Genomic DNA, 72089 nt, shown 5'->3' with positions numbered 1-72089 from the left:
AGTTTCCTCTGATACAAGATAATTGTTGATTATAACACATCATAATGCACATTCAATCGGTCAATTATGACAGTCAGTTCCGAGTGTAAATATCAGTCACCAAATGCTTATCAATTCTTATGTGCTTTGTACATACATTTCTTTCTTTCTCTCAACCAACAGAGCTAACAGATTAAAATTCAGAATGAATCTGTACACATTGCGAGAAAACAGAGACATCAAACCACAAACTTTCATGAGCATGGTGTCCAATCTCCTGTATGAAAGAAGGTAAGTTTCAAACCAAGGTGTGTTATCAAAATCATATAAATTTGTACAGAGTAGGGTATGTCATGTTTGTGTTTTGCTAAGTGTAACAAGCTGTTGATGTTTCTTGAGCCAGGTGTTTTATGCCTGAATTTGTCTAATTTTTACAAGCTAGTGACTGTTGGAGTCGAATGTTTTATGTTTGAATATCATGAAATGTTACAAGCTGTTGATTCTTCGAGTCAGTTTGTCTTTCAAGAATCTATGTCCCCTCATAATGTGATGTTACACACTGTAGGTGCAGCTCCTGCTTTGCGTTGTCTATGAAATTTCACAGATTCCACTTGTGACTCTTGAAAGAAGTATTTTCTTCATGTTTTCCTTCTCACTGCAATCACATACACAATGTTATCACATATCTTATAGGAGATAGTTAAAAGGACTTGCTGCCACCTTCAAAATTAATTGTTGTGATAGCAACACTTCAGTCACACTGCAATGAAGCTGTACATGTATATCAGCACATTAGAGTCCTGTTAACATTCAAATTTTCACTGTTTTACTGAGCTATCCAAACTGCTGTTCTTGTCCTTTGTGTTATGATTTTTTTTTCTCTTTCTCCATTGTGGTTGTTAAGCGTGTCAACTGCAGCCAAAAAAGCGCATTTAAGTAAATAATATGTAGATAAAGTTAGAATGTATAGAATGTCTGCATAATGTCCAGTAGTAATGATAAGTTTGTGTGATCACAGCATTCACAAAACCATCTCTACCTCTTTCCACGCTTCCAAAGATTCGGGCCGTACTTCATCGAGCCTGTGATCGCGGGCCTCGACCCAAAGACCCTGAAACCTTTCATCTGTAACCTCGACCTCATAGGCTGCCCCATGTTCACCGACGACTTTGTCGTGGGTGGGACGTGTACAGAGCAGCTGTACGGCATGTGTGAATCTCTTTGGGTTCCCGATTTGGTAAGTATATTGTCTGATGCCACCATGGGAGAAGGATTCATGTGCTCAAACTTCCAAAAATATCTGAAAGGAAGTGAAGCATGGATCCTTTTTTTCCCCATATCCAGTGCAATTCATGACTGAAGATGATAAAGTTAAGAGGTTGTCTTTTTTTTTTCTCAGAGTAGGAGCATTAAAACTTAATTGTGTAGAATAGACTGTAACTTGTGATTGACGCTTTTCACTATGTGCGGGGGCAGGGGGTCTTCAAGGGAGCTGTGCTCTCCTCGACATATTTTAATCATGGTGGTTCTTTCTTTGTATATGATAATTTTGTTCTAAATGAAAGGTTCTTGTCACTTTTTGTTTTGCTTGGTTTTCCCTTTTTCCACAATGACTGCTAGTCATTTGTAAATTTTGTGATTTCATGTGATTGTAAAACAAAAAACATATCGTTGAAAAAAAAAATACATACACTTTGTACATCCATGACTTGCCCAAAATTATAGCAAATCTGGGCTTAGCTGGATTTAGCTTTTCGAAGCATTTATGCTCCCAAAATTAGTGAAAGGCAAATTCTGTTTGAGAATGATTGAACAAATATTTTGTATCTGAACATCCCTGATAGTTGAGAATTTGTTGGAGTATTATGGTTGTCCAATGTTGATACATGTATAGACTATTGATATTACAATTATGGGAGTGCATAGTTTTGTGATTGACATATGCCCTTCTCCTCAATTCATGCAGTTCTCGAATGAAATTCTAACCATTACAAACTTTAGAAATACTAAATTTTGATTGATCTAGTATCAGCGATTTCATTGTCATATTTATATGTTTTTGCTATCTGTGCTTTCTTGAATTAGGAAGACCCATAGAATCTGTTTAAAAAAAAGGAAAAAAGAGCTTTAATCTGAACAATTATTTATGTTTGGTTCACATATGATTACATCCCTAATGGTATGATATCCAAATATTCTAGGTTCTGCTTTAGGTAGCAAGTCCTTGCCTAAATGGTAAAATGCATTCTCTTATATTTCTTGTTTGAAATAGCTGAAGTGCATATTCATACATTGTACATGCCACCAGTATCTCTTATATTGCATGCAAATAGAGACTGGCCATGGAAAAAAAATCATTTGAAAATACTCAAAAAGCAAAAATGTGGTACCTAGATTTACCCTAATCGATATTCCCATGGACTTAAGAATAATTCTGGTGCAAAATATAGTTTACAGGCATAGTGATATTTATCTATAATTATATACAGTATATTACATGTATTTTGTATTGACAGCATGATTCTGAGAACTGCCATAAGCCGAGGATGTTTCTTCTTCCATTTGAACATCATTATACAACTCAGCATTTCAATATTTTGAGGATTGTTGGCTTGTCTTTTTACTTGTAGTCACAACGTATAAAGCACATGCCCCCATTTTTTTCTTTTTATTTCTGTTGTTTAAAAAAAAAAAAAAGGGGGGGGCGCAACCAATGCGCCCCCGCCTGGATCCGCCACTGATAAACTGACACTTCTTATGCTTCTTGCCCAATCTCCCACCAGGAACCTGACGATCTCTTCGAGACTCTCTCCCAAGGCCTGCTAAACGCTGTCGACAGGGATGCCCTCTCAGGTTGGGGAGCAGTGGTACACATAATGTGAGTAGAAACTCGAATATCTATCAGTCCACCACAGTAATGCTGGATTTACACTTCCCACTGTCGTGCGATCTGCTGCACATACCACGATTGGCCGGTAGTAGCTGGTCGTGGATTTTTTTTTAATGTCTATGACAATTTGAGCCACGATAAAAATTATGGTCTGAAGTGTGGAGTTATCGTGGTGATTGTATCAGATCTGAGGCCAGTTTTGGTAATTATGATAGTTTTCAACAATCAATGTGATTGCCACGACTGACCTCACGATCTGATGATATCTGATACGATCAACTCGGTTACTCCATGATTCAGACTATGATTTCAATCATGGCGCAAATTGAGATAGACATAAACAAAAATTCCACGATCAGTTACTAAATGGCCAAGAGTACATGTAGCTTGCGTAGCAGATTGCACGACAGCAGGAACCCTTTCATAACACTCACATGCTTTCTCTTGAGAAAAAAAATCACTAGGCATAAATATCAACAACAGCAAAAGATGGTGAATTTACAAAAGGGTCAGAACACTAAGGGAAATATACCTAGATTTGGATGTAGCTTTCAATTAGGAAAGGCAAGGGATCTTGGTTGTCTGGGAATGTAAACAATATATGTTTGATTGTCTGTTTGAATTGTTTGTGTTACTGTGTATTTTTTATTCTTGCCATTTTGCTCTTCCTAAGATATATACCTCAAGAGAAATGTTGCAATTTCTTCGACAGATATTACATGCATTACCTATGATGACGCCCAGTAAAACTTGTAGTGGGCCATTCAGCAGATACAAATGATATATCTTCAAAATGTTCCTACATGATAGAAAAGTATGATGTTAAAAGCACAGTCGGATGTATCTTAAACTGGTAGGTGGTGCACATATGATGAGATTTTTCCACAATTTCACTGGCGAACCGACCAGGGGCCTCGTGAATGCTTCCTGGCGTGTGGACTTGAAATTCTCTGATGAATGTACATGTACCACGGCAAGAAAACTAACCATTACATGTATAATAAGTTGATATGTTTGTGCAGAATACATTGGAGAGAAAAAAAAAAGGAATAAAAAGCCATACAATATTAAACATGAGATCAGCAGGGAAGAGGAATTGCTTTTAGAAGAAACTGAAGTATTCCTTTACTTTTGTTAAAGCTGTAAATGTGTGAATAGATTTCCAAAGGTTTTGAAAATTGCTTAGATTTCTGATTTATTTTGATGTGTGTTATGATTTGTATGATATTAATGTGTGTTTTTGAGGTAAAGCTCTAAAGTTTTGGATAGATTTCTAGTCACTCTAAAAGTTGATGCAATTTCTTATTCAATTTTTGTGTATTTTGTGATTAATTTGACAACTGTGTTTTGTTCTCTATTTCTTCATTTGATTTGCATCTTCAGAGAAAAGGACAAGGTGACGACAAGGGAACTCAAAGGAAGAATGGATTAGCTCTTTTTTTGTAGATGATTTTCTTTCCTTTCAATTTTTTCTTTTTCTTGTAAATTGTTCCAAAGTCAATGTTTGTCATCCGGAGTGTGTAACTTGGCATTTTCAGTGATAAGGACGGTGCATCATCAACAAGGTTAAACAGGATCCTGCCTGTCATACCATCCCGAGACACTTATATTCACGCAACAAACGCAACTTTCAGAAACAATGACAGAGCTGCTCCTCCATGACCTTTTCCCCACATTCTTTAACATGAAGAATGAAGCATTAAGCACGGCTCTCTAGAAGTATTTTGAAGTTTTCCAAAGTGCTAAATCATAATAGAATGTATAAAAAGGCAGCAATTGTTGATGTACAGTTAAATGACCCTACAGGTAATGATCAAAACTTCCTAAAACACAAAGTCTACTGTTTGTGTATTGCAAACACTATTTTTCATACATCATGATCCGACACAATGTATAAACTGAATGATTTGTCAAATTTCTCTGTCAAAGTTCTCAATAAGAAATTGAAATAACATGATTTAGAATATGAATTAGAGTCCTGGTGATTATGATACATTAGTTTGAAAATGAGGTGTATATGACTATATTCAGCAAAGATATGTTTGGTGTGTGTAAATGTGTCAAACAGAATGACCAATCACAGCCTAAGTGTACCTGTGATATGTTGACAAGACTTAAAATCCTGTTAAAGCTCAAAGATGTGACTGTCCCACTGTTCATCAATGCCATTTCCCTCCCCCCCCCCCCCCCCCCCCTGTTTGGTGGAAACTACATGTGTTATGTGTACACTGTGTACATAAAATGTACCTCAACCCCATTCTGTTGATGTTTTTAGAAGGTGATATGTACATTCTTGATATTCAATTGATGGCAAAAGCTGGTGTTAGTGCAGCCACACACTAGAAGTTCCTACCAGAATTTGATGAGACTCTTCAATAAAGTGATTACATATCTTTGCCTTGTTGGACTGAAGTGTGGTAAGACAAATTATGGCATCCTCTAAGCACTCATGAGGAAAGTTGGTTGTATTTTTGTTTTCTTCCCTCACTGTCCTCCAATCTGCCTCCAGTCAGCGACAGATTTTCTTTATCAAGTCTCTCTACTCTGCATTACATAACTACATTTTCATAATCTGAAGACGGTCAATATATCCAGTGTATATTACTGTATAAGCTGTTATTTTCACGAATTTCGAAAATCACAGTTGGACCGCAAATTTAACAACACACGAAAATGTCACCATGCCCTAAGGTAATAGTGCGCTTATGAAGGCCTCTGTGTCAATTCGCAAAAACAACATCTCACGAAAATGTTCGTGACCTCTTCATTTGCGAAAATATCTGTACGCAAAAATAACAGCGTATACAGTAACCACGGTTAGTCACAATTTTCACAGTGAAATGTCAATGGTGTCAGCTCTTATTTTGCAAAGTGTAGCAGGAATCTTGAAAGAGAAATGAGCTCAATGCGGCCAAAAAGTGACAGCTCACAGCTCGCATGGAGCTCATACTTCCACATTTAATGTATTGTCACAGATTGGCCCTAGTGGGACATTGACTTGTGAATTACAAAGGTTAATCAGAAGCTGAGTGGAATTACCATCAACAATTTTTAGAGAAAATGAAAGGAAATCTTTTAAAATCTTTCGAAATCAGTGACTGCTAAATATTCATGCACTTTGACAGTTGACTCTTTCTCTTCTGTTAGAAAGAACCATCTTCAAGACAAAATGAGATTTCCAGCACTTGTAGTAAGACTATCAAATTGAAACTTTGTATGTGCTGGATCATTTGCTCAAGATTGCATTTTGATACTGTATACACTGTTATTTTCATGTGGATTTAATTTTCGCGAATTTCGCGATTCACAGTTGGAGCGCGAATTTTACAACATGCGAAAATGTATCCACGCACTAGGGTAATACTACATTTACATTAGCATTGGCGTCTATTCGCGAAAATGTCGATACATTGTAATATTTGTACGCAAAAATAACACCTTATACAGTACATTGAATGGATGGAGAAATACAAACCTTATTCTAATGTGACACAGTGGTCTTTGCACTTTGCTTGAAGTTTAGTGTACTGCCAGTTAGAGAGCTAATAAATCAGCTATGAAGTACGTAGCATACCATTACTTGGCATATAAAAGAAAGTTACTACAAAGGGAAGTCAGTGGAGTGAAATTCAAAGGTAGCTGTGATCATTCACAGGTGATTTCCAGTCAGTAATTTTTCGTTTATGCTTACTAGTATGTAAACCTCAGATATCAGGTAGATTCTTGATGGTGTCTCTGCCAACATTAATGAGTGTGTTGTCAGAGGTTAAACATCCAGAGCGTGTCATATGCGATGATCATATTCCAATAAATCAAGAATTTGTACATTGAAGACACATTGTGGTGCTGTTTCATTTTAATACGCTGTACAGTGGACTCTTGTATAGAAAACAGTTTATCTGGTGTAACTCTCTTTAGATTTTGAGCTTGTTTTCCAGCATCATAGATCAGTCTCTTTTATTTTAGTGTTTTTCAAACTCTATTTTAAACAAATACATTGTATTTGATATCATAAAGTTATTTCTCAAATCCCGGTGAGTTTGGGACAAGAGTCCATTGTGCAGCTGCAAGTCTTTCTTGTTGGAACTTGGAAAGATAGGTTGGGTGGGGAGATTGTTGTGTAGTGTGTGTTGGGACAAATGCATATACACTGTACATGTATAAAAACTGGTTCATTTACATTGCCTCATCAGCCTAATATCAGTTTGCACGTGTTCTGGGGAAGATTTATGAATTTCTGTGTGCAGCAGCCAAATCTGCTCCATATAGTCAACGAAAGCCCCCACTTATTATACTTGCTGTCGGATTTGTGCACATGTGAAATTAACGTGTCAGTCATTGAAGCTGTGTAGATTGCTAGATATAGATATAGATATATATAGAGAGATAGATACTGTAGATAGATAGATAGATAGATAGATAGATAGATAGATAGATAGATAGATAGATAGATAGATAGATAGATAGATAGATAGATAGATAGATAGATAGATAGATAGATAGATAGATAGATAGATAGAGAGAGAGAGAGAGAGAGAGAGAGAGAGAGAGAGAGATAGAGAAATAGATAGATAGATAGATAGATAGATAGATAGATAGATAGAGAGATAGATATAGATAGATAGAGAGAAAAAGAAAAAAATGTAATATTGATTTGTTTGCATTCTCACAAAACAAAACTGTCACCAGACTCGTGAATTATTTAGTGTAAGCTTAGTTCGCTCACTGGATAAGACTACAGAGTATTAATCACAACGTCCCTGGTTCAAGTCCCCCTGACAGGAGCAGAAGTAGCCCAAGCACTATATTCCTCCTCAGCTAGTCTTTCAGAAGGGACTTGAATGTGTCACCCCTATGGTTGACTATTCATTGCTTTCCTAGTGGCCATATTCAAATTCAAATACAGTATATGTATACCTACAGCTGCATATAGAAGGGATTAATTGCTTCATGGATGCCACATTTAAATTTACACTGTATTATTATTATTATTACAGATATTTTGATGATGATGATGATGATGAAGATGATGAAGATGATGATGATGATGATGATGATGATGAAGATGATGATGATGATCATCATCATCATCATCATTATTTATTATTTTTTTAAGCAGTTAACAACATAAGGAAGATGAGAGATCAACAACAGAACTTCTTTGAAATACATAAATGTTTATTTATTCACAAATATATCACATAAACATGCAGTCAACATGAAAACCACATAAGAAAAAAATAAGAGATATTTACAATGAGTACAAAATATGCAGATTATTTGCAGGACGGACCATAAGCACTCAGCAAATTGTGCTTGCAAAATGTAGCTGTGTAATTCAACCATTCATTCGCATGAATCGAAATATGCAATCTGATTAGTGGTTGTCATCAATGTTTGCATGGAAGCAAATTATAGTTCCATCTCTAGACCATAAACTGATACAAGTGCAGATAATCATAATTATGCTATAAATAAACAAGATTGCGATATATCATAAAGTAGAAACACAGGGTTGCAGGTAAATGAATCTGCATATGCATAGAGGAAGTATGACAAAACAACATTGCATGGGGTGCATACTATGGACTATTCATTCATTTGAATGAACAATGTGGTGAAATGACTACCATATACTTGTCGTACATTGAAGGTTGACAGAAACACAAAGAATTGTTTTATTACGAACTGATCTGCTGCAGTGTATCCCTTCACAATGTGATCTTCATCTAGACTTTGCCTCCGTGAAATCATCACCTCATGGCTTTCAATGTTCGTTTGTTTTGCTGTCTTGAAGTATAAAGCGTTATTTTTGCTCTTAGTTTGTGTCCAAACCTGAGCCACATCACCAGAAAACACCAGCAGATATTGTAAATGTTGTCTGAGGACACACACAAAAATATGTTTGGAATCACCTAGAAAGCGATAAGAAGATCTCATTTTTGTTTTATTTTCATTCTCAAAGATTTTCTACCTTAACTTTAAAAAAAAAACAGTAACCTCTTTCTCTAAATAGTGAAATTTTTGCAATCGTCCTCTGATTTAATGTCTAACTTCACATAGATCTAAAAGCAGATTGCGTGACAGTAACCACGACAACCAGTGTTCCCATAACTTGAATGAGGTAAAGACAGCATCAAAACACAGGTGAAACTTTCAATATCAAGCAGAGTGGCGTCCTTAAAAGCACATCTGACCACATCTGACGCTCTGTTGCGGGCTGAATGTTGGAATGAGTATGCGAGAGAGATGGTCCAAGGGGAATCTTGACTCCAGATGATTTAAGCAACGGGTTGGTACTGCTCCACCCTCTCCAGTAAGGCATCCGAGTAGCCTGGAGAGTAGTACCTGAAAATAACAAAGAGAGATATGGACTGTAATTCACTATCGCCTCAGCACTTGGTTCATTGTTCATAGTTACTTATCAAGAATGGATACATTACTGGCAACATCTACCCAGTCACCTTGGTAATGCCATCTCTTTGTATCATGCTCTGATCAGGGAGAGATAAAACTCGACTCAGCACAGGTAATATTTACCATGGCGATATATCTCCCTCAATAATACTCCTTCTAATACACTTCTATCTGAATAATCACTATCATGCACTGAGATGAACCTTTTGACAATTGTTAATCTTTGACTCCTGAAATAGGGGAACATTGAATAATGACACAAATTTCTGCTCATGGGACAAAGATGGCATAATTTTTTGGTACAAATGACATTACATAGTTAATAGGAAAAGGCAATGATGAAAATGAACAGGAATGACACAGCAGTGCTGCCTTTTGGACATGATGCATTTGATCTAAGAATTTATGCAAATATTCCTTTCTACCTTGGGGTAAACGATGTCTTTACAATCACATTCTAATGTAGCTTTGGCATCACAGCATAACCAATTTTACTCCATTGTGAAGAAACATTACGCAAACAAGAGAGTTTTACTCAATATATCTTAGCTGTTGGAGTCTTTTGAATTGTTTGAACCTTGAACTCTATGATAAGGAGCCCTGTGCATTATCACACATCTGTCTTTGAACAGAAAAAAAAAACCACCAATTACCAAACCACAACAACAACAAACCCTTACAGCAGCCACTTTATTCTTTATGCTTGTAGCTTATGTCTTTGTGAGTACCTTGGATTGGCAATCACACAGTGGACGTTCCCTTTACGAACAAATCCCCGCATCCACTGGATGACAGGACAATAAACAAGAGGTAGGGTAGCGAGTCTCACCTGACGATCTCCTCGGGGAAGCAATTGTTGATGGTGTTGATGTACTCGTGGAGGGCGCTGCCGGGCTCCGCCTTGATCTCCTGCACCTTCTTCAACCCCCCGCTGGTGACGAAGAGGCGGCGGGCGTTGGGGTCATGGGGCAGCACCTTGCTGAACTGGCCCACCACATGCTTGAGGATGTTGGGCGGGGCGTCGTGGAGGAGGGGCTCCAGGGCGGGAAGGTGGATGCACTTTTGGAGGATGTTCTTGAGGGCACGCTTGGCCTGAAGGGAGGTAACATAAGAGGGTACACTCTTTATGGATGCATAGCTTGCAGTGCACTAAAGTCATTTAGTTTATCCCCTCCTCTTTCCCTTATGTCTATTTTCCTTTATTTTTATGTTTTCCCTTATTCAATGTGCATAGAGAAATTAAATTTATTTTGTGTGATATGCACTTCATAAAAAATGATTTATTATTATCATCTATCCACATTCCTTTCTTAATGTTAGCTTGGGTTTAGACACCATACATGTTGATTTGATGTTTGAAAGATTGTCAGTGTTTACAATACAACTTTGTATATCTTAGAGAGGAGCATTGCTCCTTTTCATCAACTCTCTCCAAAGTACCGTCTATGCATGTTCACAGAGAAATATAGAGCAATTATTAATGAACACAAAATAATATGTTGCAACTCACTTTTAATCCTGACAAGGTTGAAGAACATGTACATGTATTGAGAACAGGGATCAACTCGTTGCTTGCTGCAACTGTAGTAAGACTGTTCAGGATAGGGGGTGTCACATCCAACTAGACCCCATGGAAGACCAGCTATTGCAGACTCTGAATATGAGCTATCCAGCCATCTTCTCAGATGGAAATGAAACAAACAAACAAACAAACAAACAAAGAAACAAAGAAACAAAGAAACATGTTGGATGGGTGGAGATGTTGGCCATACCTTGGTCTGAAGGTCCTCTGAGGCATCCGCCCGGATGTAGCACTGCAGAAGCCTGGGCAGCACGTTAGCCACGGCCACGGCCTTGGCATGCTCAGGAGTGTGGCGCCCAATCTGGCCCAGGGCCCAGGCAGCAGCGGCCTGGATGTGGTCTTCAGGCTCCTCAGCCAGTGTGATGGCCAGCTGGGTTACACCCTGGGGAGCAAAATTACAGTAGATGGTGCAAGATGAACCAACACTGGAGCCGACAAATTTAAAATCCAACCCATGAGGCATAACATTATACAGTCTTATTTTGATGAATTGAACACCATATGAAATGCAACTGAAATAGTAAGCCATTCTGGTCCCAAAATTGATATCTTATATAATACTTTATTTGTTTGCCTATAACAATATTTTCCTGTAACGAAGAAAACCACCGGTCCAGAGGACTTTGTGATAACAAGAGTCACCTACACTGTCCTCGTTCAGAAAGGAGTTATAGCCAGAATTGGAAGGGGGGGGGGGGGAACAGGAATGCAATAAAATAGGCATTTTGCCATACATCTACCTGTCAGACATGAGACTAGATTCAAACTGAAACGACAAATATTATCTTGACACGTGTTTCAATCTTAATGCTATTACTGCAGTGAGATAAGTTAAGCTGGCATTCCGTCATCAATAAACACCCAATGCCGGCTGAAATCATTATGCAACCAAGCCAATGGATTGACCTTCCTGGAAAGAGTCACTCACCTTGGATACAATGACCGCCATGGCAAGGTTCTCGGAGTGAGCAGCGACGTATCCCAGCATCATGACACCGGGAAGCCTGACGTTGCCCTTGGACTCTCCGACGTAGTCGACGACGGCCGCCACCCCACCGGCGTTGACGATCAGCTGCGACAGCTCCGGGGTGTGCTTGGCGATCTCGCGGATCAGCGTGGCCACGTTCTTGCGCACGTACTCGTCCTGGTCCTTGAGGCAGGTGAGCACGGCAGGGAAGATCTCAGCCTCAACCACCATCTCGGCCAGGTCCACCGAGTGCTTCGAGATCTGGCTCAGGGCTGAGAAGACTTGGCGCTGTCATACGAGAAGAAAAAATGAGCAGATACAAATACTTCATCACATTTTGCTTTTTTTTTTCTTCAAATATCAAATAATAGAGCCAACTGGTCGTGACCTTCATGTACATTTAATGCCCACTGACTACAGGAATTCACATTGTACAGTTGGTTAGTTGAAGCACAGTAGCAACTAAATATCACTTGAACATGTGGTATGGGAAACTTCAAAGAGAACAATAGAAGCAACCAGGTAAAAAAACCAACTTATACTCTCCACACATTACCCTGATCTTGATGAACAGAAATAACACAAGAAAGACCATGTTCACATTTCAATTTCAAGACCTTGATAAGTACAATTCCACTTTGTCAATGTTGTCTCAGTACCATCCATCCTGATAAATGTAACAATGTCCACACTGAATGACAGAAACCTTTGCATAATATAATTTTGGATATATTGAGATAAAGGGGAACAGCTCCTGTGATAAATAACAATGTTCATGATATATATTCAAATTTCATTGATTTGTTTTAGAAAATAAAAGGTGCTCCTAGGTTGTTAAACTTATTTCAAAAGAAAAGCAACCAATTATTTTGACGAAAGAGAGGAATATCAATATTCCCTCCTCAATCAAACAAGCAACCTCTCCCCTAAAAAAAAGATTAATAAAAAAAGATAAAGAACAAGAATTTGCTGATAACACATCTACAAACTTACCTTGAGCTTGGCATCTGGGTTGAGGATCATCTGGGCCAGATGGGCGATGGCTCCAGCATCTACCACCGTCTGGGCCAACTCTGGGGAGTGCTTGCAGATGTCACTGAGGGCGGAGGCAGCGATGCGCTTGAGGGAGAGCTCCGGCTCCTGGATGCACAGGACCAAGAGTGGGACGGCCCCTGCATCCACAACGGACTGGGCCAACTCTGTACAGGTTGGGGGGGGGGGGGGGAGGGGAGGAAGAAAGAAGACAGAGATAAAAATACATTATCAAATTTCAATTCCAAAGTGTAGAAAATTAACTAGATAACTGAGGTCCATGATTGCCTTCTCCGACACAGGCTGATAGATTGAGATGACACAATGCAGCACTACATTATACCAAGATTGTAACAAGGAATAAACATGTAATGATGAATCAGATCTTCCTTCTGTTCCCTGTAGCATTGAAAGAATAATTATTATGTTTGGTTTTGAATCTGGGCACATTCTATGACAAATGAGGAAACATCCTGTGTTCTATTCCACACTCTGCTGAAAATCATACATGTATCTTCTGAACATACCAAATTGATTATGACACAACAACATAAGTCTTAGCATGAAACAAAACACTGGTTTATGTTAAAATTTCCATGCAAAATTTATAGTAATATTCATGTTTCTTTTATACAAATAGAACAAAAGCAAGGGCTTTGAAGTACTTGAACATCATGTCACTTTATAGATAAAGAGTTCTCTAAACAATTCCAATTGATGTAAGTACCTGTGACAGTTTCAACAACGGGCTGTCATCTTTCTCAAACGATGGCTAATTGGTAGCCGATATTTAGGTGCCAATCATCTACATTCATCAACCATCCTTATGAACTTATTTTGCAAATCATATCATTTTGTATGCCAATCATTGGTAGCAAATTGGGTTATAGTAATTTCCTGCTCACCTGCATTGTGCCTTGCGATGTAGCCCAGGGCCCAGGCAGCGGCCTCCTTGACCCCAGGGTCAAACTCCTCCAGACAGATGACCAGAGCATCCAGGGCCCCACAGTCCACCACAGACTGGGCCAGCTGTGGGGAGTGCTTGGCCACAGCACGCAGGACAAAGGCAGCCGCCTTCTTGTAGAATCTCTGTAAAGGATGTAATTGAATGAACAAAAATATAATGAATACTTCTGAATAATTCAAAAAGACAGTTCAATATGAATACAGTTGCACTTGGATGAGGAAATCTGCCTTTTGTGGCAAAATACAGCTTGCTTTTAGCTGGTAAATGTAAAAGCTAGAAAACATCTGCAAAAGAACGACAAAATCAACAATTTCTCTCTCCTTTGACTCCTGACAAATAGATGCACCCCAAAATAATTTCATGAGGCAATAAATAAACTTCCAATCTCTACACATATTATCAACATGTTTGCCATTATATGTGGCTGCAAACCTTGTGTAATAATGATTAGTTATGTTGTGATAGTACACTATGATGGGGAATAATGACACACATAGGAACATTTGGGAAGAAAGATACATGTGTGCAAGTGCAACTCACATTTTGCTCAGCGAGAGAGTAGACCAGCTGAGGAAGGATGTCTCCCTTGACAACGGCCTCTGCCAAATCGTCATTGTAGTTGGCCAAGCGACCCAGAGCGAGGGCGGCAGTCTGTTGGATTGTGGGGACGATGTCCAGAAGTAGTGGACGTAGCAGAGACATCACACCTTGACAAAGTACATGGGTCAGACAAAAGCAGTGGTAAAATAATGATCACACAATTATCACTTTACATACATTTCATATATTGCATATTCTATAATACTGGATAGATAGATTGATAAATTGCATTTCATTGAGGTATTCATGTCTTGCACTCAAAAGACTAAATTGTACAATGTATTACATTGTAAAAAAACCCAGTGTGAATGCATAAAAGAAACTTTGATAAGTGGCTTTAAAACAGAGATGTAATATTCAAGGGAGAGTAATGTACACAAGCACACATGAATACGGCAAAATGAGCAGTGCAGACTAACATAGGAAATGGTGTCAGTGATATCCATGGATGAAAAGGACTGTACTTTAAATGTCAGTAACCTGTCTCTGGGAATTAAACCATGAAGGCATTTAAAATCACATCTCAATCTGAATATTTTAACCAAATTACAAAATTGCAAGATTAATGTGGCACTGATCAGACATTTTAATCATGACCCAATTGACTGCCATAATATTTTATGTGGTGACAAAGCAGAAACCCTTTTAAAGTATCTTTCTAGTGTTCCCACTTAGCCTCCCATGTCTTGACTTACCTGCATTTTGTAGAGTTTCAATATTCTGCGGCCTGGAAGCCAACTCTGCGACGGTCTGTACAAATGTTGTCCGAGCTTTCTGGTACTGCTCAAATACTGCAAAAAATAAAGGGAGGTTTGTTGATAAAGTATGAAGTAGCATTTGCTTTCTACACAGAACGTCTTTGATTGCCTGGTTGGTGGAAAACAAAGTACCGGTAACAATATTATGCTATCATTGAATGTCAGTCTGTAGAGATTTCCATTTTTAGTCTGTAATATTTCTGACATATTCAATTAGATTTACATTATACACACCAACTCATACACGGGGCATAGGTGCAGTGTGGATCATTTTTGTCAATAGCTAGGACTAGAATGCCTAAACTCCTGATAAGGAACATCCAGTCATGTTCAAATAAAGTGGGAAAGATCATAATCACTGCACATTGGTACTTTTCTCTTCTTCTTTTTTTTTTGCAGATATCTACTGACCCACTTTTAAATCTCTCAGATAAGTCTCACTGAAGTAACTCACATGTAAAGAACTCAAAGTCATCAGGCCCTACACAGCAATTCAGAATTTAGAAATAATTTCAGACGTGCTTTCTTTCAACTTCATTTGTTACATACTCTCCCAACCCCTTATTGTTTGTGTTAAGTAGAAAGTCTACGTGTTATGTAATTTGCATCTCCCCAGGCTTTAACTGTGCCATAGTCCTGTGTTGAACTTTTTGCAGATCCTATGTCTTTTTGGGTCTTTTCCTATCATTTCTAAAAACGTTCGGCTTCTGAATGGTCCCCCAAAACATAAACGATCACGTCTAGCTGTATATGACTGTTGTTTTTCATGTGGAAATAAATGAAAAATTACATTAAATGAGGCCTATGAGGATGCATAATTTCTAGATTTCAGTGTCCCCACATAAATGGACAGCACATTGACAGTGGTACTGTAGACTTTTAGATCTACAAGTGTTTTTATCACATTAGATGACTGGAGCTTGAACTGCATGTAGGTGCCTAGTAAATAAAGTTCTTTAACTTCTACCTAGATTATTATGTTTTCACTTCATCATTTCCATTGTTATCCATTAGCACTTGTCCATGGCAATGACAATTTGCATGCATTGTCGGTTGTGTCTTCTTGGGCTTGGCTTGTGCACAAACTTTTGGCCAACTGTGAGTGAGTTGTCTACAAATATCAAAGTTGGCCAAAAGTTTGTCCGCAAGCCAAGCCCAAGAAGACACAACTGACATTAATGACAACACATGCAAATTGTCATTGCCATGGACCAGTGCCAATGGATATAATAGAAATGATAAAGTGAAAACATATTATATGATGATAATTAATTGATATTCATATTGTCAGATCCAAATCCAATGAGTAGAAATCTAGGTCATTCTAGCTAACGTTTAACAGTTAGGGTCTATCTGACAATTAGATCCTAGACGTCTATGAATAATTACTTGGGTATACTTGGGTGTAGAGACTGGAAGCAAAGCTTATTTGTCCCTCGTTACAGTTCTGTCCCGTCTCAGGTAGGGCTCATATTTGATTGGGTTGTTTCTCCAGTGTCTTTCTAGGGACGACTTGAATTGGTTTATGGTGGTAGCGTTCATTTACTGATAAAGATAACATCATCCTGGATTTCCAGGCATACATGATGCTGCTACCTAATAACTTATGGTAAATAAAGGCATTTTTATATTCTAGGTAAAATCAAATCTAACACTTGTCTGAGTGTCTGAGCTGCTGTGAGGCACATCTCATGTTTACTGCACACACACACCACACCCGGCACCCTGGCCCCACTCCTTGTTCATTCGCATCCACAGAGCAGAGAGAGGCATCCCGTGCCGCGCATGCCAAGATCTTTTTGTGACTGCTCTCATACAAAAACACAGGCACATCTAAAATTAAAACCACCAAATTCGTTAAGTAACGAAATACTGTCATCACAAATGCTTCATTTACCTTGTAATACTTGTCTCGAGCTCATCTTGCAGTTTTCTGCGATAAAATGTCACTGTAATCGCTAATATATTATCCTTTTCTCAGACACGACGACGTGGATTTCTAGCAGCCCACACGCACAGGTTTACTGTTTCGTTGCTATGCCAGCGATCGCAGGCGGGATACTGACCCGGAAGTTCCTCCAGGAAGGTCATTATGCTATGTGCATAGTCTTATTTTGCCATTCGTTTGGCGGAAAAATATTGTATCCTGGACCGCATTTTGTAAATAAACGACTGTGTTTATGCAAAAAAAAATCGAAATGTAAACAATTGGTGTTAGAAATCGTTAGTCAGGCTCAGAACTCTCGTTTGCATCTTCCATCAGCTGTTTCAAAGATGTCACGCATGTTCTTATCGGGAACCAGCACTATTGCTGGATTATCGCGCATTGCAGGGCTCCAGCAGCAATGGACAAATATTCCTGTAAGTATACAAACAAACCCAAGCTTCAAGGCAAGCTGTATAACGTTAGCTCTGGTGTGCGACCTGTTTTACCTAACCGCACGCGCACGTGCCCATCGGCGACCCCAACGTGTCGGGGCCGCCGCCAATCCCGGGTCCGGCTGGCCGCTGGCTCACTGATGAGAGATCAGTGGGTTACTAAAGTGGGCCAAGCTAGCGCTAGCTGCGACCGTACAAGGGAGTGCCCCGAGCCGGGGGTTGGCTATTGATATACCAGCGAGGCGCTAGTGCACTATCGCACCTGTTTGTCAAATGAGCTCCAAACATTCACAAACTCACCCTTGTTATACAGTAAAGTTAACCTAAAATACTAGCCCGACCAGACGCCGTGGTCGACGTGCAAAGCACGTACAGCGACTGCTGGGCGCATGGGCTGTGTATAGTTACTAAAATACGTGCATCTGCAATCTGGCCGGGTCTCCAAAGTCGAACAGAAGTTAAGTTTCAACGCTTTAATTTATTTAATTTAGTATCTACAATCATTGGAAAATCTTGATCACTTGAAATGCTGCTCTGTACACAAGCACAGTTCTTTTTATGAATACGTTCAACGCATGCACTAAGCTTGACCGACAAGTCTGTCTTATTCCGCAAAAAACTTCTCATTTCATATAATAATGACATTTGCTGGGTCAGTTTTTCGCTTCTAAACTGACCCAGCAAATGTCATTATTATAAATGAGAAGTTTTTCGCGGAATTAGACAGACTTGTCGGTCAAGCACTTGGCATGCTTGGGGTCGATCATTTGGTCTGAATGTAGCCACACAGCAGCTTTTTCTATGCTGTGGTGTTGTTGAAAAGCAAAAATGTGTTTTTCCTCTTTTCTTTGGCCAAGTCTTGCGTTAGCGGTTGTAGCTTCAAAGCGGTTGAGTGCTTGCGCGAGTGTGTGCTAGCTGCTACATAATCTTTCTCTTTCTTTTCTATCTTTTCTTTTTTCATTTTCAGGAAGAAGCTACACGGCTAAATTTCCCTTTCCTTCCTATCAATCATTTCTTTGTCGTTTTCCTCTTGTTTAACTTTCTCAATTTCCTATTTAAATGTACTTTCTCCCTATAAATTGTTCTTTGTTTCCTTCATGGGTTGTTTTCCCTCCAACCACAAGGGTCTTTCCTTTCTATCTTCTCCAATATCTTTTTTTGTTAATGTGTCTTTCTAACGAATCCTTTTCTTTATTTGCTTTTCAACCTGTATAATTCTTTCTTTCCTTCCTATTGATCTTTGCTTTCTAGTTTTGATTCATCTGTCATTCTATTATTCTACCTAGTGCTTTTCTGTTTTCAATCTATATTTTTCTTTGCTTTCCTCTTTTCTTTTCAAACATATCCATCTCCCCCTTTCTTTCCTTTATAATGCAAATTTCTCTTCTTTCTTTCCTTCCATTATCTTTAGTGTACTCTCTATTTTGGAAACCTTTTTTTTTCTTTTTTTCCAGTTTTTTTTAATATATTTGCTTTCATTTCCTTTTCCCCCTTTTCCTAGCCGTATACTAGTAGGCTTTGTATGCTTTCACCCTACCTTTGTAACCACATTTTTCACAATCTTCTTTCATTCACATACATACATATATACACACTCACACATATGCACGCGCACTCGCCCACACACACACACACACACACACAACACGAACAACCCCAATCCTCAATCAATCACTCCTGCGACTCAGAAGCTGAGAGAAAGGTGGAAAAAGTATTATCTTTTCAAAGATACCATAGAAGAACTTGCTCTGATCGCTATGAGATAGCTATATTCAGATCAATTGTGGCACTCGCTGCCATGAATGTGTGAACACCGTGCTGCGTTGTCTGCTCCTGTGCAACGCAGTTATCTCAGAGCGAACTAGCTGCGATCGACATAATTCTACAAGTGTAAAAGTGTCAAAACAGTGAAAATCCTTTTCTACTGGCCTTTAATCTCACTCAGATACAAATATTTGAGGCTGTTGCAGGCCTCGAATTAACCGACGGCCACCGACGGCCATGGCCGTCGGTGCCCCTCTCGTTGGCCGCAATGCCTTTTTTTCCTTGATCAAAGTTACGGCCAAAAAAAATGTGCCCTTTTTCTTGTGGCCGTGGTGCCCTTTAAGAATGAAAGTTATTATTTATGACGTATAATATGCCCTTTCTCAAAGTCTGCACTTAAATAAGCTTGAACAACTTTCCTGATCTCAAATATCATACCTTCAGTTCACTCGCATCCCAATATATCTGATTCAAACTCAGAGTATCTTGCCGAGATACGAGCCGACGTGTACGTACATGTACGCCCGACCGGCTTTTACCGTCCCGACTGCCTCCGCAGCGCAGCGGCCATAGAGTTACTAGCTAGGCTGCGGCGGGCCGGAGCAAGTGGTCACAAGCCATGCTAAAAAATGCCAGGCCTGTCGGACGGCTGCGAGCATTGCCATCTCTCTCGCTCTGCATTCATGCCCACATGCTCAAAGCAAAATGGTGCCGGAAGTGCTCCAAAGCGAGCGCAGCATAATGCGTTGAGAACGTACTGTATTATAGAACCTACATCGTATCGCGTATGGCCTACTGCCTAACGTCGTCTGCTGCGGAGAGATCTTATGCGTGCGTGCGCTGCTGGAGTGTAGCAGCATGGTCGATAGCATGCAGCTCTATGGGGCATTCACATCACGTATAAACACCCAACATGCCCTTTCCAATGTGGCCTTGGTGCCCCTCTGACTGACCTAAGTGCCCTTTAATGGCTGGCCTCTTGGAAAAAGTGCCCTTTTCTAAATGGCCTTGCCCCTCCAAAATTCTATTTCAAGGCCTGCTGTTGGACATTTAGAGTGAGTTTGTGCATATGTGGAGATCATTTGACAAACGGGTGAGAAAGTACGCTAGCGCCTACCAGCGACCCCAACACGTACGTAACAGCGCTCCGGGGTTAAATAAAAAAATGTAGGGGTTACAATTGTAGGTTGAACTTAACCCCGAGGTGATGTAACCAGTAACAATACGTGTTGGGGTCACTGGTGCAGTTAGCTTGAACTGAGCTTGTCCCGTGGGTAGTGTGTGTGCAAGTTGGCTGTATCATCGTGATCGTGGTAGCCCAATGTATAATTTCACAGACACATGTGTTCTGTGTGGCTGGTATGGCCTAGAGTAGTAAGACTAAAGAGTAGCATTGTGCAAAATAACTCTAATAAAAATAGGATGCATAGAATGTGTTATTACAGTGCACTCCTGTTAAAACAAACTTGGTTATAATGAAATTCTGGTTACAACGAAATAAAAATCTATGTTGCAAAATTATTGGCTCTGTATGTTTTTAATTGTTTATTTGTTCGGTTATAACGAAATTTCGATATAATGAAAGAAAAGTGCCTGACCCGAGGACTTCATTATAACAACAACAAAACGTGAGTCTACTGTAATGTTAATAAAAAGGGCAACAATGCCCCTATGCTGTAAAAGTGGATATTTTCGCGCGACTAATTTTTGGCGCTCGGCAGGGTAAGAAGAATTTCGTGTGTTTTTGATTCCGTGGAATCAAGACATCAACTACTGGAACATAACGCAAGCAAAAATATTCGCGTGCTTTTATTTTTGTGCTAGTTTCTGATTGCGCGAAATGCGCAAAAATTTCAACACCGCGAAAATTTCCACTTTTACAGTAGACATTTGTGTTTTGGCCCAACACCTGCCCATGCATCCAACAAGTAAAACAACTTGTTTCACTACACTGCCACTGTTTGACTGCAGTCGTTGTAAAAAGAATTGGCAGGAATAGGGATTCTAGCTCAAATGTCAAATTCAGCTGAATGATCATGAATGATGATTGTCGTGATTAGACAAACTTCTAACATTGCAATCCATTTTGTCAAAACAGGCACTCCTGATCAAGGCAGACTTAATCAGTTCTCAATATGTAGTTCCAGTGCAGAGGTGACACTTGGTGTAACTACATGTATATATATACATCCTTTCATAATTCTATGATCCATTTATCATCATGTTGATCATCCATGGGTCTCCAATCTTCTATACCTACCTAAACATAGCTGACTGTCTTACTCTTATAGCATTCAATCATGACTTCATTTCATATAAAGATGAAAGCGAAGTGCAAGCCATTTAATTTGTTGTGAGAGGCATATGCTGAAAACTATAAAACGTTTTTTTGTGTGTGTCCTTTTTGTCTTCCTTTCTCTGATTAGGTTCGCCATCTAAAGGTTGGTCCTAAGGGAACGTATGTTGCAAAGATGATCCCTACTCTTGTGAAGCTAGAAAGTGGGAAAAAGTATTCCTGGTGCCTGTGTGGACTTAGCAAAAAGCAAGTGAGTATTTATGTCAGTTGATCATTGATGACTTCAACAATATTGCCAAGCTCTTCTGTTTTGGTTTTATCAAATCAAGGAATCTCCATCTACATGTACTTTGTTCAAAACTGCAATTAGCTTTGTGCAAAGATGAACATTTATGCTAGTATCATGCAGATGAACTCTTAGTCTTAGATTCAAAATCAGAAGCTGATCAACTGTATTTCCTGGTTCTCATGCGGAAAAAAACAAACAAACTTTTTAGAATTTTGTAGTGTCTCAAAAAGTGAGAGATCACTTAAAACTTGAGAGAAATCAGTAGCAAAAATGCTATAACCATTGAATATTAGATCAGTCTAACAAAGGATTGATAAGCTGCATTCAAGAACTTGTTTTTGAAATGTTTTGCTGTGAAAAAAGTTATCTTAATCCACAAAGCTGTTGGGGTATATGATATTATGTTTGCAAAAATGACAAAGCTGCCATGATGTATCACAAGGGACAAGTCCATTTATGCGCTGTATTCATTATTTGTGGTGTTTTGTTTTGCAGCCTTTCTGTGATGGCGCACACAAGAAAACAGAATTTAAACCGGTGAGATTCGAGGTGGACAAGACTAAGTCATACCTGATGTGTCGATGCAAGCAGACAAGCAACAAGCCGTTCTGTGACATGACGCACGTTAAGGTCATGTTCCAGTCATTTACAGGTCAGCTGAAGACGGAGCCGAAGAGCTAGAGGTGACGGCTTGCTGCAAAATAGTTTTATGCTCTTGTTTTGAAGTGTTTGGGGTGAATTTAGCCATGTATGATTTGAAATCAACTCATGATTATCAGTTACAGCTTGCAGGAATGTCGTCACCATATGGCAGCAGCTAAGCAAACACCATTGTGTTATAGGCAATAAAGATATTGCCACGGTAACTTGTATTATTGTAACTTACAGTAATTGCAAACAGGTCTAAGGTGTGATTGAAAGGGACCATGGTACTGGTATTGTGGGAAATCATGATGCATTAGCACTGTAGAGGCAATAAGCTATACTCATATTAAATGAGATGGTATGAAATGTAATTTGATGCTATTTAAGAGTGCCTGTAAAGTTTTTGTCAGCACAGATATGGGAGAGCTGTTGTGCTGTAGGTCAATTCTTCATACAGATGAGACATGATTCTTTTATATTGCACACTGCACCAGTCTTGAATTAAGTCTTGATAAAAAATGAGAGGCAAAGAATATGTTGAAATGGATAGAAATTCCTCTGTTTTGATGTGACTAATATGCAGTTTAGTTGGACTACCTGATATTGCTATTATTCACCATTTTGATCATCAACTAAAGCACAAAATTTATAATTTCTGTGCTGCAATCTTATGTGTATGTGGTTTGTGTGATATATTTTGATAATGCACATCATATAGAACCATAATTGTATAGTGGAAGCATAGCCACTATTTCCTCTCCCAAGAGACTTTCTAAATAAGACAGAGTCAGTTTTCACTGTCAACTTAATTTCTGTGCTTGTAATATTTCATTGTTTTTGTCTTCCAATCAACTCTCTAAATTGAGGATAAAGAGGATGATGAAATATAACATTTTATTTATTGTCTTCAAGACACAGAGGTAAAAGAAAGAAATTCTGTCCTATTTAGCTTTGTTAGATTATTTACATGAAAATTGGGGTCACATTTATCTGTACTACATGGCTAATGTGGATTTATTGAGATCGAAGGAATAAATATATGACCTTGACTCTGGACAGTGAAGTTGTGCGATTACTATTTCCAGTGTAATGTCTGATTTTAACCTGACGTAATTGCAAGTTCCACTGTTGCAAATAAATGCAAATCAATCTCTAGTGATATACATTTGTATTTATCTAGTTCAAACTGCTAATCAGCTGTTACTTGCCGTTCCGATGAATCAGCTCTAGTAATATCTGTCCTGATCATTGGTGCCAAATAAGATTAGAAATTTGGGTTCAGAGAAATAGACAGGAGTCATTAAAGCATGACTAGTTCTGGTCGTGTAACACACATCATCAGACCTCAGTCTAAGAAGGATGAAAGAGTTACCGTATTGACTAGTTGTATGATGGCATGAGGAGTTATAATGATATGCAACCATAATTTCATATTATATGTGAGCAAGTAGTAGCATGGCTCACTCTAATAAACTTATGATTTATATCCCATGGAGAATACATTATTATATACACTGTCTGTATCTTAAACGAAGGGAAAATATTAGATTAGCAGGTTTGTGTATCCAAGATGTGTGTTTGTATGTTTGTTTTTTTTATTTTTATGTGACTTTGTGAAGTCAGTGGAAAGGTATTTCTGAAAGACCAAAAATGACAGGCAACAGAAGAAGGAAATCTACAGAACAACATTGATTGTGAGTTCAATATGCAAATCATGTATCTGTGTGATATTTTACCTTTTATTTTTCACATGATAGACTATTGGAAATGTTCGCCTTATCTTAATACACTATTCACACGAGCAAGAGTTTGATGGGACCACCAATGTTACCTCATGGACACCAGTTTCAGCTGTTCTATAATAAGGGCAATTAATATCTCAGTGGCTGGCCTGGACATGGCACATATTTTATCTAATTCCAAACAAGATTGTTTCATCATGTCTGCACTGCCATCATTTAGACAACACTTTATTCACCGAGATACAGGATTGGTTTTCTTTCTTTGTTCTTATAGTGAAGTTGATGCCACTTCAGGCATATCAGAAAAAAATAGTTTATATCGGATTCCTAGGATGATACACATGCACATACATGTCAGGTTTTTATCATGCAGTATTGCTGAAGTTATTTTAAGCGATATTACTTTGTACAGGTTCTCGTTTTTAACATCATGTTAATTTGTTTTTACCCAACTTCTGCATCATGTGACTTCTGCGTCTTTTACAGAAGTTACAGATTTGTGGATAACTTACCTCTCCATGTTCTCCATGTTGTGTAAAAAAGGATATCCATGAACCAGGACACAATCTAGAAAAGGAACCAATAATCTTACTGTATAAGCTGCTATTTTCGTGTACAGGTATTTTTGTTAAAGGTATTAGCCCACATTTGCAAACCCACGAAAATCAAAACTGCATAAAACAGGTCCAATATGACTTCAAGTACAAGTTATAACAGTAACATACCTCACCTGTTGCTCTTTGTCTATACCATTCGATAAAAAGAGAGAAAATCATCGTTTTAAAATCAATTTTCAAACCGGGTCAACCCGACCCAAAATTGAATTACGAGCGCGGGCTAGCTACGTACATGTAACTTACACATATTGTATCGCATGCATGTAGTATTGTACTTGGACCGGAGCTAGCGAGCGTTATACGCATGCATACGGTGCATTTTCATTTATTTTTATGAAAGTAATGGACTAATTGGAACGAAATTTTGCACAGGTGTTACTGCAATCATATCCAAACTCCATGCTAACTATGAGACCAATTGCTGCAGGTTTACAAATGTGGGCTAATACCTTTAAAGAGCAGATCACAGACATTTTCATGAGATGTTGTTTTCACAAATTGACAGGCTATTGTAGATTATGCTCTATTGGCACATGGCAACATATTTGCATATTGTTAAATGTGCAGTCCTACTGTGATTCGTGAAATTCGCAAAAAATTAAACCCTCACAAAAATAACAGCTTATACAGTATTTGCTGTCATCAGATAAACATCTACACTCGCAACTGTACTGAATGTAAATTAATGATTCATGATGGACATGGTCTTGGAGGGAAACGGGAAATTTACAGAACACTTGAATGGAAAATAAGTGTTACATGATACATTGTGTGATCAATAAAAGATTGTATCTAGACTGCATCTTCAACATTGTTTCGTGTATACATTGTATGTACTTCATGTTTGTTCATATCTGTGCATATTACTAGTAACTGTTGGCACTATTGGCTTTCAGTGTTTCAAGTCCCTAATGTCCCTCAAATCTTTGTCATCTGGAACAAATAAGTATCATGCTCTTAATTCATGTCTCACATTGTCTAAAAAAATGCATCAGTTTTAGCAAACGTTTCAGAAAAATGAAATCTTGAAATGATTCTCCTTGTATACATCTATCCATAATACATCCAGCCATTTACTGTAAAGCCAGAAACATACATGTATGCGGCATGAAACTTTCGCCAACTGGAGCCGACAGCCTGTTTCGCAGCATGAAACTTGTGAATCGCCACTGGCATTGAATGCATTGTGTAGACAAACACTTTTGCTTGCATTTTACTTGCTCAAATCTTAGCTCCTCGCAAATTTCATGGAAGTTTCAAGCATGCAAAAATTTGTGATTTTACAGTAAATATTATACACACACATCCATCTATACATACATGTACATATAAACACAGACACACATTCACTCATTCATACACACATACATTTTTCTTTGATAATTCTTTATTCGAATTTCGTACCATTTCATATCATAGAAACAGAAATGTTCACAGAAACAAAACCAAACATCATACAAAAACAAACTTAACTACATACATACATACATACACACATACACACACACACACACACACACACACATACTGTATATCAATACCATCTGACCTCTGTTATTTGGCCATGTCGGGACTGGCACCCATCCAGATAAGCAGTTTGGTCAGATATTGGAGAAACAATGTTTATGTACATGTTCATTTAGCTGTGGACGCAATGGTAACTACAGCTGTAGCTAGATCATGTACACCACAACCGTGGTGGAATTTATGCTAGCCTAATGAAATTGTAGCCCAATTTTTAGTGAAATTGACACATTGTTGAATTCATACACGTGTGACATGTTTCTCTTGGGAATATTGTAGGTAAATTGTGTGAGTTTCGTAGGAGTTTTATTGATTTTTCAAATCAATTATTTCTTACTTTTTTATCTTAAATCTGCACTTCGTGAACATGTCCTGATGATAGAGAAGTCTGGATAAAAGATCGGCAGATAATCGAGGTCAGACTATACTGTATACTAGTACATCATTTTCAAGTCACTACAATGAAACAAAGATGTGCATTCTCTCCACATGGAATATTCCAGCCAGGTTGCCATTTAATGACCCACATAAGCCAAGTAAAAGCAATTTACAGAAGGACATTTGTGGACTTAGTGTCAAACCGGTGAACACACATGCTGGACAAATGTGCAAAAATGTCCACTTTTACAGTATTTAGTGACCATTGGTCACATCCTGGAAGTTCAAAATATTTCGTAGTGCCGGAATGGCACAATGTATTCACACTCAAATCTAGGATTTCTTCTCTATGCTTATTTCTGTTAGTTTACTTGTTGTATAATTTGTATGTATACAAGATCTGGAAATTCCTGATTTTTTGTTTGTTTGTTTGATTTTTTTTTTTTTTTTTTTTTTTTGGGGGGGGGGGGTTGAAATGCAATTATACTCCTGTCTTACAAACCTTATACAGTGGAAACTCGATATAACGAGAAGGTCGGGACCGAGTCGTTTTCCTCGTTATAGCCGATATCTCGTTATATCAGTAGGCATAAAAGAAAGCATAACATAAAGACATTAATTTGCACATGTGGGACTACCCATCATCTTTCAATCAATACTGATAACTTGGTAATGTGTATGAGGTAATTACTCACCTTTATGGGTAAGAAGATGTTTTTTCGCCAATGAAATCCGATATGTGTTTTTCTTATTAATTGTAGATGTCTGAATTTGTAAATCTATATAGCTTGCGATTGTGTGAAGATCGTCTGTGGATTGGTATGTGGTTATGGTATGGGTGTGTGTTGTGTGTGGAAAGCTTGAATATGATCTGCACAATGCTGTGTGTGACACATTCTGCATGTACATAATGACTGCGTGTGTGTGAAGATGGGGAATTCCCTACGTAGAAAGCCAATCACAGCATCAGATTGCCTCACACTTGCTAAACGTCATGATGATGTCATGTATACGGCTGTCCCACCACATTTTCTGCATGTATTAGTGTGCGCACACACACACACACATGTATACACGTACAACATGCGGTGCTAGCTGTAGAGTGAACTGAAGAAAATATGTGTGTACAAGACAGTTTTTGGCGCATCGAGCTTTACAATCTCGGAACATGATAGCACAGGCGAAGTAAAGCTTTACCCGAAGACATTTTGCTTTACCTCGCTATAACAGGTTTGATTGGCTATGTTTTTCTTTGTTTGGAAATCACAAAATTTATCTCGTTATAGCAGTTATTTCGTTATAGCCGATCTCGCTATAAGAGTAGCATTTTACATAGACTTGTGTGGAAGGAAATTTGGGACCGGGAAAATTTCCTCGTAATAACCGGTATCTCGTTATAGCAGTGTTTGTTATACCGAGTTTCCCCTGTATATCTGATTAATCATTATTTTGAGATTATTCAGCCAGGAAAACTTTGTGTTTTACATTTTCATAGCAAAGAAAAAAATAAATTTTCTTCAATTTTTTTTTTTGTACAAAATTAATTGAAACTAAGAGGTAATGACATCATCAGCTCACTTATTTGCATATTTATCTCAACTGTTTGATAACAGTTTTGCAAATATCAGCAAAAAATTTAGGAATTTCATAACCTCCCTAAAAAGAATTCTATAATTTTTATCAAATTTTCATTGTTGAGCTGATATGTCTTTACCCTTTCTTTTCATACAAACCTTTCCCCGGTCTGAAATTTCCCTTTAAGAAAGGACAGTTGTAAAACTTTCATTCGTGTGAACACAAACTGCCAAAGAAACTTTGTTCTTTGTGGAGCCATACAAGGTGAAAAGAAAGACGTTTCATCTTTCTTTCTGTTTTTATGTAAAGCTTGTAGTGCTAAAAGCTTGGACAGCTGGCTTCTCAATTTTTTTTTTTTCCCTTGGCTAAATTCCACGCTCTTCCTGATAGACCGCATGATCTGTACAAACTTGTATTGAAAACAGAATGTGAAATATTGCTACTTATCCCTCACTATCCAAAGACGAGAACTACTTTTGCAAATTTCCTGCTTCAATATCTCTACTGCAAAAATAACAACACAAAAATATTATGTGCCGATATCAACGTAGGAACCCAAATACCGGTACTCCAATCTGTGCAACAAGAAACGAGCATGGTTCTCTCGTTCTGCTCTGGCTAAAGAGTTTCCACATTTGCATTGTGGGTGAAATATAACAGTCTGGAATGTTAACACCATGAGTGATTTAAAAAAAAAAGAAGATGCATGGCTACACTGAGAAGATCCTCCTCCACTATATCCACTCCAGGACTGGTGATGGTAGCTCACGAGATGGGACACCACTGCGGTACCTTGCATGCTCAAGGCATCATGAAGCACTGAAAACTCCTAAAGCTTTGCTACTGATGACTTCAGACCAGATTCTGAGCATCCTTGCTCCTCATGTGTCCGTCTCCATAGCAACATCCTGTGGGGTTGGAAACTACCCACTGTCTCGGTGGTTAGATGAAAGTACTGGTCACACATGGATCCCCATGAAGCAAAAATTACATCACTGTGGGAAGTTACCATGGATGAGCAAAGATAAGAGTTGATGCCTTCCCTTATATAGTTACACATGGGACATTTTGCTCATATTCCAACAGATGACATTGATGATTTCACTCAAGTCGCTTCTATGGTGCAAGCTTCATTTCCTAAATTTCTTGAAGAGGGGATGGACATGTTTGGTGCCACGTGACTGATACTCCATGTAGACTTGATCGTCGGCTCCCGACAGGGAACTCATGTTGCCGACCCGACGAACCACCTGGAAAAGAAAAAGGCAGAGCAAGAATGAGAAATTAATGTTTTAGGTACATTTTAGTACTGCCAAAAATGCTTATTTGCTTCCCTATCAAAAGAAAAGTTCACAATCATGAACACTGGGAAAAAAAAACCCCAACAAGAATAAACCTGAAAGCCTTGCTGATGAGTTACTTCAGAAAAATCAGTCTAACATATTTACAATGCCAATGAATATGCATTTGTGACTGTACTACCAGCAAAGTGAAAGCAGTGGTGTCTTATTGGTTGTAACATCAAGGTATTGCAGTTAATTTTCAGATATTTACTTTTGTTTTGTTTTGTTTTTCTCATGGGGTAACCTGCCATTTGCATTAACTGCATTCATCAGAATTCAATGCAACTGGGTCCTACATGTCAACAATAGGCATCATACCACTCGAACAGTACTCACAAGTCATTTGCCATGCCAGAATGACCCGATTGGAAGTGTACACGATTCTGACTACATCACCAAGATTACATGTAATGCTAATACTATGGCACCAGTGCCACATTCTGTCATTCCAAATTCAATTACATTAAATTTGAAACCAATTTCTACCTCATCCCCAGTTCTTGGCCCGAATTCATGAAGGTGGTACAATTGAAACCATGGTTTCAAACATGGATAATTTGTATGGAGCGCCAAGTGTCGCATGGCCTATTTCGTTACGAAATCAGTCATTTCATAACGAAATGAACATTTCGTAGGCCATGTGACACTTGGCGCCCCATACAAAACTACAGTCTTTGTCCATGGTTTACACCATGGTTTCAAGTGTACCACCTTCGTGAATTTGGGCCATTGTGTCAAACATTCCTATCACATCTACATCCAGTCAAACTTTCTCTAGTCAACTTTGCATAAGTCGAATAATGATCCAAGTCAAAGGTCTTCTCAAGTCCCCTTCTCTTTATATTCTATTGATTTTAATCCCTCATAAGTCAAATTTTCTCTGCGTCGAAGCTATATCTTCAGTCCAAATAGATTCGATTTAGGCACAGTTGACTGTAGCCCCTTGCCTTGTAAGAATGACCTGAATGGAGGTATACAAAATTCTGACTACATTGCTTAGATTGCCACTTGTAGTATGGGACCAGAGCCATATTTTATCATTTCAAGTTTGATTTTACTGAAGTCGATCTGATTTCTTTTTCATGCCCAATTCTTGTGGCTAATATTCTAATCACACATGATCACTATGATCATCACAACCCCACACCATCATCTCCATCCCCGCCTGTACCTGTGATCCTGTCTTCCCGTCTCCCGGCAACCGCTCCTCCTCTGCATCCGCATCACTGGCAGCCAAGACCTGCTGCAGGAGCTGCTGCTGCTCTTGTCTGGTGGAATACTTCAGGTTCTCCTGGAATTGGAAATTCAGTCAAGATAATGCCATTATCTAACTTTTACAGTCAATTGAGTGCTGGAAACAGTCAAATATTTCTTGCTGATATTAGTTGAAGACAAAGCTAGAACATTTGAAATATCATAGATTTTAAATAACAAAAATACATCAAAATGCCAACATTTTCATAATGTCCAACTGCACAATCCTCAACAAAATGTTCAAAGTTTAAGTACTCCTCTATAACTTTAAGAAACTCAGACAATTTAACAATCCAAAAGACCATGGAAGACTGTCAAGAGCACAAACATTTGACAGTCCTTTGATGATAATCTAGAGTAGAATTGATGAGGTCATAAGGATGGGTCATTTGGTCACCTGGTCCATGCCAGCCAGCTTGGTGATAGTCTTGAAGCTGTAGCCCTGGTTGACCAGGAAGCGTTGTCTCTTGAGGGAGTAGAACATCTCTTGGGTGTCCTGTGATACCAGGGTGTAGAAGAAGGCGTTGTACTCCTCCGCTGCGGAACCTGTCATTGAGAATACAGCACACTCTCATTATAACAAACATGGTTATAACAAAATTCTAGTTACAGTATGTAATTTTAGGCGGCAACATTTCCTGCTCTAGGTGTTTATTGTCTATTTGTTCGGTTATGATGAAATTTCGATATAACAAGAGAAAGATGCTGGTCCCGAGGACTTTGTTATAACAGGAGTCCACTGTACAATGATGAGTAGCAATCATATTAAAGGCAAAACATAGTCTTCAGAAGGGCTCAAAATTAATTTTCCACCATTGGAATTTGCTCGTGATATGTCAAAAGGGTCTACCCAAAAACTTGTCTGCCTGATGTGATTTGCCAGGATAATGGGTTGTTTTGGGGTATTTTGTGATTGAAAGTGTACGATAATACAAGTCGGTGTACCTAGCTTTTATTTCTCAAGAACCCTCCCTGTTCAAAAGTGGGTGGTGGAAAGTTATGCGATGACTGATCGTGCCTTAGCAATCACATTCCACAACAAGCTGCATGCGATTCACTATGGTGTGGAAGATCGATGTCTACTGCTACGCCCCAAATTTGTCGATCATCTATCATAAAACATTATAAAGCAACCACAGTTGCAGAAGATTCCTGCAGAATCTGCAAGACTTAGCAAATCTGTAGTCAGTAGTGAATGGCAAGACAGACACATAAGTACAGATCTGATCTTTTCACTTCTGCTATCGGGAGCGCAAGTGTCAATGTAGACAGATAGATGCCACAAATGCAGTGACCATTGACACGAACCTTTCTTTGCCCGGAGGATGCGGCCGAGACGCTGGGCCTCCTGTCTGCGGGATCCACCATGGGAAGAGATCTGGATCAAGACGTTGGCTTCAGGGAGATCAAAGGAGTTGTCACCAACCTGCACAGAATTTAGGAGAGATTGGAAATTTATAAGAATACATAACAGAAGGTAATGAACTGATGACATGTATGAGCATACAAATGTGTAATAGAATATGCTGTGGAAAAAAGATGAAATTGTTGTCAATAAAAAGGATACATACATATAAGCACAATATAGACACAGTTGATTATATAGAGCACTGCACGCACACACTACTGTAAAATCAGAAACATTTGCGAAATGGAGCCGATGGCCTTTTTTGCTTCGTGAAACTTTCAGAATTGCTACTGGTATTTAATGCATTGTATAGAAAAAAATAAAAATTATGCGCATCTTATATTTGAGAATTTTTGCTCCTTGCGAAATTCACAAAAGTTTCATACCTGCAAACATTACTAGTTTTACAGTACATTGGAGGACTCTGTATCATCTATCAATAGACAACATCCTACCAGAGTAAAATGTACATGCCATCTGGTACAGAGGCATACCTTAGATATGAAGATGGTGTTGACCGCTGGGTTGTGCTGGAAATTCTGCAAAATCTGCATCCTCTCTCCTTGGCTTGTCGGACCGTAGATGTATGGCCTGAGATCAAGGAGGCATAGAGATGATTTCATTTTTGAGATACACTTGAGGAAGTATATTTGCTAAATTTTGATGAGGATATGTCACAGTTTGTTTAAATTCCTTTTCTGGAATGTTACACGCAATTGATTAAAAAAAACTCCAATCTGTGATGTGTATCATACATTGAAATTTACCATTCTCGTGAAGGTTCCAGGTCAATTGATTTCGATACTTCAAAAACATTACACACATTTTTCTTAGGGTAAAGTCTTTGATTCTACATATTGTTGCTTTGTGCACATGTATGTTACGATTCTTGTAATTGTTTGGTTCGGTTCGATAAGAAAAAAAAAAAAAAAACAAACAAGAGTGCATAGGTCAGTGAAATGGGGTTCAAAAATATCTCCTTAGACACACAAGGACAGTATGTCAAATTCTGAGATAATTATGGCAGATCAGCACAATAACAGTTGACTCACTTGCCCATGGCCACCGCATAGTGTTTGAGGGCAAACACGTTGTCGGAGAATACGATGACCTTGTCGTTGCGCTGCTCGTGGAACCTGACCAGGAATTGGCAGGCGCGGAATTTGTTCGGGTTCATGACGTACAGCAGCTGTGAGAACAACAAAAGCCAGAAATAATCATCATTTGCTTCTTCTAGAATCAATTGTATCGCCGAATCAATCTGTAATATTCTAACAGATCATAAATTCTTGAAGGAATTCGTTTTGGATGTTTAAAACAGGTGCATTTCATGAAATGACATTTGGCACTGAGTTGCATGTGATTCGAATGGTAAATAGGACAATGTAACATGTATGCATGCAAACAAAACAAATTGCCAGAAACGGACAACAAAACAAAATTGAATTGAATTGAATGGCAAAATAAAAACTTCAATATAACTGCATATTATCACATACTGTAATTGAATATCATAATTACATTTTTTTTTGTACATATGACAATGGGATGTTACTTCATGATACATCCATATGGAATTCATCAAGGTATTTTGCGAAGGTTACATAAATTTTATTGCCCTAATTTTTATGTCAGAATGTCTTTGTCGGTTTGCAAACATCCTGAGAAACTACCACTAATGTTAGGCCATGTCTGCTACCACCACACCATGTTCATCACTACTAGACCATGTCCACCACCTTAGGCCATGTCCACCACGACTAGGTCATGTCCACCACAATTAGGTCACGTCCACTACCACTACACCATGTCCACCACCACTAGGCCATGTTTGCCACCACTACACCATGCCCACCACCACACCGACCACCAATCACTGTCTAAGGAACAAGGTCCACCCACCAGTCTCTTTCTGGTCCGGATGGCCAGGTACTCCCGGTAGAACTCCGGTACCATGGGGCACCACACCTCGGCGCACTGCACCCTGGCTATGAATCCGCGGTTCTGCAGCTCCATCCAGTTGGCCTCGTAGAGCTTGGGGCCGATCAGGAAGTTGAGGTCGGCGATCTTGTCGTCCTCCCGGACCAGGGTGGCCGTCAGTCCCAGCTTGCAGTGGGCCTGGACCTGCGTCAGGACCCGCCGGAACTGCTTGGCTGGGATGGTGTGCACCTCTGGTTGAATGGATTATTAAGAGAAGGAGAAGTTGGCATCATCGTGAATCATAATGAAGACTGCTTCATGAATGTTATCCGGAGAGATTAAAGACCTTGTGGAGTGGGGATTCATGGAGTGGCAAGGCTGGCCAGGATTGGATAAATTTGATTGATTGATTGAATGATTAAGGTTTATTTAACACTTCCATAAAAATCAACATATAACAGAAACAGACAGCATTACAAACAATGAAGAGATACTATATAAACGCATGAGAATTACAGCAAGAGTCATGAGAAATACGAGAAAACAAAATAATTGGATAGTGTTAGGAGACAAGCAGGAAGGTACAGCCTTATATTCAAGCCCGTCTCCAAAAAATTTGAAAATACCTATAATGAATTGTGTACAGATTTATCACTGATCTTTATATAAATAAACGCACGGCCACATAATCTTGACCGGAGTCGACCGTTACCGACAAGCGTGCGTTTCGATGCATGTATTCGCTGACTGGTACTATTTGTGGTTTTCATATGTACTACTGGATTGGACTATCCATGAACACCTACGCTACCGAGTCTTTAATAGTTTGGGTTTATTTTTTTCTTTTCCAGATGAAACAGATGATCACAGAAAAATTGCAAGAAACTTGGAACAACTGTGGGTATGAATAACCATTACATGGAGAAACCATTTTGTTGTTGTTGTTGTTTAATACTTACATGCTTTTACTCGCTAAAACAGATCAAGAAATTGTCAGTGAAAATAAAAACAAAGCTTCAATGAAATACATGTAAGAATAATAACTTACAAAAATATTACACTTACCAGGTTTAAAAGAAAAATATAAGAAAACACAGAAAGAAAGAAATAAACATCTCTTTACCGTCGAGAATCATGAGGCCCCACTCTTGGGACTGCATCCATTGCATAACCTGGTCAGCCTCCCACGACCTCTTGGTGGTGTGGGCCACCATGGAGTATGTACTGATACAGATGTTGCAACCTGGTGTGACAATGAATAGCAAAGAAGCGTGAAATGCATTTACTGACAAAGGTCTGAAGAATGATAAAGTTTGAAGTGATGAGAGCAATGAACAATACACTGTATGTCCCTGAATGCAACTGGTTTTGAAAAAAAGTTTATCATAGATGTAGATGCATACACTACAGATGATGATACTGACAATACTTATACTAATGACACTACCACTATCACAACTATAGATACTTCTACTACTACTATTACTACCACTACTAATACTACTGCTACTACTGCTGTTGATGCTTCTACTACTATTACTACTACTACTTACTACTACCATTTCTACTACTACTACTACTACTACTACTACTAATATTTAATATTAATATCATCATCATCATCATCCTCATCATCATCATCATCATCACAGTCATCATCGTCATTGTCATCATCACCATCATTATGATGATGAAAAAATGATAATTGCATCAATATGACTGATGTTACAGATTAGTCACACTATATGACAAACTTACATGTCATCTTACAAAATGCACATCAAGCCTTCAAACTACAGCTCTTCTTTCCTAAGTCTGTGAAGCTACAAAAATGCCTACTGGACTTTATTTTGCATCTCATGAGGACAGTCAGATGGACAGCAATGACACCCACCCTTGGGTTTGTCCTTGGCATCCGACGTGAAGCGACAGATCATGGAGTCGTCCATGGTGGACCACATCCGGAACTGGGACCTCCACTGCTCTACGGCCACGCCCGAGGTGCAGAGCACAATGCACCGTTTCCTGACGGTGCAGGCTGCGGTCACGCCCACCAGGGTTTTACCGGCACCTGCAGGAAGGGGTTGGGTGGGGGGGGGGGGGGGGGTTGAGGATGGCGAGGTAAAATTTGGAGATGGGCTTGGTATGTGAACATCCTTATTTTCGCGAGATTAATTTTTTGCGGCCCACAAACATATTTGTGGGTTCTCGAATTCACATTGCACGAATGTCAAACCCAAAATTGTGAAGATATTTTCGTGGGGTTTTAGAATTCACGCTAGCCAAAAGTAGCACAAAATGCACAAAAATTAATGCAGTGGAAAAATTTGTGTGTTTACAGTACATGGGAACAGCAGCTATGAATGAATGGGTGTTTAATTGGCTTAAACAACATTATGAGGTCTGTGTTTTGAACTAGGCCTATGGAAAATCAATCCATCTTTGCTCATTTGAAGGGAACTTGCAAAAGTGAGGAAATTGTACCATCAAAATACACTGCACTACTCAAATACAAATGTTTGGACCATTTCTTTTTCTCTAGTTAACCACGTCAATGTCAAACCATATCTATGAAGAAGTTTGTGATCAAGTCTATTGTCGACACTGTCAACTGCCCATATCAAACAATAATTTTCACAAAACTACACTACTACATTCTCACTGTAACACTATAATTTTAATACTCCATTTCCAACTTGTGTGTAATACCATACTATGCTCTTCATAACTTACAACACTGCTAGGAGTGAGTTAAAGACTTACCACAGGGCAAGACAATGACCCCTGACCTTGCCCGTCCGTTGCCAAACATCTTCCGCAGGCTCTTCTCCTGGTAGGGTCGCAGAACTGTTGTGGGCTTCAGATCGATGCTGAAAGATGTTGGGAAGGGAGAGGAGAAAAAAAGTCAACTCTATCAATCTTCAACAATTTTAGAGGTGCCTCTCTATGTAATTCTGTAACAAGCTGCCATCCTATGGCTGTCAGTCTCTTTCCACTGAAATATTTCAAAATATATACCCGAGGCCTACTTGCTGGATAAGTGAGATGATATGATAATCAATTAAATACAATTCAATCCGACCTGACATTATTCAATCGCAGATTGCATGATCACACATATGCCAAAATTAAACGGAAAACAGAAAACAAACTACACGTCAATCTAATGATTTATTAAAGTCTCACCTGAGATCTGGATTCCTTGTGTCATTCCGGAAGTCATACTCAGCTAGCAGGGGGTATTCCAGCTCAATGCACCTGATCATCAACCGCATTAAGAAAAAAAAAAAAGAATAAAAAATTACATTGTTCTGTTCCATATTTATTATCTTCACTGATAAGTTAACAAACAATTTGAACCTTGACAAAGACATTTAAAGATTGATTGAAATGGAGTGATAAATAAATTGGTAAGACAAACCTTTCTCCAAGTCAAAGACAATTTTATAGTATTGACTTTCAAACACAAATGCCATCTGGACTTGTAACCACCCTCATCTTTACTTCATGGCCAAACACATTCATCAAGTTGCCAGTTAGTCTTCAGAATGAACTCTTTCAGTAGCCTAATTTAGTACTGTCCAAAAAAGAAAGGGGGGTGGTTTGTAATGTCTGCTGGAATCACGGTTATGAGAATTCATTCACCTCTTCTGCAGGTTTTCAATCTCGTCCTGGACGACTTCGAAAGAGACGGCAGTCAGGTCCTCTCCTTCATCTTCTTCTTTGTCGATCTTCTCGTAGAAGTCGAAGATGTCGGTGGGGATTTTCTCTCCGTCAGCCTCCCCTCCGGGCGCGGCATCCCCATCTTGTGATTGGGATGTTCCAGCTCCATTTGTGTGCCCTTGTGAGTTTGGGGCATTCAACTTGAGGAAAAGGGGAATTAATGAGATTGGTGGGATAAGTTAGTATTATGGTTACATGTTTTATATCATGGGCTCCTCTTTCACTGAGATTATCTGTATAGCAACAATACTGCAACATTACATTACCATCCATCAACATTTCCTAGGGAACACAACTGACTAACAAATGACAACTTGAAACTGATCAGATGACTCAATTTCAAAGACATACAAAAATTGTAGTCACTGAGACAATGACCACTTTCAGTTATTAATAGAAAGCACTTAACTGGCATGCTTGTGGAACTTGAGTATGAAAACTGTAACGCTAAAAGTTAATGGATTAAATTCAGAAATGGAGCATGCATACCTGTACAGAAGACATTAATCACATAGAGACAGTGTACAAAGACCAATAGGTGGTTTTACTGTACAGGGAAAGCATCTATAAAAGGTTGGTAGATCAAGTAAAAAAACTTCAATTCCATCAACGACTTCAACAAGCCTGATCAAGGTAGAGAGTTAGGTGATGGACGTTTTGAGTTATGAGTAGAAGAAGACTTAATTCTGGAAAACAGGACATATATTTTAAAAGGTTTGCTGAAGAAGGAAACCATTTGAACATCTCTTGCACCTGTGCTGCAAAGGCAAGGGCACAGATTTGGCATAGTTATGAAGAGTGATAAATGGATTGTTGTTGTTGTTTTATAGAAAGAAAGAAGAAAGAGAAAAATGGGGCCCTATACAAATAATTTGCCCCAGACAGCACTTAACATAAAACAGACAATATTAATAATCTTAGAAAAATATGAACATTATTAAATATATATGTATGTACCAAGTCTCCACGAGGGAGCTCATATCGGGTCCTTCAACAGTCTCTGCAACACATCCTAATATTGAAGATTGATGGCATGAATTTAATTACATACTGATGATGACACATTTAGGTCTTATATTACTTGACGGCTACTGTCAGAGTCATCTAGGCTGAAGAGTTTTATAGTATTTTGTGTGTATCATTTCATATGCAGTCCCTTTGATAAATGGAGTCTACCTTGAGCACAGACGAGCCTCCCGCTGCCCTCTGGGATACCAGCAAGCCCTCCTCCGTCTCTTCCTCATTCACGTCTGACCTCAGACGACACTGCTGTATCACTGGGTCCTTCAACAGTCTCTGCAACACATCCTAATATTGAAGATTGATGGCATGAATTTAATTACATACTGATGATGACACATTTAGGTCTTATATTACCTGACGCCTACTGTCAGAGTCATCTAGGCTGAAGAGTTTTATAGTATTTTGTGTGTATCATTTCATATGCAGTCCCTTTGCACTTCTTTTAAGAATATAGTCATATCATCAATATTAATGCATCCCTGGATCTGCAAACTATGAAGTAACCATTTTTACTTTCTTTTTTTAAAAACTTCAATCCATAATTCAACCCTATTTCACCTACCAGTGTATAAAGCTGTCTGTATTACTACCACGTATATTACTTATGTGTAGCTCATAAAATGTTACAAACTTATTTTTTTCTGTGTATTTAGCCTAATTCTCTTCTCTTGACCAACTGAAGATGTGTCACTTCACACAGATAAGAGTGACGATATGTAGACAATACATTAATGACCAAATGAGAGTGCACTTACAGGAAAGGGACTCTCCACAAAGTATCTGTTGTGTTTCAGAACCAGCTTCACTTTGCCGTAACTCAGTGTGCAGAGCTGGAATAAAGACAAACAGGGAGCAGGTCAGTCACCAAATAGAACAATACTTGAAGTGACAAGTTCATCAATATTTAATCATCTTTTTAAGTTCATACTTTGACATTACAAACGCATGGACATCTAAAACCATCATATGATTCTTGAAATGTATATCTAACAGGGTGCAGTAGATCTATACACTCTTTTCTTAATTCAATAATCACCAGAAAAAGATGTACACGGTATGTGACACAGTTCAGTTTTTGATGCATGTATGGCAGCAAAATTGGAATTTATGGAAATTGCACTGAGAGCAGAAAAGGATATGGTTTGCAGTTTTGAACAGGATCAAACCTGTCGAGATGTTTTTCTTTTTTACAAAGAGTATGTTATCAATTGATTTCTGCAAAGCCTCATGGGAGTGAAATGAGGCATCAGCCATGATTGATGGTACCTAAATTCTCAACACATCTTGTCTTTGTAAGATTTTTCTCTCCTCCCCCATCCTGTCTGGGGCATTCATCTTAATCCTGCAAAACTCTGCAGTCTCCACACTCTGTTCTCTCTCTCTGTTTCTAATTCTTTCTGTTTTGCAGAAAAATGTTCCATGCATAACCCCCCCCCCATCTTGAATTCTAAAACCTTCACAATAAAGGGCTGCTTACCACTACCACTGCAGCTCAGTAATCATACTGATGCACAGTCAGAAACATATTTTGAAGGCATAAATCATATTTTGGCTGAAAATTGGAAAGTTGTATACAATCTTGCTAAATGATGTTATTGAAAAAACAACACTCTTTTTCATAATTTTTTAGCCTTTTATGGAGACAAAGTACAGTCAAACCTGTCTATAGCGGTCACCCAAGGGAGACAAAAAAAGTGGCCGTTGTAGACAGGTGGCCACTATAGACAGGGTTGTTAACATGACTTTTCTCTTGGGGGAGGATTTGTGTTTAGTGTCAAATAGATGGTTGCTATAGACGGTGGTCGCAATAGACATGTTTGACTGTACACTTAAATCACAGAAACATACTAGAGGGTTGCCCTGCATACACTATAAATGCATTATTTCCTCTTCGTCGCCCCACATCAAGTCTCAATCTTAGGTCAGTCTCTCGTACCTTGATGAATTCCACAATGCCATCAGGGATGGAGGTCTTGCTGAGTCTCCTCAGGTATTCGATGATGTCACTGGTCTGGAGACCCACAGACACGGCAGCATAAAGTGAATACGCTGTTAACCTGTCAATCAAAAATAATGTCTCAGTTTAGCAAAACACAAAATCACTACAGAGGCAAACGATTCCCTTCAAATGAACCATTCTAATTTCTTGTCTCTATTAAAGGTCCATATACAAAACACATCTTCAAGATGATCAATATTCTTCGTGTGCTGTGAATACAGACAGCTGTTTTCAACTGGCCTCATTCTTAGAGCGCTCTTAAAGCATGTCGCTAATATTTACAAAATGTGAGAAAGAGGTAAAATGAAGTATGTTTTAGATTCTTTAAGTGCAACCATATGGAATGCAAATCTTAACCTGTTGAAGACTGGTCCCAAGTATATGCGGGCTGGTGTCTATGGGAGATGCATGCTGTAGTAAAATCAGCCTGTCCTCAAAATAATAATAATAATAATAATAATGATAATAAAATCTTACTTAGTTAAACATAGACTTCAAATGAGTTCTAAGCTGTTGGCATGATGCACAAGGCATTCCATGATCTTTTGAATGAGGAATTCTGTCAGTAATTATGGCATTTCGACTGCTGGACATAACAAATCTGTCTGCAACTAACTTGTATTCGTGGATGTTTTCCGGTCGGCATACAGGTTCTGAGATGGCGATGAGGAAGTCATGGGCATGCTTGTAGACTGGAGAGAAGGACTCTAAGAAGATGTGTCCATCTGGGGCCTGGTTTAAGAAGAGAATATGCCCATCATCAATATCAGTATGTGGGACTAAGCTGAGCTTCACCTCTCCTAACTAGCCTCTTTATGTTGTGAATTTTCAGCACTCTGTTGAGGGTTCTCAAACTCTGGGTATTGGGGCATTAATGTTGAAATAAAGAACAGATTCAAAAGCCATGTGATTTTTTTGCTACCTTTGTTATGACAAAAATATTAAGTCTCCAAAAGTATTGTCAACATTTCAAACATCATCCATCTATGGATTGACAAAAAACAAAAACAATACAACAACCCTGCTTTATGAAAGTGGCAAATTCACAATGGATCTTGGTTAATGTGCTTCACATTGTGATGATGTTACATCCAACTATGCAAACTACAAGGTTGCATACTCATCACACACATGATACAAAAAACTACTGCAACTCAAATCTGGGCTGTATTGGAAAGCTGATATTGGGAATCCTGCTCATTTAACAGCAATTGCCCCAGGTGTGAAAACTTCACCACAACCACCACAGAAAAAAGAGGGTCTTTAGTAGATTTCATTCATTGGAGAAAAAAAAAAGACTGTAATAATGAATTATAAAAATATTTGAACTTCTTATGACATCGATACGATGTTTGTTGTTAAAGGACATATCATCCCTGTGCTATTTCTGGATTAAAGTTACTTGCTCTCTTAGTCATGACTGTAAAATAAGGAAGCTTCCATCAAAGGGATGGTATAGTATTGGGGGAGATAAGGATTTAGCTTCTAACTTGTTGTGAGATACCAAGAAATCACTTATGAAATGTTAAGAACATACCATTCTATGAGGAATTCAGAGTTTATTTGATGAAGATCGGTTTTGATATGGCTGAGATATCCAAAATCAAAGTAAAACAAAACGATCCTAATAAAAGGTGCATCCCACCTTTTATTCTACGTATCGCTTTGTTTTTGGATATCTCAGTCATTTGAAAACCAATTTTCATCAAATATATGTTGAATTCCTCTTGGAATTACATGCTCTTTCATATTTCATAACATGTTTCTCACTATTGCAGTCTACAATGTTCAGAACAATTGTATTCTTTATCTGGTATGTGTTTGTTTGTTGTTTGCCATTTTCTTCTCTGTTGTCATGTTTGAAAATGTATATATCTACCTTTTCATTTTTTGAAGTGCCATAAGCATTGAAAGGTGGACCTGTGCGCTATACAAGTAGCCACTATTATTATCATTATCATTATTTCACCAAAACAGTAAAAACCCTAAAATCAGGTCTCAACCAAAGCTACACCATACTTCTAGAGAGAGAGAGAGCCTACCAGCCAGAGGGGTCTTGAACTGTGGTCCTTCTTGAGTTGCATCTGACTGCGGTAGTCCTTGGCCCCAAACTCGTCCTCATCTTTATCCTCCTTCTCCTCCTCCACCTGCCGACTGGCATTTTTGGGCAGATATGAACCTAGTGCAAGAGAACAGAAAGGCATGGTGAGATGACCGTGGTTTTTTTTTTTTTTTCTTAATTGTAACCCTTTGTGTGCTTTTGAGTACACACTGGCACAGAAATGCCATAGCATTGCACACATTGCCCACACTCCTCAGCAAAGAACAGATTACAGGTCCTGTTTACCTTTAGGGACAGTGATTTTAAAAAAAAAAATTCAAGATATAACATTTAATGCATACGTGAAGTTCTGTTGTGCCACAAAACATCCTATCATTTAAAATTTTTGCAATAAAACTTAAAATTATATGGAGATATCTGTATTTTCTAAATAAACCATAACTGTAGACGGTTTAGTCTGGAAACATTTTTATCATAACTATTGTTCACGTTTTATATATTTAACAATACTTAATATCTATTTTACGGATTCACATTTTTGCAGGGGTTGTTTCTATCCCTAACTCACATTTTAGAACTATTTTGAAGCACTAATGCTGGGTTTTGTTTCATCTGCAAATGGGAAATTATGCCTTTAATATATCTTATTCTAACTAAATCTCTGCAATTACAGGTGACTCCCTATCTCCTTGGCTGAAACATACAAACAAACAAAAGTCACAATTTGTCTTCAGTATTGATGATACATATGTAAACATACACGCATATAATCAGATCACTTCATCACTGAACATCTATGAAATTTCAAAGAAATTTGAATTTTTTACAGTATCAATAACTGGTATAACGACATCTCATACAGGCCTCTGGTACACAGGATTATGTTTGCCCTTTAATAATCATCTTGAATATTCATTTTAAATGATTCAAAATACACTGTAATGCTTCAATCAAGTAATCCATTCAAAATCTGCATGAATAAATGACTAGAATCTATTTCAATTAAAAATACAAATAGTCTACACCATGCAGACCTTACTTACCATCTGCTCCCTGAGAATCCTCATTTTCCAGATCTGGAGACTCCACTCTGAATTTCTTTGACTTCTTGGAATCTGGGGATGGAATAAAAGGAATGATAAACATCTGGCTTTTAATAACATCATTATTCATCTGCGAGCTGAAACTACATTTACCAATTATATTTTGCCAACAATCTGTCCTTATTTTCATTTACCATAATTTCTGATGTACAACAAACAAATTATGAGTCATTTCATTTCATTTACTGTTGGTGGCATATGATATGGCTCATTGGATGATCACATATTAACATATTTTTGTATTCATGATGTATGTATAGCAAGTCACCCATAATTCCACCGTAATGGTGTTGACTAGAAACCAAGAATAATAGTAGCCTGGATGCTTTTGTACAATTGTGTGAGGTTGAATTTTGGCATGGGAGGTCAACAAACCTGGGTGCAGGTTTTTTCAAGGCTTAAAAGCCTTACTTGAGATTCAGGCAGGAATGATTCATACTTTGTCTAGCGTTACATCCATGATTTACATTATCATTATTATCATCATTATTGTTATTAAGTCATTATCACTTACTTGGCATTAATTTGTAATACTACTGAATGAACAAACAACAGACAAACAACACAAGTGTAACACAACATTTGCCCAATGGGTACAATTTTACAGGATGTCAGGCTTTCCCTGGTGCGCTTCCCCAAGTTGCCAGGTTGGAAAAAAAAACACCAACAAATAATCAAAATCACTTTGGCCCTTGGCCTCTCCAACCAACTTAGGGAAGCACATCATGAATAGCTGAACATGGAATTCTTTGCCGTTTTGTTGTTTGACATGCTAGCTGGGGAATTAGGTGATCCGAGTATCCTCTCGGATCACCTTCTGTATCTGTACTGATTCTTTGTTTTTCTTCTTCTTCTTTTTTATTTCTCCGTAAAAGTTGTGCAGAGGTTAGCTCAGAAAGTGCATTGCCTATCATTGTCAAACTCATACCATATATGTATCATGTCCCAAAGATGACAGATCTAGTTGCTTGTTGGAATGTTAGTTGTAGGTAGGGCCCTTCAGTCTCTATATTTATTTCGGACATATATGCTTGATCATGTTGATTATGAAGCAAAACAACTGTGCAATTATGGAGGTTATGAAATAGGTGTAAATTTTGGACATAAAGGGTAAAGAGTTTTCTTCTTTTTTTCCGGCAAAATCATGAAATTAGCCCCACCACAGCGCGCATGCACCCGTGCTTTAGCAAGCAGGGTTAGGGTTGTATATTATATACTTGTATTCACGGTTAAATTGGCCGTTAAATTAGTTGAGGGACATTGGGAGTCCTTCCAAGAATAAAAGGTTGAAGACCAAAGAAAAAAACAGAAAAAAGGGAGGATGAAAGATGCTATAGGCCCCACCACTGCATATCCATACTAACAGTAATTACATTGTACTACAGCAGGTTGCCTGTTTGAAATACTTGTGAATTCAGCCCCACCGTGTGAAATTCATTGGTACATATCAAGCACAGCACGCAGCGGTGGGGCTTTCTTCCACCACAGTATGATACAGTATGATACTGGCTGGCCTCGAGGGAGATACCAGAAAATATAGCCCAAACTGAAAGAATATTGCTCGAGTCAAAGACGAGGGCAATATTCTTTCAGTGAGGGCAATATTCTTTCAGTGAGGGCAATATTTATCTGGTATCTCCCTCAAGGCCATTCAATATCATAATTATTACCTATCCCCTAGGTAAATAAGGAAAATATGTGAATACAGCTATACACTATGATATAGATCAAGCAACATTTGACTACCTGTAGATCATCACCAACATGTCGAATAATTGAAAAATTGTTCATCAATGTAAGTCATTCAACTCCAACTTCCAAGATGTAGTTGTAACAGGCGAACTTCAAACATCTGAACGTTTTTACTCTTTATTTTTGCTTCTGTTTCAATCTGGAGAGTTGTAGTAACTGATGGTCACTGTGCAGTTATTGAGCACAAATGGACTACTGTAAACGTCAATATTTTCGCGCGATTAATTTTTCGCGCTGAGCGGCTCGAAAACGTATTCGCGGGTTCTTAAATTCGCGCTCCGCAGCAGGTTACTTTACTGTAGTACACATTCACTGCTTTCATCCAAAGCCTCTGCTACATAGCTTGCTATGCCAGCGTACGACAAGCGACGTAGCGAGCGGCTCGACTGCGAGTACAAGCACTCAAATACGTAGTACAGCTGTGACTGTAGTACCGTAGTCACGGGGGAAAGTAGCATCGGTGCGTGCGGTGCACACATGCATGCTACAGTACACAGCAATCTATCGTCTCTTCGCACAGCGTAAACATGCCTGTACATTGTACTACGTAGCAGTATCATCGATGAAGCGCACACAATTCATCCCGTTCAAAATGTGCATAGAAAATTGTGAAGATATATTCGCGCGTTTTTGAATTCGCGCGAGCCGAACGTAGCGCGAAATCCGCGAAAATTAATGTACCGCGAAAATTTCCACGTTTACAGTAGTCATTGTTTGACGCGTAGTGCATGCTGCTGGAAGTGGTCGACCTTGTATGAGTTGATTTATCCGCGTTCTTCTGCGGTGCATGTAACCGACACACAGCGACGTCCTTGAAGTTGAATGTCTTCTCTTTGTGGTCGACCAGAACGTTTACATGTAAAGTGATTGATGAGACCCGGATGCTCGTGATATGCTCTAATGTCGCCTGCTGACGACCTCCACGACCCTGCAAAACACTAACTGCAATTGCCTCTCAAAACTACCTCTCATATGGGTAATAATCGTGAATGCAGCCCCAATAAATTGCGTTTAAATTACTCGAGATTGATACAGCGGCAGGGCCAATTTCCACAGCACAAGCTTTTTAGGTTAGGGACTAGGCCCCTAGTAGGGCAGGGGTCGCACTTAACTTTTTTTTTAACTAGCCAGGCGGACTACTTAGAATCAATTTTAACACTGAAACAATATTTTGGCAAGCCAGACGGACCAGTAACTTCAGAATTTTATGATTTTTAACTAGATTCTAGTCCGACATGATTTTGGGTGGCCAATGGCCAGCGGACCATCGCCAATTTCGAACCCTAATATGCCGTCTTTTCTACCCCATCACTAAGCCCGCCGCGGGGTGCATGCTGTAACTGTCGGGGTCGCTGGTGCGGATACCCCATCACCTGCCAATTGTAGACGTACTTTAAACTAAATTTCATCTTAAATACTCTAGAGTCTAGGTTTTGTACTATTCATGCTATAGTATTGAGTATTGGTGTGACTAGATAGATCTAGACGAAGTTTATGTAGTATTTTACTATTAAGTATTATTGTAATTTGTAAAATTGTATGAACAGATTCTGGCTAGCTGGGCTATTCCATGGCCATGGTCGATTCACTGTAAACTTTACACACCGAAGACTTGAGTCTTCCTAACAATAACATTAAAATTTACAGGTATTGCACAGCCAACTATAACTACAGCACAGGCTCGTTTAGGCGATGATGACAACACTACAGCGAGTACAGTATTATCATACAAAACCATGTTTACCACAGGCACGGCACAGGTCCGGTGCCACACACAGCATCACAACATTTAATTTATCACCATGGCCATGTTCACATAAACTTACCTCCGTCTGTACGCTCTCTTTTGTACTTGCCCATCTCTCAGCTTTATGACAAGATTTTTCCAGGATAGATTCTACTCGAGTTCGTTATCGCATTTCGTGAGTTCCAGCATCGTCGAGCAAACAGCTAGCTACAGATACAGTAGCTGCTCGTGCTCCAGCCTGCTGCGCGCGCCCCTAGCTAGCCAGCCAGCCGCAGCGCGGTGTTGCAATCGCTACCGGCCGACCCCGCATTGCACGTGCGTTTATACGAGGAGCACACACTACAGGCACACTACATGGGTGACCGCTGAAATGGCTGCTGTTTGAGTTTATTTGAAGTATCATAAAAAATCCTGCACACAGTCTTTGGTATCGTACGATTATTAGTAAGTTCACGAACAAATGACACCTTATAGTTCTTCGTAATACTGCCTGAGTTACTTTGATAAGTTTTACTTGCCTGGACACTCACATAGTTTTGGATAGGTGGGACTACGGTATTTGTCATGAAAGCTACCACCACCACCACCACATGCATGTAAATTTTAGTTTTACTGTTATCAGTGTTTACTATGGCCTAACATGGAACAATGTAGCCATGACAATGTGGTGCTTGCTAATAGGAAATCGGCAATCTCGAAGTTCATGAAGCTCTGAAGGGATTCAGTGACAGATGCATGTTCGCTTGATTGACACAAAGTCAAAGATTAATGCACTAGTAGTAGTGTCGTGACGAGCCTAGTTATGCAAATTTACAACTTTAATACAATTAATTAACTGTTAATATTTTAGGATCTTTATCTTAATTAGGATATGTAGTGTAAATTTGATATGAATCTATGTTAAATTTAAATTTCAAATGTTAGCGGTGCAGGGTTGTTCATCTTGTTCAAGTGGGTCAGTGAAATCATAAGAAGGGAGAGAGCACTACATCCCACAGTTAAGAGTTGACCATCGGCCATCCATAGACCATACCAAGATTTGACTGCGGGCAGAAGCATTGGTTTCAGATGTATTGTAGTCGGCCGTCAAATTTTGGATGATGTTGTAGTAGTAGCGCCCCCTAGCGGTTTCACCCTAACCCCCCTGTCTACACAGGGGAGGTATAAAATTAAAAGGGATTGCCTGTACGCGCATCCCTCAGTTGTGACCTGGAACCTGATTGAAAGACATACTGACTGAGCTACAAGACAAGTTACAGTTGCAACTCACCAGTAGTGCCGGTAAGTACTACCGTTACTACAACAGTGGCGTCACGGACAATTGTCCTACTTCCTGTGCCATTGTTTTCGTGGACATAGAGCCGCAATTTAAGCTGACTCCGCTGCCGCTATTATTTTCGCCAACAGGCGTTGCACTCCTATACCGCACCGATACGCGAAGGGTGGAGCACATGCGACGGAGCCGAGGCGAGAGCTCTTGGCAGCGCGAGGGAGCTTGGCGGTGTCCACGTTTGTCGATTGTTCCTGTAGTGTAACTCGTTTTGTGCTTCTTTTGTCGAATTGTCTTGGTGTAATCGTTTTCATTGGTAATTTTGCTTGTTGGGGAGGAGGAGTGTGTTGTTTGAGTGACAGTGCGTGATTTGTAACATCTTGCACTAGACCAGGCCCACCTGTATTCAGGGAGCTCCAAATTCATTGAAATATCATCTTTTCTGATTGTTCTAGTTGCAAGCGTGTTTCGTTTGTTAGTTTGATTGTCGATGGTGTTTGCTGAAATTATTCTTCGGCGTGATTTCAGCTTGTGAGTGCGATTGTCATTGTTTGCGTGGTGCGTTTTTCTTAATCACCGTGGTCCAGGTCCAGATTTCGGTCTGCCCTGTACTGTAATTGCGTGGTAGTCGTCTGCGTGATCTGTTTCTCGTTTTAATTTGTTTCACGTGTTTCGTTCCACACGTGTTCGGTGGCTTGGGTAGGTAGACCTCCCTTGCCCCATTCGTTGCGTGTTATCACTGTATTCGTTGCGTGTTGTATTCACGTGTGTATATTTGTGTATCCCGGCTGGGGCGAGTTGAGACTTGCCGGCCATCTCGCGCGATAGCCTTGCCTGATCGCTCGTGTGTGCGGCGTGTATTCACTGCACTCGCTAGCCGTTCTGTCAAGGCTTCCAGTGTATATACAGGCTCTGGCGTGCACAGTTCTCCACGTCCATCGTGTGTAAGGAGGGAGGGTATTTCCCTGCGGTGAGCTGCACGCCTGTTGTACTGGATACCTTGGTATCGTGCTTTCTTATTTGAGCGTTTTCGTATAGCGCGACTCTTCGTGTTTCTTATTCGTGTTCTCTCTGTCGCGCTCTCTCTTCTCTTCGCACGTAGTGCTCCGCATCGCGGTTTTCTGCGTTCTCTCCCTGTCACGCTGTCGTTCTTTTACTTCTTGGTCTGCGTGGTCCTCTATTCTCGCTGTCATTTCTACACGTGTTTTCCGAGCTGTTCGCACCGTATTCTTTTCTCACTGTGTTATCTGTGGAACGTTCGTGTTTTCTTCTGGTCGCAGGAGTCTTTCACCCCGCGATTATTTAGTGGCAGCGGATGTCTCATTTTTCTTTCTTCTCGAAGGGGGAATTTTCCATTCTCTTCGGGAGGAAGGTGTGCTAGTGGCTCATAGTTTTGGGAGGCGTTCGCTTCTCTGTTTGTACTATTTTGCTGGGCGGTATTGTCCACCACTACTGCATCGTTTTTAATTTTGCTGTGAAGTGTGATCGTCCGGAGATTGCGTTGCTCCACGCCTTCGCTCCTTTGGCATCGTTGTGTTGCTGACGGACAGTGGGGTAAGTGGAATTATACCTTCTTTTATTCGAACTAGTGTTTCGGCTAGTGGTTTTTAGTTTTCGTTTTTGGTTAACGAAGATTTTCATTTCTCCTTGTTGAGTGCCGTTCTCGATCATTTTGTACTCTGTGACTGGATTTTATTATTTGTGAGTTGGGTGGCCTGGCTGTACTGACAAGTGTCCGTGTCAGACTGGTCCCTCTGTGTGCGTATTCTGTTTGTCGCTCGTATTAGTGCTGGCTATTGGTCAATTGGCCTGCGTTTTTTTTGTGTGAGTGTAGGGGAGTACAGTGATTCTTTTTGGACCAGCTCCCGGTGTCCCTGTGTAGGTAACCGGGTGTGAGTGGTTGCTCAATTATTTTTTTTTAAATTGTCTCTGTGTAGTGGGGTATCTACATTTCTCGTTTGGGGTTCGTGGCTTCGGCTGTCGCATCCCGCCTGCATATTTTTTTTGGTGTTTACTAGTGCTCACTGCTCACCAGTCGTCTTGCAAGTGCAGTACAGTTTTTTGTCTTCAGTTTTGATTTCGTTTTTTTTTGTGCCTTGGTTTCCCTGCTGCTCCCTTTCTTTTTTGTGATAAGGGGAGGAGGGGGTAGTGAACAATTGTTACTCCTTTGTGACAGCAGATACCAAGCATATTTATTATTAAGTTTGATTTATTGACTCGTAATTCTGGTGATTAAGTGGTAGACGTAGTGTATCATTACAGTGTGTGTGTGTTACAGTGGTACTCAACAGTTGCTGGGTATATTGTTGCTTCTAAAAATAATCCCAGAGTGTATTAATCGTATTTTATTTGTGTAGCAGTGGGTATATGCATAAGATTTTGTTAATTATTACGTGTTGATTTAGGACAGCCATTTAGGCACATTTGTGAAGTGAATAGGTTACGTGCTGGGGCGCTAGTCATGGCGATGCCCATTAATTATATATCCCGTAGTGATTTCATACGTCTTGGATTGTCGGCAACCCAAGTCGATGGCATTACGAAGCTCCGGGATGAGCATGGGAATGTCACTCAGGACTTGTTGGAGTCCTCTGACATTCCAGGGGCTGAGGAGCTCATCCCGAAATTTGTGTTTTGCCCACGGTTAGAGCCCGAGGGGTTATCGTTACCTTCAAGCGCCCCTACAGCTGACCCTGCTGCGACATCGGGGGGAGGAGTCCAGTCTCGGGGGACTTCCCCATACCCTTATGATGTATATCCTCCCCTCAGGGAGGGACAGCCAGGGAAGACCACTTCTTCCCAGGTCGGTCAGGCGCGCGCCGCAGTGAATAGTCACCATTCCGTGCAGCGTCGGGTCCCACAAGATATCTGTTATGGGAAGTCACGCGAAGGTGGTGTTGGCTACGACACCTCGGCCTCCGACTCCCAAGAATGCGAGGGTGAAGGAGTGGGACGAGGGTTTCAGCGATGCGGTACCCCTAGGTGGAGGAGTGGGAATGATAGAGAGTACTCCGGGGATAGGGAGAATGCTCACTCCGTACCAAAGGAACGTGCACACTCGCGTACAGCGAGGTGGGATCATAGCGAGGCCCAGTGGGGTAGGCAGGAGGCGCGCCATCCTAGCCCGGTCAGGAGGAGTGAGTTTTCTGACTTCTCCGAGGGTAGGCAGGGAACGGACTTGTCTGACCACTGGAGCTACCAACCCCTCCCAAAGACTGTTACCTACGATGGAACAGGTAATTGGAGGGCGTTTTACCGCAAATTTGAGGCATTCGCGAATGCGAGAAACTGGAGCCCGGACCAGCGTTTAGATCAATTATGCTGGTGCCTGTTGGGGAAGGCGAGCAATTTCTTTGAGCTTCTGATGAGTCGCGAACCGGAGTTGAAATATTGCGAAGTCATGTATCGCTTTGCAAAACGGTTTGATCGTCAGGAGCCAGCGGAGGCAGCGCAATTAGAGTTCAGCACTGCCCGTCAAAGCGCGGAGGAATCTCTGTGCGAATGGGCAGATCGTTTGAACGAACTGGGAAGCCGCGCGTTTCCAGAACTCCCAGAGAGAGCGGTGCAGCAACAGCTCGTACTCCGTCTATGCCAGGGGTGTACTGACAAGGAGGCAGGGTGGTATGCCCTTGACCGACACCCCCTGAATGTAGACGACGCAGTGGAAGCCTTACGGTGGTATCAACACTCCCGTATAGCAGTGTATGGCAGGCCACGCCAAGTCAAGACCATGGCCCTCAACCCAGAAGATGAGGGAGAATCCCAGGACTGTAGGGTGGAAAATGCCCCTTTCCATTCAGGTCAAGGAGGTACACGAAATGGCCAACCTTTGCCCACAATGGAGCGCCGATTATCAAATTTAGAAGGCTCTGTTGAGCGACTGAGTAAGAGGTTGGATCGCCTAGCATCCATGGAAAACATACTGGGATCCATGGGAAGGAAGCTAGACAACTTGTCTTCCTTAGGAAAACAGTTGAATCAACAAATGGAGAGACAGAACCCCCGTAATTCTGGGGGAGCTCCAAACTCTCCAGGACAGCAACCCCTTTGCGTCCACTGTGGAAAGGAAGGGCATGTTGAAAGGAACTGCCCAAATATGTCCAGACCTAACAACAAGAAGGTGCCACTCAGGAAAACCGAGGAGTCAAACTCGTCGGGGTCGGAGGATTAGGCCCTGCTCCGACCTGCACAACTGAGGGCCAACCTTCCACTGATATCCAGTACAGTGCTGGAGATGAGGATGGCAGTAGCCAGCCTGAATTTATCCCAGTATTTCCTATATTGTCACCAGACAGAGAGGGAGTAAACCAGGTAGGCGATGCACCCTCTGGTCAGAAAGGAAATACAGGTCAGTCAAGAGATGAAGATAAATCCTGTGGGGTGAGTCCCTTGAGGGAGTTGGACCCTCAAACACCCCTAGATGAGGTGGCTGTATGCAAGGTGAGATCAACTCCCTTGTTTGCAGTACCTATAAAGGTAGGTAACCATTCTCTAAAGGCAGTGGTGGACACTGCGGCGGAAATATCAATCATATCCCACAAGGTGTATGGAAAGTTACAACCTTGTCCACAAAAGATCAGGGATGTGTTTATTTCCGCAGATGGCCGTGATTTGAGGATGCCAGGTATGATTGTAGACCCCATTCGGATCAAGATAGGGGGTTGTGAGTTCTTGACGGAGGTTTATGTGGCCCCTATCGAAGGTGAAATGCTGTTGGGGTTAGATCTCCTCCGTAAGTATAGAATTATACTGCACCTACAACATTCACGGCTAGAAATTGGGAATGTTCACATCCCAATGATGCATGGTGAACAGTCACCATATGGACGAGCTTCTTGCGTGTGCTTGTTGAAACGCGCAATCATCCCTCCAAACACCTTGAAGAGGATTACTGGTGTGATACACCAGCCAGAGAAAGATTTTGGGATTAAGTTTACCCAGGGTGTATGCGTGGCGGTATCCCACGCTATTTATGCAGTAAGGTGAAAGGGATGGGTTAGGCATAGATATCAGGGCCACCCCCTGTAAAGTGTTAACAGAGGTGTAACAAACCACCTCGATGCTTTCTCCTGTGATTGTGGAAGGTGGATTTATCACACCTTCCGGGTAGGGGTTTACCCTGCATAGCTCCCCAGTATGCTGGGCGAGTAGCTTCCCTGGTGGTTAGGACACTAGGAAGGAGTATGTTTAAAAGGCGATGAGGAAGATCCCATCACCTTTCTTGGGTGTAAGAAGTACACCCATGCCCGTTTGGAGCTGATACAGCCCAATACCTGTAAAGAGAGTGGTGGCTGCCACCACTAGATATTAGTTTTATAACCTAATGGGAGGATCAGACCCCCACGTAAGGATAAAGTATAGTTTGTATAGGATTTTGTAGGATAAGAAAGATTTGGTTAGGTATCTGTTTGAAAAAAAAAAATTAAAGGTATTTTCGGTTTATCAGTTTTATTTTTTAAAACAGATGCTAGGCTAGGGAAGTGTTTAATTTATTTTGGTCATACATTAAGGTTTTATGAGAGTTTTGGTGGCCAAAACAACATATTTGTTATGGTTCGCCAACTAAGCTTCTGCTGTATTCTATGCACGTCTTTGTTTTAAGAAGGTTTTCTTTGGCGGTTTTTATTTGTATATTGGTGTTCCTTGTAATAGGAACAGTCTTATATTTTGGGACTTAGGTCATCCCATGAGAGGGGTGTTTCCCCTATTTTAAGGTGTTGTTTTTAATGCTAGTTGGGGCTATAGGGTCTTTACCCCCTCCCAACATCAACGGTCCCTTGCACCTCCACTCAGTACATGAGTGACCTAGGCGGTGGCCCGCTGAACTGCCCTCGGCAGACCCCCGAGGGCTGGTCAGATTGTGCATTCCCATGGGTGGGGCTCTGCGAGATCCCCGGTTGTGCGGGATTTGGGGGTTATAGTTGGGTCTTTATTTTGGCCGGGGCTGTTTTTTTTTTCCTATTATGCCCCTTGTTTTATAAAACGGGGGGGAATGTAGTAGTAGCGCCCCCTAGCGGTTTCACCCTAACCCCCCTGTCTACACAGGGGAGGTATAAAAGGGATTGCCTGTACGCGCATCCCTCAGTTGTGACCTGGAACCTGATTGAAAGACATACTGACTGAGCTACAAGACAAGTTACAGTTGCAACTCACCAGTAGTGCCGGTAAGTACTACCGTTACTACAACAATGTTATAGTTGAATTGTGTCCTGCTTGCTTTACCATAAAAAAGTAGGTTCTATAAAGAACTAAGCAGGTATGCAAAATTGCTTTTAAATGAATGGCAGAGGACTTGAAGAAAGTTTTGACTGTTTTATGTTCTACTCTGTTGTGAAGGAACGAGGACAGAATGAAAGCCAGAGGGGGACAGTCGAGGCCACGCAGGCCGATGCAGCAGAATCTGCGGAGAGCAAGGAAAGCCATGAAGAGGATGGTGCAGGTCACCACTGAAGAGGCGAAGGAGGATGGAATGGCAGGAGGAGATAGGCGCTTCAAGAAACAGCGGGGGCAATTGCCCAGGAAACAGAGGAGAAAAGAGGAGAGGTGGTTGAAGAAAGCAAAGAAACATGCCTTTTTATCCCGAGTGGTAAGATAAGTTGATTAGGAAAATATAAAAGACCCTAAACTTATGAAAAGTTAAAGATGTTATTCTTGATCTTCCCAACACTGCTTAAAGGGGAAGGCTAGTAACTGATCAGTGGGAATCAGTGGAAATGCTGGGAGATGATTGTTCCAATCCTTATGGGATTCATTCAAGAGTTCATTGTATATCTATTGTTGTGTGAAAATGATTTGCTTCAGAACGGTGTCATATTCAAGTAATGTGCAGATTAATGCTCCGTCACTGACCAGGGACGCTAACCTGGAAGCATTAAACTGCACATTACTTGAATATGAGACCATTCTGAAGCAAATCATTTTCACACAACAATAGATATACAATGAACTCTTGAATGAATCCCATAAGGATTGGAACAATCATCTCCCAGCATTTCCACTGATTCCCACTGATCAGTTACTAGCCCTCCCCTTTAAGCTAGACCATTTGCATGCTTTTTTTTTTTAAATCAAATGTCATGTGCTGTAAAGTTTGTCATCAGTGATCGATTGAATACTGGTAGAGTTTGTGTAAGCTGTAGTGATGGAAATTATTTCTGACCATTTTTTCGTACAGTTTCATCTTTCAAATTGTGAAATTCAAGGATAGTTATGGCACCAGGAATTTGTGTGAAAAATGACTAGCAGTGATTTGTGCAAAATCATGAAAGTGTTATGGTTATCAATATTTTGCCCCATAACAATTTTATATGCTTCGTTATTATGTGTATTGTTCACCAGTATTGTTGTATGAAAGTAACCTTTGCCTATCTGAGAACTGAATGATGTCATGTGAATCTCAAGTTTTAGGCCAAAAGTTTGTATCCAGTAACTGCAACAACAGCAACTGAGTTACTCAATAATTGCCCCAACTCAAACCATTTAGACTTGATTATCATTCTGAAAATTGACAATTTTATACTTTATCATTGAAAAAAGACAACAACAACAATACTGTTGTGGTATTGATGTTAGGTCTTTTCTTTATGTCCCTACAGAAATTTGATGAGCTGGAGCAAGTTTCCAAAAAGCAGAAATCCTCAAAGAAAGGAGATCCTGAAGCCAAGCCTAAAACAAAGTCAGTTACCGAGAGTAACACAGCTGAGAAGAAAAGGAGAAGGGAGGAAAAGCTACAGAAGGTGAATGTTATCAAGTGTAGAAACACATACAATGTATCACCCTGAGAATGAACTTTTTACTAATTGGCGACAGGAAAAATACACAATTACTGTTATCTAGATGTGGAGCAAAGATGTCTTCAATTTTGTTCACTTGATCTGTAGTCAATGGTATTCAAGTGCAATTGATTTTCACAACATAAAGCTGACTACGGAGAGCAGTACCAGTAGTTTCTAGCACAAGTATAAATTTTAAAAAAAAAGGACTATGGAAAGCCATTTGCGGAACAAATGCAAAAGAATAGGACTGGTCCTTTTCATGACTCCACTTTTTGATGAGTATCCTCTGGAGAAAAGCAGCAAAATAAAGACCCATAAAACACTGGTGTGTATATACCGGTAAAAATGTTTATAGGTATATGAATCTTCAAAGTATTTGATAGGCTGCTCTATTCACTGTACTACATTTTAAAACAAAAATACTGGAAGTGTCTGTCGCATCAGGTGAAAAAAAGATACAAATTTCTGAGTGACAATAAACTTCACAGTTATTCTCACAGATTACTGCTGTGGCCAGGGCAGGTTATTCTCTTTAAACTTTTTGGTGTTCTTACGTTTGTGATAAAGATCTACATGACCAGAAATTTAGAGGGTTAGAGGAGGAGTTGTAAACTGCAAAAAGTTGTAGAAATCTCTCACCAGTTCTGAGGTATATGCTACCATAATCCACTTTCATGGCTAATTCGTTTAGTTAAACAGAAAGGAAAGTAAATCTGGCTGGACAGAAATTGTACACATTTAAGCCAAAAAACGTTTGCAGTCTCTAGTGTGTTTAAAATTGATTCACTGTGCCGCTCCTTTTACTGATAGGAAAAAGAAGAGCAGCGGAGGCGCGAGCTTCTGGCAGCCAATGAAGATGAGGAGAAAAGCATCCGCAGGTTGGAGAAGGAACTGAGATTCCGAAAGAAGAAGAAGACGAAGGAGAAGATCACGCCGACAGCGTTCAGGGATGATGGCCTTGACTGTATCCTTGTTTCAGGGGCAAACTTCTTCCATGTAAACTTATGGGGAATAGGGCGATGCAGTAAAGATGTTTGGGAGGTGGAAATTTGTCGGGACATCTTTGTGCAAGTTGAGGAGTAAAAGACAAAATACGCCTTCAAAAAGAGAATGGGGTGGGAGGATGGGATATCCTGTGTTGGACTATTTTGGATGCTCTTGGATTTGGATATGAAATATGATAGATTAAGCAATTTATTTTGTGTGTGTGTCCCGAAACCATTCTTTGAAGTGCATGTAATGTACTCACGTACTCTGGAATTTTAACATAGCCAGTTATGTGCGTCAGTATGTTGTCATTTCTCATCTAAATGATTTGTACGATGTATTTGACATCTGCTCATACAGGATTTATAAAAATCATTTGTACACGTGTAGTGATGTTACTAATTAGTATGGATGTTAGTGGTGTGTCATGCAAAATGTGGAAACACCTAATTTGTCTTAACCAACACATCACCAAAGATCTCTTGGACATCATTGACCCAGCAAAACTTGAGGAAGCAGAAGAGGAGATGGAGGGTTTCATGAGCTTTGGGAAGGATTCCGATGGTGAAGATGATACTGGTGCCACAAGTGATGAAGGCAATGAGGATGAGGAGGATGAGACCTTTGAAGAGGATGATGACAGTGATTATGGTGTCCGTAGATCGACCAAGAGGAGCAGAGAAGAAGGGTCAGGCAGGAGGGAGCGGCGGGAAAAGTCAAAGTTTGTCGCAGGCGATGACGACTCCGATAGCGAAGGATTTGATGATGGCAGTGATGAGTTGGAAGAACAGGAACACAGGACAAAGAAGCGGAGGACTTCCTTTCCCCAAAGAGTAGACAAGAAATCATTGGAGAGTGATGAACTCTCCGAAAACGACTCCAGTGGAGGCCTTAGTGATGGGAATAGTGCTGAGTTTGACAGTAATAACACAGATGGTGATGATGATGATGATGATGCCGAGGAAGAAAAGAAGCCAGCGCCTCCAAAGATGGACCCTTATGGCAACATCGTTGGTGAGAAGCCAGTAGAGAGGACGGGGGCATACGTACCACCCCACAAGAGGGCGGAGATGATGGGACAATCTCTTGATGCCGAGAAGCAAGCCAAGCTGGACAAACTGAGAAAGCAGCTCAAAGGAGCCATAAACAGGTTTGTGACACCAGCGACAATCTGTTTTTAATGAGAAACAAAACCATTACACTGTGTATAAAGTATGATCTTGATGTACATGAGGTTTTGAAAGCAAAAGTAGTATGCATTCCATTATAGGAAATTATGATATCCTACAGCTTGTGGATACTGAAATGTAAGAATGGCACATCATCTTACTGGAATGTAAGGACAACACATCATTTAGACACATATTGTCGCTGGGACGACAAGACCTCGTATCTACAAAATGTCAAATGTTCAGGAGAGCCAAAAAACATGGCGGCCAAAGCACAATAGCGAATGGGATAGGCTTTCCTTTGACATGCTGTGGTAGCTTCATTTTTGGAGTCAGACAGTTGGGATTTGGCCAGAACATCACTTAACCCATTATTTGACCATTAATCCAAAAAAGTCATTTTCACAAAAATTTTAGATACAAGGTTTGTCACCCCAGCCATGATATGTTAATACAGGATTTATACTAATCATTTGTAGTGATGTTACTAGTAGTGTAGCTATTCTTTTTCTTTGAATGCACAACTGCCAAAATAGACATCAATATCGGATCTAAATATGATTTAATCAAGCCAATTTTCATATTGAAAATGATTCGAGACATTTGGAAAGGCATTACAAACACCTGTCTTTTTGTCTCTGTTCTGGAATATTTTCTTTATGAATGCTAACAATTGGAAATGAATGATTAACTATTAAAAAGGCTGATTTCTTCTCTCTCCTTTAGGCTGAGTGAAAGCAATGCCCAGTCAATATGCAGTCAGATTGAGGAGCTCTACCTCAGTAACAGTCGAAATGGTAAGTCCTTCCTATTTCAGTTTTCTTGGTTTATTTCATAGATGGGGAAATGCATCTACCTTGTAGCTATACAGTGTATGTCACTATTTGTGAGAGGGAAAAATACTGAGAGGGAAGAGATAATGAAAAAAGAAGTAGAGAAAGCATCTTTTAATTAGAAAATATAGATCTCATAATTTCTTTGTCAGAGTTTATGTGAAATCTTCAGAGATTTAATATGTTTTTCTGGAAAGCTGAAAGATTTTCTTGTTTCATTTGGATTTCAGTACCAAATCCTCAGATAGACATTGAGATCTATTGTCACATTGACTGATTCAAAGATTTTGTAGGTTTATTGAAGATTTCATGTAGAAATTTATGTATTTATTCATTTATTTATTTATTTATTCATTCATTCATTTATTTATTTATCTATTCATTTATTTTATTAATTAAAAATTTATTTATTCATTCATTCATTCATTCATTCATTTATTTATTCCTTTATTTTTAGAACAGATATTCATTTCACGCTTTAATCCAAATAATCAATGGCTCTTTCTCTTTCTGCAGACATGAATGAGACACTGTGTGCCTTGGTCCAAGATGCCTGCATCAGCCCTGCACTCACACCTGAACGACTGGCCATGGAACATGTCCTGCTCGTGGCAGTTTTGCATTCCAACGTGGGAAACGAAGTCGGTGAGACAACCAGATGGAGGAAATCTAAGTCACACCATGTCCCATGTTAAATGTCTAACTTCAAAATGTTGATTTTGTTTGTGCACACATTTTTGTTGTTATTGGTGGTGGGTTGTTTTTGACAAAGTCCACACAGAGAGGAACATGACTGTGAAAAACATTGTCATTCTGTACTGAGGCCTGGGAGGAAGGCAGGGAAAGGCCACTTCAAACTAACCCTCTGAAGTCAAAATATGCTCCGTCAACGAAGGGAGTCATTTTTCTAGAAGGGTAGGGTGAAAGTTGAAGTGTGGACTAACTGCCATATTCACTAGAAAGTATTATATTTCCATTATTTTTGAGAAGTGTATATACATGAATAAAGCCTTTCCTGAAAGCCAGCCATCAATTATTGTATGTTTCAGGTGCTCACCTTCTCCAGTCAGTAGCAAAGCGTTTTGATGATCTCCATGGCGATAATGGTGACTATGGCAATGGGAAAGAGATAGACAACATCGTCATGCTCATTGTCCACCTCTCCAATTTCAGGGTGAGTTCTGCATCATGAAATTATTGATGGGTTTGTAATCTAAAATGTGTCAGTGTCTCATCTCTTTTCATTCATCCATTTTTTTGATGATATCACATAGCATGTCTGTAACCCCTCTTTATAAAGTGTATCAAAGGTTATCTGTTTTCACAAGCTAATGTCAGCTTCAAAGTTGCATGCCATAGAGTGTTTCTTTGATGAAATACAAGCAATCTGTCAGGTTTTGTTTGTTTGTTTGTTTTTTTTTTTGTATTACACTGTGAAGGATATAACTTACTAAACATGAGGCAGCTTGACAGAAACACTTGAATCTGTAATGAGAGTCATGTGACATCTTTTTAATATACTTTAATAGTGTAGTTAAACTAAACAGACTAGTGTGCTTTTTCGTATGTCAGCTGGTCCACTGCACCTTAATTTACGACTTGATACGGAGGCTTGCAGAGAGGTTCACCGAGCGAGACATCGAGCTGCTTCTTCAGATCCTGAAATGTGAGTGTGAGAGACATAGGATCCTATTACAACTCAGTGCTTTGATATCCACCTGATTGGACCATTGTAAATCTGCTGGTTGCTCAGCTTGACATATTTCGTAGATTGGTTAAAGGACAAGTTCACCTTCATCGACATGTGGGTTGAGTGAATGCAGCAATATTAGTAGAACACATCAGTGAGAGTTTGAGCAAAATCGGACAATCCGTTAAAAAGTTATGAATATTTGAAGTTTCAGCTCAGTCAAGGCTGGATGAAAAGACTACTATAGCTTGTGATGTCACATGAGTACAACGATATAAAGAAAGAATAAACAAAATTCAACATATTTCCATTTTTCTCACGTTACAAAAGAACACTTGACTTCTCTCTTTCAGAAGGCAGGGGGAATAATATTACCCTTAACATACGTCAGTAGCAAGTCGAAGAAATGTGCACTTTATTCAAAAAGTAAAGTTTTGTGAAATTCTCTTTTTATATTCATTATATAGTTGTACGAATGTGACATCATACACTGTAGTAGTCTTCTCTTCCAGCAGTGACTGCGCAGATACTTAAAATATTCGTAACTTTTGAACGGATTGTCCAATTTTCCTCAAACTTTCACTGATGTGTTCTACTAATATTGCTGCATTTTCTCAATCCTTATGTATATATATGAAGGTGGACTTGTCCTTTAAATTGATTAGAAATGTATGGGTAAATGAGCATGTTCAGTAGTTCCTTGCCATGAATAGTTTGATACATGTAGATTAGGGTCCCATTTCATGAAACTTGTTATCAGTAACAACTGCCACATTTCTATGACAAATTTGCTCTCAGCCAATCAGATGCAAGGATTTCTGTGGCTTATAACAAGTATCATAACTTGTTATTGATAACAATAGGGCCCTGATCTAAAGATTGAGTTCTCTGTGCTCTTTACATCTTTGTGTTTATTATATACAGTCGTAGAAAGCACAAAATGAGTGCCGAGTAGGTCATTGCTAATGCATGAAGCTTTGCTGATGGAAGTCAGAGTTTTTAGCTCACCTGAGCCGAAGGCTCAAGTGAGCTATTGCGATCGCTCTTCGTCCGGCGTCCGTCGTGCGTCGTGCGTCGTCCGTCGTCCGTCGTGCGTAAACTTTTTACATTTTCATCTTCTTCTTGAGAACCGCATGACCGATTTTCACCAAACTTGGCAGGTAGCATTCCTAGGGGGATAGGATCTCAATTTGTTCAAATGGGCACCATGGCCCACCTGGGAGGCCCCAGGGGGGCCCAAACACACTAAAATTAAGGAATCTTTAAAAATCTTCTTCTCTAGAACCAGAAGTGATAGGGCTTAATTGATACTATGAGTAAGGACATTGATGACTGTAGTTTCAAGTTTGTTCATGGGGGAATCAGGGGTGCCCCCCTTGGGACCCAGGGGAGGGGGTGGGGAGGGGTCCTAATGGGGCCTAAATTGTACATTTTCATCTTCACTTTGAGATCGCCATGTCTGATTTTCACCAAACTTGGTAGGTAGCATCCCTAGGGGGAAAGTATCTCAATTTGTTCTAATGGGCACCATGGCCCACCTGGGGGGTCCCCAGGGGGCCCAAACCCCCTAAAATTAAGGAACCTTTAAAAATCTTCTCTAGAACCAGAAGTGATAAGGCTTAGATGATACTATGAGTTAGTACATTGATGACTGTAGTTTCAAGTTTGTTCATAGGTTGGGTGGAATCAGGGGTGCCCCCCCCCCCCCCCCCCCCCCCCTTGGGACCCAGGAGAGGGATGGGGAAAAGTCCTACAGTTGTAATGGAGCCTGAATTGTACATGTTCATCTTCTTCTTGAAAACCTCATGATGAATTTTGACCAAACTGAACAGGTAGCATCCCTATGGGAATAGAATCTCAATTCCTTCACAGGGCTGCCTGCCCCCCCCCCCCCCCCCCCCCCCCGGAGTTGAGGGGGGATCCATATGCAGACCAAGTTTCCAATGTTCTCAGGTAAGAGTGTGCAAGAATGCATGGAAGGTGAAATTGCGATACTCAGGTGAGCGCGTGACCCGCGGGTCTCTTGTTATAAATGATGGACACGTGTTAACAGGGAAATGGGATCATATTTGTCTCTTAAACATGCATAGGCCTATGACAGATATGGCTTTTATTTTGGTTGCATGTGCGTTTTTCTGGAGAGCTAGTGGAAAGAAAGTTTGATGAGTTCGGTCACCTATACATTCCAATGTCTTCTTTTTCAACAAGGTGCTGGTACGACCTTGAGGAAAGACGACCCAGCGTCCCTGAAAGACATCATCCTACTCATACAGGGCAAGGCTAGCCAGTGTTCAGATGAGCTCAAACAGCAGTGAGTACCTCAGACTATCCCAGTATTCCAGTAGTTGAGCCAACAGACACAGAGATTCCAAGTCCTTCACTTTGAGGGCATTTTCACAAAATCTCCCGCTCTCCCTCATAACTTTATCTTTCTCCTGCTCTTGCCGTGTGCCTGCTGCTGCTTCAGATGTAATTTCTCCCACTTGAATTAATTTGTTCTCTTGCCCAACTTAAGTTTTGTCATGTATGTTAAAAGATAACATACATTGCAGTCGAGACAATATTTTGGCGTGTTGTTCATTTTGCAAATATCAGACGGCTCAAGAAATCATACAAACAAAATACACAGTAAATATACCACACCACCTCTACCATCAACAAAGCAGCTGGTATCTTCAGTTTGTCAGAAGCTGTTTAAAAGATGCACATTCAAAAGGAAGGGGAAAGCATGGATTGGTCCTTATTGTGAAGGCAGGTCAATATGGGCTGTTAGCTCTATGCCAACAGTGTGACCTGCCATTACTAAAAAGGCATCTGTTTTTGTTGTATTGTTTACAAAAACAGAAATTCAGTAAGAGTTCTCATAGAGTGTGAGAGACTGCTGTAGAAATTCTGTGCTGTAGCAGAAAGCTGATACTTCGAGAGATTAAATCAAATGAGACAAATCTTTATGTGAGTTTCACTTGTATTCATTACTTTACTGTTTACAAGTCTTTCTGTGGATTTGTGGGAAATGAATGTTTCTGTCTTCTCTTTCTGCATGGACAGGTCAAGGGTCAAATTCATGCTGGAGACCATCAGTGCCCTGCGTAACAACAACCTGAGGAAGATTCCAAACTACGACCCGTCGGACATGGAGCGACTCCGGAAGCTTCACAGACACCTCATCAAAGAGAGAGGTAAATAGACCAGCTAAGATTTACAAGGTTTTATCAGATCCAGTCTTAAAATGTCAGTGTCCAATGAATGAATGCAGAGACTACAACCCCAAGCATCGTGTAATCGGGAGATTCTTGTGGCCTTAACCCTCCAGCAAACTGTAGAGTCTGATTGTACAAAAAAGAGGCACAATACTACAGTATTGTGTGCATATAGTGGTCATCACAAGCGCAAAGCATGACGTCCCTTGCAGCCAGGGACCAGGGACTCATAAGGGCCCTGGAACCTCGAGGGTTGGATTTTTTTCTCTGGCGCTATCTTAGCCTCAGTTTTAAACGTATATGACAATAAAAGTCCAGTTTACCTTTGAGAGCAGTGATTTAAAAAATGTTTAATATATCACATTTGATGCATATATGTAGGTCTGTTGTATCATAAAACATCCTACCATATCAAATTTTCACGATAGAGCCTAAAATATAAGGAGATATCAGAATTTTTTTCAGTAAACCGTAACTGTGGACGGTTTAGTGTGGACGCATTGTTATTATATTTATTACTCGCATTTTGTGTATTTTACTATACTTAACATTGATTATACCGAGTAACGTTTTAACACTGGTTGTTTCTATCCGCAATTTACATGTCAGAACTGTTTTGAAGCACTCAAGCTGAGTTTTCGTTTCATCTGCAAATGGTAAACAGTGCCTTTAATAAGTAGCATATTCTTGAATAGTGTACCTGGTATTCCTTTCCTTATTGATGTGCCACATTGTTATTTTTCTCTATTATCAGTATTCACCAGTGAGTCAAATAGAGTAGAAACCAGTCATCCATTTCCATTAATGTGTTTGGGCAATGGACGATTTTATTGGGCATTCTCCCCCTGCTCTTTGTGAGAAATAGGGAAAATCAGGTGTAGGTATGAGCGATGAATCTATCGCATACAGGACCTCTGCTTATGTCCCATCTAATAGATGGAGTGTGTTGTTATTGACTTGGTGATTTCACATTATCGGAGTACATGTGGTACTTTATTTTTCGAGTTTGAAATGGCACTCATAAGGATCTTATTCATTTTCTCGCCTCCTTCTGTTTGTGTTTATTAGATATTGAATACCATTTGTATGACCCTATTTTGTCAGTCTTCTTCTTCAAATAGCATATTTTGCATGGTTGATACTGTTTGCTGCCTATTGCTATGGGGCGAACCGAAGTAATCGGCATCATTTGCCTGTTTTCTGATGTAGGCATGTGGGAGGATTGACCACTTCACCTGGTTAGCACGCTGCTCTTTGCTATGAATGAATGAAGTGGGATCTTTTACGTGCATGAGTTTAGATTCCCTCACACACAGAACCTCCATGTAATGTCCTATTCAAGGGGCAGAATGTATTTGCCTCTCACTAACTAGGACGTCCAGTATGATTACACACAACATTGCTCAGCTAGACTCTATGTAGACTCAGTTAGTTTTGAGGCAGACGCACTACCAATTGAACCACATTAAGCCTCTTTTTTTTTTGTCATTGAATATCAACACCAAATAAGCAGGACTCAAATGCATCAAAGATAGCTAGGTAGGCTTGTGAAGATCGTGACTAAAGTGATCTTTTCGATGTACATGTATTTTCTTCATAGGTCACAGTGACACTGACTCCACCCTGCGCATCTCGCTGGCGGACTTGCTGAAGGCTGATGAGCGAGGGCGCTGGTGGATTGTGGGCTCGGCGTGGAGCGGGCACGGACCAAAGCAAGAACCCAGGTGTGCATGTCAGTTGCCTAAGTATTGTGGGTGTACCCAAAGTCTCTGGCCATGAGAGATGTGAAATTTTACATGCATATATACACAGTAATGGATAGTAAGACTTTAAAAAGACTGGTAGATTATCTTCTACTGGAACAAACACTTTATATCTCTTCATGTATCGTGTCAGCAATATATTATATAGTGAAGTTTCGTTGGCTTCCTGTCCCTCATAGGTCCATCTGTCAGGAATTAGTGTTTGTTTGTTTCCTTGGTAACTTACAAAGAATCAAGATAAAAAAGTGTCAAATGCTGCGGTCAAAGTCTTCAAATTTCATTGTGTGACTGATAAAAGATGAATATGTGCAGGTAGTTTTATCAGATATGGTGCATATGGATGCCATGTAGTATTACTGGAGTATTTGATGATTAGACTGTTGGGGGAAAAAAAAAAAACCTTGGCTGAGGTCACAGATGTAAACTACTGTATGTTTGCAGTAAGTGCAGAATTTTAGACAAGTTCAAAGCTTGGTAGGTGATTGTGGTTCAATAGGCAATTCACATAAATTTGACAACTTCAGCTTAAGGTTGTGAGGTGTGTTTAAATGCTGGCATTGACATGTTCATGGAATAACTTATTACGGGAGTGTTGATCTGTTTGCAGTCGAATCAGCATTTCAGTATTGTGTGTGTTAATTCCCTGATTAGATTTAAAAAGTAACAAAGGTCATGGATCAAAGGTGTAGGTCAATACATTGATATTTTCGCTTTGTACACATTTAGTCATAATTTATTTATTATGATATCAAAATTAAAACATTAATCAGGCATTGCATGCCAATTGACAGATGAGATTTTTGGAAGAAAAAAGTTGAAAATCTATGAGAGGTCGTAGTTAGGTACTGTATGTTGAGTATGTATTCTGATGGGGTTTCCTGTCACTGTATATGCCATATATTTAGCGAGTCAAAATGTTCGTGAATCGGGATTTCCCAACAATTTCGCAAGTGGTAAAATTTGTGATCGTGGAGTACTGTACTGAACAGAGAAATCTATACACGTGTGTCACATTCATATTGGGATCAGGGTCATTATTTTCGCGTCTTTAATTTTGCGAATACCACCGGACTTGCGAAATTCGTGAAAATAAAAACCTTGCAAAATATTCAGCGTATACAGTAGATGCTGGATTGATCTGCTTGTTTTGCCCATGATTTCTAGTGCTCTGTCTGGAGTGGAGATGCTCCCCACAGTGAGCAGTGTCAATGATGAGACCAGCAAGAAGATTGTCGAGTTGTCACGGCAACAGAGGATGAACACGGACATCAGGAGGACTATTTTCAGCATCATAATGACTGCAGAGGTTTGTGAACACCATGGACATATGTCATACTTTTTACTGACCACAAACATTTCTTGCATCAACACTCGTATATGACGTTTGTTTGAAAAAAAAAAAAAAAATTGATGATTGAAAATGAAAAACAACAATGATTTGGCAAATCATTACAATCAGAATTTATAAAATGAAAAGAAGTTGAATATCTACTTTTTTATTATTTCCTGGGTTGTTCAATTTTTATTATTTATTTATTTATTTATTTATTTATTTCATTTTAGAGGGAGAGAAAGGGAGGTAGAGAAAAGAAAACATGTAGGGAGGCCTACTCAAGCAGGGATGCCAGTTTTCCGGCAATAGCCGGAATTCCGGCTTTTTCATATTTTGGTGTCCAATTTCCGGCTTCGTGATATTATTTCCGTCTGTGTGGGAAAGCCGGAAAACACGAGAAAGAAACAAAGAACGAAAGAAAGAAAAACGAAAAAATATGATCATCTAAACTTATGGGACATTCACTTTCACGATTTCTGTAGTATGTTTCGCATACACTTGGGCATGAGAATATCACAAAACGACTGTCATGCAAAACTAGCGCGATGTTGCTGCTGCTAGCTGGGACATGCAACACGTGCGATGATAGCGATCGAACAGTGTGTGGTGTTTCTATGCGATGTACTATGTGCGGTCGCGGTGCATGAATCATACTGCGCTCTCGCTATAGCTACAGCGCTGAGACGGTGTGGTGAATTGATTGAGTCAGCTGAACGAAGCAAAACTACGGGTTTTACGGCACTAGGACTTCTTTATTTTTGCTACAAATTCCTTTTTTTTCTAGAATACGACCACATTATTGTCTGGAAAGCGTTATACCAGCACGTGCGATCGCGATCGAACAACGTGTGGTGTTTCTAGGCGATGTACTATATGTATATGTGCGGTGCATGGATCATGCTGCGCTCTCGCTATAGCTATAGCGCTGAGAGAGTATGGTGAGTCGATCGAGTCAGCTGAACGAAGCAAAACTACGGAGTTTACGGCACTAGGACTTCCTTATTTTTGCTACAAATTCATTTCTCTGGATTAGATTTGAGGGAAGAAGAGCCCTCAGAAATGCTCAGATTGCACCAGAGAGCATCTAAGAACCCCAGAGCTTCCAGGGCCCTTGAGCGGGCCCTGGACCCCTGCCGAAGGGACTTCGCGCTTTGCGCTCGTGATGTGCGCTTTGTGCACATCAATTTCGTTCACAAAAAAAAAATTCCGGCCCAAGAGCAATTTGCCACTGGCATCCCTGTACTCAAGAGCAAAGCTTGTTATTTTGTATCCCATCATAGTTGGGGAAGTAGTGATCTTTATTTGATATGCATAGTTATTATTATTATTATTTATTCGGCATTTGCAAAACAATACAAGTGATACAAAGAAACAAATAAAACAAGCAAAACACAAAAAAACAAAGTGTCAGGCTTTCCCTGTTGAGCTTCCCTTAGGTGCCGGGTTGGAAAAAAGCAATCAAAATCACTATGACCCTTGGGCCCTTCCAACCATAGGTTTAATTCCAAACTATTTAGATGAAGTCTACCAAAAAGAAACAACTTGTCACAAAAGGTTAATTTTCTTTCATTTCTTTTTTTTTTTCTTGGACATTTCTAGGACTTCAAAGATGCCTTTGAGAAGCTGGTGCGGCTGGGTCAGAAGGGAGGGCGTGACCGGGAGGTGGTGCACATTACCCTTGACTGCTGCCAGCAGGAGAAATCCTACAACCCTTACTACACCTTTCTCGCTTCCAGCCTCTGCCAGTATGACAGGAAATTCAGGGTAAGGCAATGCATCTTGCAGACTGAGCTGTGGTTTTCAGATCTTGTCATGCAAATCCAAAAAGGTGCTACTGTAAAAGGGGAAATTTTTTCGCAGTGTTGAAATTTTTGCACATTTTACTCAACCAGAAACTACATTATTGTAGCGTGAAAATAAAAGCACGCAAATATTTTTGCTTGCTACATGTTGCAGTAGCGCATGTCTTGACTCTGTGGAATTAAACACACGCACAACCAATCTTAACTGGCCGAGTGCAAAATATTAGATGACGAAAATATCCACATTTACAGTAAATGTGCAAGTTTCTGAGAGTGTGTATTTCTTTTGATATACATCTGCCATTTTTTTAGATTTTTCAAAGGATTTTTCATAGAAGTCGTCTATCCCTTTACTGTACATGTAGATGGCATTCCAGTTTGCACTGTGGGACAAAATTCGTCTCCTGGAAGAACTGACCCCGTCAGGCTCCAGGAACCTGGCTCTCCTTCTTTCACATCTCTTGGGATCTAGGGATCTCCCCCTCTCAGTTCTCAAGGTAAGAGGGAAAACCCCCATGACACTCGAGCAATTGATCCCCTCCCCATCCTCCTACCCTCAAAACAAGCAAACAAACAAACAAACACACTATTTAACGAACTAATTAAATAACTAACAAACAACGAAACCAAACAAAAAGCATAAAAATGAAACAGACCCTAAAACGGAACTCCCAAACAAACAAACTAAAGTAACTAAATAAATTAAGAGTTAAAGGACAAGTTCACCTTCATAAACATAAGGATTGAGAGAATGAAGCAATATTAGTAGAACACATCAGTGAAAGTTTGAGGAAAATCAGACAATCCGTTCGAAAGTTATGAATTTTTCAAGTTTTTGTGCAGTAGCCGCTGGATGAGAAGACTACTGCAGTGTATGAATAACTTAGATGTCACATGCGTACAACAATATAAGGAAAATATAAAGAGAATTTCACAAAATTCCATCTTTTGAAAAAAAATACACATTCCCCTGACTCGTTACCGACAAATGTTATGGGTAATATTATTCCCCCTGCCTTTAGAAAGAGGCAAGTCAAGAGCTCCTTTATTATGCGAGAAAAGTGAAAATATGTTGAATTTTCTTTTACATTTTCTTTATACTGTTGTACGCATATGACTCACAAGCTGTAGTAGTCTCCTCATCCAGCGGTTCCAACACAAAAATTTAAAAAATTCATAACTTTTGCATCGATTGTCCAATTTTCGTCAAACTTTCACTAATGTGTTCTACTATTATTGTTGCATTCTCTCAATCCTTATGTTTATGAAGGTGAACTTGTCCTTTAAAGACATTTGTTGGCAGTGATCATAGAGGAAAATCTTAGTTTCACATTACTACAATCAATCTTTTTTATATATGTGTGAAATGGAAGCTTTGAAGAAAAAATGTGGTTGAAATGACTGTGAAATGTTGAAATAAGTAACTATTTTGTGAATGACTGGATCTAGCATTCTCAATTGTGAATGACTGAATTTTTCATTCTCAATTTTTCTCAGAGATGGTCATGTTAGACTGATGGTGAAAAAAAAAAAAATCTCCCCAAAATATTTTCAAGACATTATATGGCTTTTGTGATGACGCATCACAAATGAAGTCCGTCTGTACTCCTTTTTAATGTATGTATGCTCAGCATGTCAATTGGTATTCTAATATTCATCTAGATTTCATCATTGGAATATCTTTTTTTCTTTCCCTCAGGTGATAGAGTTTGCAGACATCAGCAAGCACACCGTCAGGTTTCTCCGCACCCTCCTCCTTGACCTTCTCCTTGAGAAACCCGAAGCCACCCTGGCAGTAGTCTTTGGAGCGGTCGCCGCGGTAACGAAGCTCCGCATCCTGCGGGAGGGGCTCGGTCTCTTCATGCATCACTTCCTCCTGAAGATGGGCCAGAAACAGATCCAACTGCTCCTCCAGAGACGAGGGGACGGAGCGGAGGAGTTGCTGCGGAAGAGGGTTTTACTCGCAGAGTCTGCGATGCAAGGAGAGGATGGTCCCGTGAAGTTGTGATTTCTCTCTGATTGATTTTGCTGACAGAGACAGCCACCTTTCGTAGCCACAGCTCTTGGCCAGAATTTTGTTCAAGAAGAAATCTAGCCTATTTCTGATTTATGTCATCGTCACAAGGACAGTCAAGGGGAAACTCTGTTACGAGGAGGTCTATGGGAGTACTGATAATTTCTTGTTAAAAGCAGCAATATTGGGAAAACCCATTACAGTGAGCTTGCTTACAAGGTATCTTTAACCCTTTCTTTGCCGATTTGTCCAATGTGCACATATTTCATACGCAAACCTATGGACAGGTAATTAGTATACAAATAATGAATGTTTATGAGTGCAATGGACAGAATATTTCATGAGGTGAAAGATGAAATGATCCATTTAACGAGGCGCAGCCAAGTTGAATGGATCAAACATTTCATCTTTCACCGAATGAAATATTCTGTCCATTGCACGAATGAAAAACATTTATTATTTGTTTTATATAATGCCTAAAGTAGATTCTTGTCATTTGATGTTTTATTAATTTAAAA

The 72089-nt window shown here is 39.8% G+C and overlaps 4 protein-coding genes across 4 annotated transcripts in view; 2 read left to right on the top strand and 2 right to left on the bottom strand.

The window, feature by feature from the left end:
* The window catches only part of LOC139720165 (proteasome subunit beta type-3-like), a 6864-nt gene extending 2518 nt beyond the window's left edge, over positions 1-4346 (top strand). Inside the window, exons 3-6 of the mRNA XM_071631531.1 lie at positions 163-270; positions 1039-1216; positions 2763-2857; positions 4253-4346. Of these exons, the coding sequence (XP_071487632.1) occupies positions 163-270; positions 1039-1216; positions 2763-2857; positions 4253-4301 (430 nt within the window). The 3' untranslated portion in view covers positions 4302-4346. The remainder of the gene's footprint in view (positions 1-162; positions 271-1038; positions 1217-2762; positions 2858-4252) is intronic.
* Positions 4347-8661: 4315 nt separating this feature from the next.
* Positions 8662-17164, bottom strand: LOC139720164 (sperm-associated antigen 6). The gene is made up of 9 exons (XM_071631529.1): positions 17090-17164; positions 15130-15225; positions 14375-14541; positions 13773-13956; positions 12829-13034; positions 11797-12123; positions 11059-11250; positions 10116-10378; positions 8662-9217 (listed from the first exon to the last, which is right to left on the bottom strand). Exons 1-9 carry the CDS (start codon positions 17112-17114, stop codon positions 9151-9153), a joined length of 1527 nt encoding a protein of 508 aa, XP_071487630.1. The 5' UTR covers positions 17115-17164; the 3' UTR covers positions 8662-9150.
* Positions 17165-29116: 11952 nt separating this feature from the next.
* Positions 29117-44271, bottom strand: LOC139720163 (general transcription and DNA repair factor IIH helicase/translocase subunit XPB-like). Its single transcript, XM_071631528.1, has 18 exons — positions 44177-44271; positions 43114-43250; positions 41688-41803; positions 41009-41129; positions 39828-39902; positions 39226-39357; positions 37972-38189; positions 37513-37584; positions 37090-37196; positions 36221-36397; positions 35450-35569; positions 34309-34577; positions 33459-33595; positions 32901-32997; positions 32307-32424; positions 31396-31544; positions 30916-31035; positions 29117-29651 (listed from the first exon to the last, which is right to left on the bottom strand). The coding sequence occupies exons 2-18, from the start codon at positions 43153-43155 to the stop codon at positions 29532-29534; spliced, it is 2190 nt and encodes a 729-aa protein (XP_071487629.1). The 5' UTR covers positions 43156-43250; positions 44177-44271; the 3' UTR covers positions 29117-29531.
* Positions 44272-54328: 10057 nt separating this feature from the next.
* On the top strand, positions 54329-71565 carry LOC139720196 (nucleolar MIF4G domain-containing protein 1-like). The gene is made up of 17 exons (XM_071631559.1): positions 54329-54349; positions 54799-54857; positions 55342-55588; positions 56601-56741; positions 57591-57744; positions 58245-58917; positions 59663-59733; positions 60286-60414; positions 60819-60943; positions 61342-61435; positions 63668-63770; positions 64508-64638; positions 66260-66383; positions 67587-67728; positions 69355-69519; positions 69923-70054; positions 71257-71565. Exons 1-17 carry the CDS (start codon positions 54329-54331, stop codon positions 71563-71565), a joined length of 2820 nt encoding a protein of 939 aa, XP_071487660.1.
* Positions 71566-72089: the final 524 nt, after the last annotated feature.

Source organism: Diadema antillarum, unplaced genomic scaffold (genome assembly GCF_040938485.1).
Source record: "Diadema antillarum isolate AM-2024a unplaced genomic scaffold, OU_Dant_1.0 scf00000123, whole genome shotgun sequence".
Taxonomy (NCBI): Eukaryota; Metazoa; Echinodermata; class Echinoidea; order Diadematoida; family Diadematidae; genus Diadema; species Diadema antillarum.
Note: the sequence above shows the minus strand (reverse complement) of the source record. Positions and strands in the feature narration are given on the sequence as shown.

Excerpts from the sequence above, each read along its gene's own strand:
- LOC139720163 (XM_071631528.1), bottom strand. The coding sequence starts at position 43,155 with ATGCAACTCAAGAAGGACCACAGTTCAAGACCCCTCTGGCTG. Across the intron at positions 41,804-43,113 it reads GTTCAAGACCCCTCTGGCTG|GCCCCAGATGGACACATCTT; the intron begins GTAGGCTCTCTC and ends TTCTTAAACCAG. Across the intron at positions 33,596-34,308 it reads TCCGGACCAGAAAGAGACTG|CTGCTGTACGTCATGAACCC; the intron begins GTGGGTGGACCT and ends TTGTTCTCACAG.
- LOC139720196 (XM_071631559.1), top strand. The coding sequence starts at position 54,329 with ATGGGAGGATCAGACCCCCAC. Across the intron at positions 54,350-54,798 it reads TGGGAGGATCAGACCCCCAC|TACATGAGTGACCTAGGCGG; the intron begins GTAAGGATAAAG and ends ACCTCCACTCAG. Across the intron at positions 59,734-60,285 it reads CCTCAGTAACAGTCGAAATG|ACATGAATGAGACACTGTGT; the intron begins GTAAGTCCTTCC and ends CTCTTTCTGCAG.
- LOC139720164 (XM_071631529.1), bottom strand. The coding sequence starts at position 17,114 with ATGAGCTCGAGACAAGTATTACAAG. Across the intron at positions 14,542-15,129 it reads TGAAACTCTACAAAATGCAG|GTGTGATGTCTCTGCTACGT; the intron begins GTAAGTCAAGAC and ends TACTTTGTCAAG. Across the intron at positions 12,124-12,828 it reads ACCCAGATGCCAAGCTCAAG|CGCCAAGTCTTCTCAGCCCT; the intron begins GTAAGTTTGTAG and ends CTCGTATGACAG.